Source organism: Phaenicophaeus curvirostris, chromosome 6 (genome assembly GCF_032191515.1).
Source record: "Phaenicophaeus curvirostris isolate KB17595 chromosome 6, BPBGC_Pcur_1.0, whole genome shotgun sequence".
NCBI classification, from domain to species: domain Eukaryota; kingdom Metazoa; phylum Chordata; class Aves; order Cuculiformes; family Cuculidae; genus Phaenicophaeus; species Phaenicophaeus curvirostris.
In genome coordinates this window covers 16931085-17003173 of record NC_091397.1, presented here as the reverse complement: position 1 = coordinate 17003173, position 72089 = coordinate 16931085, and positions in this window count along the sequence as shown.

Below are 72089 nucleotides of genomic sequence, written 5' to 3'. Positions count from 1 at the left end.
TTTTTTTTTTTGTTGAATCCTTTTTGCTGTTGTTGTTAGAACCATTTAGTTATAATGGGAGTATACTGTGTTCAGTGAAGCTTCTGAAAAAGCAGGAAGTGTTGCAGTTCCGGGCTGGATTCATGTACCTACTATCTCACTGCAGAAGAAGTCTGAAGAAAGAGGACACATACAGAATATGGTGGAAGAAGGGTAAGGAAATGCACCCGGGTTTTCCTCAGTCTCTGTGACTGCTCTGAGGTGTAGGTGTTCCTCTATGCGTGTGTGCCTAGCTGAGCAGAGACAGTACACTCTAGTCTCCTCCTCTGCCCCTGTCTGAAACGACAAAAGTTTTGTTTTTCTGAGGAACCACAACGCTGCTGAGACTTAAAACATGCCGCCGGACAAAAGAAGAGCTCCTTGCCCAGTCAAGATGATGATGTAGTCCTTACATTTTTCCATGTATTTTCATACATGGCATAGTTGAGCATCACTTGAAAGCCTACAGTCAGTCTGCTAGCTTAGCAGGGGATGATCTACAAATTTCAGCCTAGAAGAGGCTTACAGCTGCTTTAAATTATTATATAGGAATAACTAATGGTTATGACCTCTAGAAATGTAAGGAGAGGCTCAGTTTAGCTGATGAGTAGATTATGCAGCTGTATCTACATACTAGTGAAACAAGACAAAGCTGGAATTAATGTGTGAGCCATTAGGTACAGCTTCCCCCACTCCTGTTTATCTTTGTCTGGTTTTAGACTTACCATTGAGAGATTCGTAAAAAATGTATGCTATGCTTCCTGAAGAAGATAAGCTTCCTTAGGCCTCCTTTCTATTTAATTGCTCTTTAGTGAAGTTGTACTAGCAGAACAAAGCCTACAAGACATGACTAAAGCTTTGCGGATCTCCTTGTTGAGACCCATTTCAGTATCTCTGCTTGCAATGATCTGTGTGCTTGGATAAAGAAGAGGCACTTCTAAAGAAGTGTCCCCCAAGGCTGGGGCAAGGGTGTGAACTCAGAAGTGGGCAGAATGAATTTGGCTTTGTTCACCTTCCCTCATCTCAGCGATCTCTGAGGGGCCTACCAAGGTTTCTAAATGCTGACTTGTTTTGTGCACGTATCAAAATTAGAGGGCAGCAATGAGAGTTCAAACCATGGAAAGGGCAAGACTCTAATATAATATGACAAGCATGTATCTTCTTTTTATAGGCCTTTGGATTGCTGTGAACATCTGCCACAGAAAACTTTAAGTTTTGTCTTTAAATTAAAATCTTTCTTCTCCCTGTCTCCTCTGGAAGGCTGCTCCAGTCCTCTGCTCTGTTGGATTAATGGATAAGCTTATTATGCCTCTCTTAATTTACTTATGGTAATGATGTCCTTTGGTTTCAGTATTTCTCCCCTAGTTCTTGTTTATACCAGCCATCTACTTTTTCAGCCTGTGTTGCTGGATGACACAAGCCTTTCTCATCTCCTCTTGTAAGATGCTCTCCAGTTTTTGTCTCGTCCTGAAAACCTTCCTTTTCAGCACGTATTAATCCAGCACAAAACCTTGGCACACTCGGGCAGATTCACCCCAGAAGAATAGCAGAACAAGGGATTAGGCCAAAGTTGCCTGTACACGATTTACTCTCAGCATGGTTCTTGTCCGTACACACTAGCACCCTCCCAGGCAATACTTGGTCTTGGCTTTGAAGGTAGCAAACGCCAGGGACCATTGCTAAAAGGCATTTTGGGCTTGCTTCTTTCAAAAAGGTAGGAGGATTTAGAGGTTACGCATGCTCTGTGCCATACTACTTGGCCTTCAATATATAAAGTAGTCTCTGGCATGTTTTCTTTAAGTAGCCTTGGTGACCAAAACTGGGCATAGTCTTATTGATGAGTTCCTGCCAGTGCTTGGCATTCTTTGATTTCAGTAATACTTTCCTTCCTGTAGGAAAAATACTTCATTCTAGGTGACATTTACCTTTTCCAATGTCAGGCCGCATTGCTGGCTTGCTGTCATCTACAGGGTTGACCTAATCCCCTATTCATGATTTCTGAAGTGCATACCTTTTTATCCTTATATAGTACATTTTCCCTCTATGACCATTGTTTCTGAAGACTATTTGGCTTTTCTTAGGTAAAAATCTGCTGCTTCTCAGTATGGACAAAAGTCCCCAGCCTCAGTCATCAGAAAGTTTCATTAGACACTCTTTTGTGCCGAAACTGTTAAAGAAAGAAATAGGATTGATTCTGACTCTTGCAGAAGTCTGCTAGTGATTTTCTTCGTTTCAGCTCAACCCATTGTCACCTCCCCTTTAGCCAATTCCTTAACTCCTTTGCAATTCTTATCTTAATCCCCACTTTCTCTACTTGAACTAATAGTTTCCATCTGGCAGGGTATCAAATGCTTTATTCTAGTCTAGATAAATGACATCTTCCCATACTTCCTTTGTCTGTAAAATCAGATAAGTGTATTCTGGTAGACAGGCAGAAGCTGCCTTTGTTAGGGTTATGTTGCATTTCCCTCCAGGTTTAGTCTTTTTTCTATATTTTCAGTTGTTCCTTCCCTCAAAATGCTTCTCAACCAGGGATTTACTCCATAGAACCTGGAAGTTATTTGCAGCACGCATAACTTTTTTTTTTTTTTTTTTTTGTAGCCTGCAAGAATCAGCTTTTCAACTCAGGTTGTCTCAAATTAGAGGCAGTGAAAATCTGCTGCCCAAGTCCCACCACAGCACATTAGTAGTAGGCCGTTATGCCGATTACGTTATACCTGAAATACAATGCGTTGCTTCTATTGAGCCTGTGAGCTCATAGCGGGATGAATTTTGTTAGGTGTTTCCAGCTTGACAATTCTTCCCAGGGGGACATGAAGAGCCTGTTGTCCTGTGAATGAACATCAAGAACTGTTGATTCAGTTTATTAGCCACTAATCACTTCTGCACCTCATTATACTTTCTAATGAAGGTAGTGCAAATTAGACTGTTGTGCTTGTGTTTTCACTTGCACTGTCCATGGAGCAGACTTTATCTAATGCTGGAAGCAGGAGATGCAGAGGCACACATGAGCCAGCAAACCACCAGCACAACCTGACAGTGGTGAGTTTGTAAAGCCTATGCTGACTTTGCTGCTCCTACATCTTTCAGGTGATCGGTGTAAATAAACATGAATTGGCTTCTAAATTACTTCCTGATCCTTGGATCAAGTTCAATGTAATGTTAAAGCACAGTGAGTATGTGGGTTTGGTGCTAGGTAGGATATGTCTGCCTGTACTACCATCCTAGCTTCAGGTACAATGTATGTATCTGCTTTTGGCACACGGGAGGTAAAAATTATTGTGGTTCTAAATACATGATCTAACAAATATCACTGCAAATTAAAGCAACCACAGTGGAAAAGATACAAACCTGTTCCATAATTATTATAGGCCTCTAACAGCTATCTCCAGCAGTGAAGAGAAGATACCCTGTGGGCAAAAGAAGTTTACATTTGGGAGTCAAGAACATTAATTAAAACCATGTAAGTACATTCATTAATTTTCAACTTCTAAGCTGAGGTGACATGTGCTGCCAGTGACAACTGAACTAATACCACTCCAATTACCTCCCTGTTTTCTCTCCTCTGAACAGATGGAGTGCTAAGCCAGGCTGGCTTGTACTATTTATTTTTCTTTTTGCTGTTTCGCTTCTCTTAATATTTAATTATGAAAGCAGGACTCCTTCCAGCTGAGGGTCTACACACATGAGGAAAGAGTGAGGATGCCTGCAGGCCCCTTCCGCTCAGTCCATAACAGGCAACAAAGGGAAACAAGTTTGCTGGTATTACACAGCCATATCCCTATGTGAAATTCTGAGAAGGGTCCATCCTGCCTTTTTAAACTCCTAGGGGCTCTCAGACTGAGAAGGGTCTGAAAACCAGAGCTCAAGAGTAAGGCTTTGTTCATAGAGCTCTCAGCTCCTTTTCTGTGTGCTTATTTATTTATACAATCTCTCTTATCTTTTCTTGTGTGCCTGGCCATTTCCTTAAGCTTACATCTCTGCTTCTTGACCTATTCAACTTCTTTCATTCATGACGTCAGTGTGTTTCCACATTCTCCTTCATTCTGTCCTAGAATAAAGGCCATGTTTTCTCCTGCACGCTTTCTGTGATGCACTGGGTGACTTCTGTGTGTGTGTTGTGTTTTCATTTCAAGAAGAAAAGAAGATCCATGATATGGAGGATTTTGATAGTTCATTCTGCTGCACTGGAGAGCAGGGCTGGGAACCTCTGATGGAGGGCCTGTCCCCAAAATATCCATATGCTCTTGCTAGCCTTGGGCCACCCCTCTCCTACCTCTATGAATGTTGGTGCACTATGCACTATGTGGTTATGTGTTGTGGTGTATGCATGTAAGCGTATTTGTCACACCTGTCTCACATGAGGAAGAGATGCTCTGAGCCAGCCTCTTACTTTGCAGCACCTGCATCTAGTGTCTGTGGAGGACCAGCATCCTGCCCCAGGCTGGGACAGCAGAGCAGGAGGGGTGCTGTGGCCCCATGCTGCATTTGGAGTGTCTGAAAGAGCTGCAGCCCATGTCTATTGAGCAGCCAAAGGTGTATGCATACCTCTTACATGACCCTGACACACTCCCAGGCACTCAGGCTGATGTATGGAGTCTGATGCTCTCGATCGAGGCTTTGTTCATAGTTTATATGGCATTAAGGGGAGCCAGGACAACTGCTAGGCATTTTATATACATGCTTTCTTGTTATTGAAATCTGAAAGACATACACACATCTTGACTTTCATAATTTAAATCATACTTAACAGATGGCAGGATTTTGATTTCTCACCTCATACCATGTGCTTCATAGTGCATGGCAAATTCTTGACTGTCCTTCCAGATAGCATGCAACTCCCATCACCCAAGTAAAGTACAGCAGAATTAATATTTTAGTACTTAATTTGTCTTTTAGGACTTTAGGTCCACCATACAAAGTGCTTGCTTTGATCACTTGGAAAAAAATAGTGATAAAATAAATTAAAAGAAAAGTCTTGACTTAAGTTTAAAAGCAACTTCCTTCTCATTAGGTTTTCCACAGGAACCATGTATCATATTTATTTAAGTGTCGAAGAAAATATTTAGCCTATCCACGAAGGTTAAGTAATCAGCTGATAAGATTTGTAGCTGCAGTATGTTTAAATGTACTCATTAAACATAGTATGCGTTAGGTAATTTTTCAAAAGCCCTGCTTCTACATGTAAACCATTAGGAAGTGGAAAGGAAAAAGTCAAAAGGAACCAAAGCATTCCTTGTGAACAAATACAGTTGTGCATTGTATAGACTGCAGCTAGTGAGAGTCAAAAAGTCAGAATAACAAGACCCAGAAGAAGGCTATAATGATTCAATTTATTCTTCAGTGGCAACCAAGAGAACTAAACCCAGCATTTTGCTCTTAAAAAAAGACTACATATTTTTGCTCACCTTGTAATTTATGTTTATAATAATTGGAGAAGGAGAGTTGAATGTAACTTATAAAAAACTCAAAGCCTGTGGAAACAAACTTTTCTTGGTGAAGTGAATTTACTTTCCAGCTCTGGCAGAAAGTATTTTTTCATCTGATTGGTTTTACTGGTACAAACAACGACTCCCTGCTAGGTCTGGGTAAAAGTAAAAAGTTACTTCTGTTTAATAAATAAAAAATGAACCTTTTAAAAACAGAGTGTTTGGAGCTTGTTTTCTATATTCTTTTTTCCCTGATCTGAAGTTCCACTTTAAGTAGAAACCAAAAATGTCAATCCCTTTATCTGAAAACATCAGACAAAAAAAAGGATATCTTTTCGCTTAAACAAACATTTTTCTTTGAAGACTCCCAGCCTAGTCTTTGCCATGATGTGAATGACATCTCTGGGCAAACAAAAGCGAGACTGAAGAGGCGCCTTTTTTATAAACACTGCAAACTTGAGAATGGGGCAATGACCATCTGGGGGATCGCTATTGAAGATTAAATTCTGCTACTTCTATTCACAAATGTTCTTATTCTTTGGGTAATCCCACTCACTCTTCTGGTGCTATGCTGATGGTGGACAGTAACTTGCACTAGAACCAGTCAAGGGTAGGGCTGGTGCTCCATAGGTGTGTGGCAGGATTCGGTGACAGAGCATTGTAGCAAGAATTAAGGGATCAATGCTCTATAGAGAAAACAAGGCCTTGGCCTTTTGTTTGTGCTCCAGTTCAGGAGTTACTGTGTCATTGCCTATTTCTCTGCTTTGGGGTAGATATGAGAGAGGAACAGCTTTCTCCCTCGAAAGTACTTGAGAATTATGTCAGAGTCTTTTTTACCTTCTTCATCCTCTTCATGATCATGCAAACAGCGGTATTTATTGTGTCACCCAAATCCAGATGTCCTTGATCACATTACACACAGAATCACACAGAATCACACAGAATAACCAGGTTGGAAGAGACCCACCGGATCACCGAGTCCAACCGTTCCTACCAAACACTAAACCATATCCCTCAGCACCTCGTCCACCCGTGCCTTAAACACCTCCAGGGAAGGCGACTCAACCACCTCCCTGGGCAGCCTGTTCCAGCGCCCAATGACCCTTTCTGTAAAGAATTTTTTCCTAACGTCTAGCCTAAACCTCCCCTGTCGGAGCTTGAGGCCATTCCCTCTTGTCCTGTCCCCTGTCACTTGGGAGAAGAGGCCAGCACCCTCCTCTCTACAACGTCCTTTCAGGTAGTTGTAGAGAGCAATGAGGTCACCCCTCAGCCTCCTCTTCTCCAGGCTAAACAACCCCAGCTCTCTCAGCCGCTCCTCATAAGGCCTGTTCTCCAGCCCTTTCACCAGCTTTGTTGCTCTTCTCTGTACTCTCTCCAGAGCCTCAACATCCTTCTTGTGGTGAGGGGCCCAGAACTGAACACAGTATTCGAGGAGCGGTCTCACCAGTGCCGAGTACAGAGGGAGGATAACCTCCCTGGACCTGCTGGTCACGCCGTTTCTGATACAAGCCAAGATGCCATTGGCCTTCTTGGCCACCTGGGCACACTGCTGGCTCATATTCAGTCGGCTGTCAACCAACACCCCCAGGTCCCTCTCCTCCAGGCAGCTTTCTAGACAGACTTCTCCCAGTCTGTAGCACTGCATAGGGTTGTTGTGCCCCAAGTGCAGGACCCGGCATTTGGCCTTGTTAAACCTCATGCCATTGGACTCTGCCCAGCGGTCCAGCCTGTTCAGATCCCTTTGCAGAGCCTCCCGACCCTCCAGCAGATCGACACTTCCACCCAGCTTAGTGTCATCCGCAAACTTGCTAAGGGTGCATTCGATGCCTTCATCCAGGTCATTGATGAAGACATTGAACAGGGCTGGACCCAGCACTGAGCCCTGGGGAACCCCACTTGTCACTGGCCTCCAGCTGGATTTCACACCATTTACCACCACTCTCTGGGCCCGGCCATCCAACCAGTTTTCCACCCAGGAGAGTGTGCGCCTGTCCAGCCCAGAGGCTGACAGTTTCTGAAGCAGAATGCTGTGAGAAACTGTGTCAAAGGCTTTGCTGAAGTCCAGGAAGACCACATCCACAGCCTTTCCCTCATCCAGTAGCCGGGTCACTTTGTCATAGAAGGCGATCAGGTTAGTCTGGCAAGACCTGCCTTTTGTGAACCCATGTTGACTGGGCCTGATTACAGTGTACTTCTAGTCTTATGATGAGAATATGCGTATGGTAGCAGCTCATGTGCATGAATTCTCATTGCTGGCCACATGATAAAGGCATAGAAGAAAATTCCTTTTTCTCATCTGTGTTGAGTGCTGGGAGATACCTGCTTTTTTGTTTGTTGTCTGTTACAGGCTCAGCTGGTTTTGGAAGAAAGGTTGATGTGGAGTGGGCTGTGGGCTTGGTGCAGCATAAATGGACGGTCCCAGGCTGCAGGCATGTGGACACCACTGGGACAAGACCCTGCCAATAATATCTGAAAGGAATTAATTTATCTTACTAATAAAATTATAGACCAATCCAGAGTGGTATGGGATATGCAGGCAGCATAGAGTGATCATTGCTGGACCTCTGCAATGCCGTCTGCCTGTTTTCTTCACTGCCAGAGGGAGGAGGTAGTCATGGATTACCTTTGTACATGAGCCTGGCAAGATACCATCATCTAGCAAAGCGCAGTTCAATGACCTCTTTTATTGCATGGCTGTGGAGGTGCATCTGGACTTTTGAAGAGCAAAAGCACTTCTTCCACTCCTGGGTTCTGTTTGCTTTTGAAAATCATTATCTGTCAGCCTTGGTGACCCTTTTTCAACATTGCAGCAATGTTGTGACGTTACTTGGAAAACCATTTGGAAAAGCTGGAGGGACACGTGCTGCCTGTGCCTGTGCTTTGACACAGCTGCTCCTCACAGCTTTCACCACTGCTTGCAGGCCCTGTGTGGAGAAAAAGAGTTAATAGGGAGGTTTCATAATATTTTACAGCACAACAATCAATCACGGTAAACTGCCTGTCATGTGAACCGCTTCTTCACCCAGCCTTTAATGACCTTCAGACCCAATCCGAAACACAGGTCATAAATGCTTAAGTACTCCGGCAGCTCTTGGGCATGTGGAGGGCCCTTATAATCAAGGCACAATAATGGGGAGATACATATACGCAATATGCATACATACACAGAAAACCCCCAACATTTTAAATACCAAGCACAGATTACAGGTTTGCAAAGCTGGTTACAACTGGGTCGTTTGATGTGAAAGAGGCAATGCCTTTTTGATACTAATCTGATTGCTGTGTGTTGTCCAAGGAAACGTGTTCTTCTTAATAGTTGAATGAATGTGATTTGCCTTTGCACAAAATTTTGTCTTTTCTTCAGAAGATTAGAAGTTTTTTAACTTTTCAGTGCAGCCAAGTTATTGCATGTTCAGGGGTTTGGATTTTTGTCAAAAGCTCAAACATTTCAATAGAACACAAAAACAGCACAAAAAAAGTCCAGTTTGGTTGAAGATTTTTTTTTCACTGGTAAAAAGTCCAGACAAAAATCTCTGGAAAAAGATCTCCACACAACCTTAAGCTGTTTACAGGCTATGATATGGCTAAAAAGACATTTTGATGTTAATTCACCATTCCACTGATTTCAGTATCATGGACACCAACCACAGAGAATGAAAACCCAAGGGGACACTTTAACACTTGGTTAGAGTGACTAAGTTAAGAACTGCAGCCATAAAAAGACTCCTATATTTGTAGTCAAAATTTAAGTGGAGTACAGGGGCTAAAACAATACCACTAGTAAGAGATTTTATTTTATATTATTTTATTTTACTTTATATATTCACAAGGTTTATGAGGTGACAGTGCTGCTATCACTGCCCTGCATGACAAAGGGAATCTCCTAAATCTACAAATTCCACTGTGCATTTCAGAGAAAGTGAAGTGTTAAACTAGAAATTACAGTGAAGATCCTCCCTCTCTTTCCCCCATTTTCTCCTCTCTTCCTTTTGACATCTGAGAGGATAGACCACAACTGCATACCATTTATAGATTTGCCTGATTAAAAACAGTTTTCCCTATAGGTCGCATTCTGTAGAAGAAACAAGGTTTTTGTCAAGAGGCCGGCTACTGGCAGAAAGAGTTTTGCTGCTATTGCTGGTAAGAAATTAGTAACTAGATCCATGTCCTGTTTTATGCCAGCTTTATAATTATGCTATTTCAGTGGTAAGCCAGACATTTGGGCCAAGGGTAATTTAGAAATTCTAGATCTCTATTCAGTTTTGCTTTTTATGTTCAATTTTACTGCAGCTATGTCTTCTTGCAACATATACTCTTCCTGCATTTTCCTCCCTTACTATGGTTTCTGTGACCCACTGCCATAACATAACAAATGCATTTTATTCAGCACAGCTCTGTGAAACCATAGGAAACAATTACTGACTTTAAACAGTGTTATTTTCTTGGTTTTTATGTTTCTGTCCTCGGATAAGTCTGCATAGTTCACACTGTGTTGTGCGACTGGTGGGGCAGGATTTGGCCCTTCAATTCAGAAATACTTTTGCTTTCCTGTCATTTCTGTCGTTTTGAGAACTCTGTGGAGCCTAACTGACCTTCTTGAATGCAGTTTTTTATAACCTATGAGACTGCGGTTGGCTGGGTTATCCTTTTGGTGTGGTAATGATCTCTGCAGTCTTTACTCGGACTGTGATTACACAAAGTATATGTTTGTCTTTTTGAGCATATATATGCTGTGAACGTCCTGAGCTAACAGTATCTCTGAGATGTGGTTTTTGGAGCGCTGCTGTGTCCATTATATGGTGTTTGCTTTCTACAATGAAACATACAGCCAAAAATAAAACGTACCCATTTCCTTCTGAGCAAGCTTTCCCTCTCTGCTTTTTTATCTTCTTCTTCTTGTTCCTTTGCCTATTTTGTGTGATATTTTTGTTTGGTTTTATGTTCTTCAGATCTCTAGAAATATAGTTTGAGAAGCCCCGGTTTCTACTGCGGCTCTTCCAGACCTTATGGATTTCAGCTGAACCCTTTCTCCTCTTGCCTGTAATAAACTGAAGATCCATTCACTGCTGATCAGATTCCTTTGTAGCCTACATGGAAGCCCCAGCTACCTCCAGGTCTGATGTGTGACCACCAAAACCATTTTGCCATAGCGAATAATGATTTTTTTCAAAGGGACTCTCAAATAATTACTTTGTTCCTTCTTGTTTTCAGCTGTCTTTCTGTTTCTGTTGGGCATGTATAGTCCTGGTGGAGTATATACAGCACAAAGTATTCCGGGGCAATGAGGAAGAGAAAACACAAAGCCGAATGAGGTGACACGTGCCCCCAGCCCTCTGCAGAGAGCCAGGGCTTAGGCATGTGTCTCCGCACACCACCGCTCACTGATGGTGCAGGCAGTGCCTCCTCCGCAGGCAGATGTTTCCTATTTCAGGATTCTCATCATTGTGGCTTTATTGATTGTATTTTCACCTCCAAATTTAGTTTCAGTTCCAGATAAAACATAATTAACCATTTTCGTAAGTTATTTAGTGCCATTGAATGGGATGTCTCTGTGTGTGACCACATGTGTGTAGCGGTGTGTTAAGTATGGGGTTTGTATCAGGAGTGTGCTTGGCACACAGGCATGGAATAAATATTAAAGTAATTTTATCCACAGAGGCTGGTGAATGAATTACTTCCTTTTGACTGTGGCTAAATGTATATGCAAAGGATTTTTGACAAACCAGTCTTGAAAGACACCTCCTAGTAAACATAGCAGCTTTTCGGTCTCCCTCTTGCCCCTCCTGCCACTGCAAAATGTCCTAGGATTTCCATGACTAACAAAATGGAAACACATAAAGCAGAGATGCCTCGAGTAAAATCTTTAGCATTTTTCTCTTTCATCCTTTCCAGCACAGCATCAGCCACTCCAGTTTACTGCTTCTTTTCTTCTTTCAAGCAAAGTTGTTACCAGCTACTTGTCCTTTCCACATTTTAATGTTTTCTGAGACTCAGTAGCTTTTCCCTGTCTTCCACATTCATCTGAGGTACTAGATAATCACATGGTGAACCATCTTCCTATGAGCTGGGTTTTATGGACGGCTGAGCATCAGCCCTTAGCCTTCAGTCACCGTGGACAAACATGCACTGAGACAGCCAGGAGAGTTCTTCTTGGTACGGCTCCTGCAGAGCCTGACCCAGGAAGGCCCATGTTTACTAGAAATGTTTGCTTGGTAGAGATTACCACTCCAGCTCCAGAGAAACTTCTTCAAATAACCAGGGATGTTGTCTCCACACTGAACTTGCGGGGATAGTTGGACTTGATGATCCGATGGGTCTTTCCAACCTGGTGATTCTATGATTCTATGATTTGACCATCACGAGGTTATTGCTCCTATTTATACATTTAACTCATCTGGCTCCTAAATAAAGACTCCTATGCACTCTCTGCTGCCTACAGATTGCCATTTGCAGCATTCTCCTTTATTTTCTAAGTATCCAGTGTCAGCATTTTGGCATATATCCCTTCCTGAGAGGTGGGCTGATGGAGGGAGACCAAACCGCTGCTTTATTCAGCTATATGTTTATCAATTTATATGCTTTGCCTTCATATCAGCCTCAAATTATTTATTCAGGCTTCAGCTTAGCTTTTCAACAGCTGATTTCTTTTTTCAGAATAACTCCAGCATTTTAGATGGTAGCAAGATACAGTGCACAGTGCTCCTTCTGTTTTATACAGTCAGGATGGTTAGACAGTGGACGGTTTATTTTGCTTTTAGTTATATATGTCTACAGAGAATTGTTAACACGAGGAGGGTTCTGGCAGAGGGAAAGGGTGCAAGTGGGAGAGGAATCCATCCTTTTTATTCCATAGTATTTTAGGAAATATTGGGGTAAAACCTTTATATGGGTGCTCAATAAGTATTGAGTCAATGGGAAGGCAGGAATGAGTAAAGATCTGACTCCTCTGTTACAGCCCGAAATTCTTCTCTCGCTGAGGAGTTTCTGTCAGAGGCATAAGTGAAGAATATCTATCTGAACATTTGTTTATTTTTAGTGCTATTTAAGCTGTTATCATTTGGACTAGTTTTATCCCCTCTGGAGCTGGAGCTCTGCTCTAGCATCAGCAAAAATAATAGATTGTAAAATGCAAAAACTGTTATATTATGTGTGTTGGCTGGAAAGCCGGGGACATAGTGTGTTCCAGAGAAACGTTTAACTTTCAATTTTTTTTTTGCAACTCATAGGGAATTTGATGAGGCTGTGTTGGGAAACTGGCTGAGCTATTAACTGATATCCAAACTCAGATGATGTGTAGCACAGAGGTTGATGCTTTCAAGATGTAATTTCTTGTTAGTCTATATTTTTTGGTGTGTTCATTCTTATCACCCTAATTTTTATGGAACTTCCCCACCCATCACAAAAGGCAAGGAGAGTTAAGAATCTGATTTGACTCGAGCCGCTCTGCTCTGCCTTTTCAGTTCATGACTGATCAAACCAAATCTGTGATCTCTGGCACAGGACCTCAAAGACTGGCCGGCGTCTGAGGAGCTACAGGAACTACAATCAAGTGTTCACCCAACTTCTGCAATTTACTCCTCCTCTTCTCATAAGGATGTGTACCCTGAGATCAAAGAACTTTCAGCATTTTTATGGGAAGTCATCTGGAGGCATGGGGCCTGATTTGGAATACCAAGAAAGCTCTGGATGCTTTGTGGAGAACCGGTCAGCTGCCTCCACAAGAATGTGTCTGTCTGGGCTGATGAATCTTTCTTCCCCTCTTTAACGTTTTCCCAGGATCTCTTCTTAATACAGGGCTGTGTTTCAACAAAACAATGACAAAGTTTCTCTCATAGTATCATAAAGCTGCGGTATGGAATGAGACAAATTAGGAGAAGGGATAAGAAAGCACCTTGCTGCTATAAGGCACTGCAGTATCTCTGTGTCCTCCTTGCTCACCCTTTCTGTGACACTTTGCAGAAGAGACTGGTGGTGCTTCTTGCCTTGGAAAGTACAGTCCATTGCCCTGGTAGCACCTTGCTGCCACCAGCTTTGATGCTGAGTGTGACCAAGCCACCAGCAGCATCTCACAGAGGTGACAGTGGGGCTTGGAGGCTGGCACCCTGGTGGGGCTACAGTCAGCCCCACTTCTACCTTAACTGCTTCAGTCTCAGGGCCAATGTGAAAACAGCTGTCCCCGTCTGATGCAGACTTTAACTGGGACAATGAGAAAAAGAAAAAGGTTTGGGAAATGCTAAGATGGGCTTCACCAAGGAGGTGGAAATGTAAAGCAGACCACAGCCTGTCCTGGAATGGAATTTGGGTGCTGAACCATGATATGGCATCACTCAACTTTGGGGGCTCTTTCACTGTTTGCTTCAGGCAAAGTGCAGCAGTTACAGATAGCACCATCAATTGGGACTGCTCCCAGCACAGCTACTGCACATGGTATTCCTCCTGTAATTCTCCCAGATATCTTTTAGACCCTAGGAAACTCATTGAAAGATTTTATGGCTGTTACTCCCAGTTATTTCACTATATAGAGAAAATGTTCCCAACTCCAAATCAAACTTACATCTAAGATGGTTGGTTTTATAGGTTCCACTATACAGCTGAACTGGATTTTGCCTCACTGTTTTTGCAGTTGGAAGTAAGCAAGTTGGTCTCTTTTTTTTTTTGTTTTGTTTCATGAAGGTAGTAGGAATGAACTGCAGAGTAAATTGCCTTATTGACCACTCACAGGATCAGCAAAATTTGATTGCTTCACACAGGTGCTTTTTTTTTGCAGAGGCAGAGTAGAGCTGCAGCTAGTAAGTTTGAGGATACCCTAGGGATGGTCCTTTAACATATGTAGGGATATAATGTTGTGGACTATGACAAGTTTCACTGTATACTTACAGATGGATAAAATTTGTAATGAAAATGCAGACCCAACCCAAATTGTGAGAAATCTTCTGTGGGAACTGAGTGGCTCTGCTGACCTGTTCGTGCAAACACAGCCTCTAAAGGTGCTGCCCCAGCTGTCAGACGCAGAGCAGTGAGTGATGATTTTCTGGTTAAATGTGCCATTTAGGCCCTGTAGTTTGACGTGTGATAAGTAGAGGTACCGCTGTCCAACAGGTGAGAGAAAACATCTGAGCTAGGACACATCTTCTGCTTAAATGGACTGTAGGGGCTTGTGGCAGACTGTCTTGAAGGGGACTGACTGTCCTTGTGGTCAGTGCTGCTGATCATTGTGTGCAAACATAGGGTTGCTTGTGGCCTTAAGCCCTTGCTGCTGTGGTGCATCTTCTGTTTGCCCCCTCCCTGAGTCTCCCTCCTGTCCCCTTGCTGCTTTGATGACCTTTAATATAAGCTGTCAGCTGCCATTTTGGAAAGAAATTTTGGAAAAGCAGCTTCCAGAGCTTTTGTACCAATAATGCAATGTGAGCTGCAATGAAGTAAACTCCTCCTGTATTTATTTTTATTTTTTGGCTGAATTATATTTAATGTTTGCTGCTTTGTCCATTCAATAACATTTAAGTGGCTTTTTGAGTCCAGTGTTTTAATCCTTCCTTCCCATCCTAGCTCTTCATCTTCATTTATGTGCCTAAATAGCACTGACTTAACCCACGCACTCCTGGCAAGAGGATTCTGCAGAGACTTTCCTCCACATTCCAAAGCACAGCTAGAAATACAATTGGCCCTGCTCTGCATTGGAAGAATGTCCTGCTACCCAGCACTCAGCAGCAGAAATTAAACCAAGTATTTCACCCCAGTCATAGTGAGTTATTAATTGACTATAGAGAAAGGGTTATTTTCTGGGACTCCAGATAAGGCTGGGGCCAGGAAACAGCTTGCAATTGTCTCTTCAAATTCATCTAGTCTTTTCTTTAGCGTTTTGTTATTTCCTCCCTCGTTATCTTCAGAGTAGAGGCGGTCAGGAAGGGGCAGCCTGGCGAGGGCAGCTCAGCCTCCCCGAAACGGTCTTTTCTCACACCCTCATGATCTCGCCAAGGACAGCAAGCCAAGCTCTGGGTGCCTCCGTGTCCCCTCTCTGGTAGCACACAACAAAAGTTGTCCTTTTCTCCCTACTCAGCCAAGAGGGCTCTAGGAGCTTTCTAATCAGCTCACTGTCAGCTCGTTTCCTCTCAGCATTTAAAATGAGCACATGCTAGGTTTACAGCAGCCAAAGCTTATGCTTGAAATCAAAACATGGGAGTGTTTGAGAGGCAGGTTGTAACTGCCAGGCAGTCTGGGGAAGATGGGCCTTTTCCTCTTGTTAAAAAGTGCTCTGAGTGGATGAGACATCATCACCCTAGTTAAAATGTTCTAATTGCAATTGTTCTCTTTGAAAACTGAATGCTTGTTTTGCTGAACATTGTCAGATGTATATCTTTGCAAGTGAGATGTCCCAAATGTCTGTGTAAAGAGGTGAAATTCCTGCGGGAGGTGAGCGGTTTTGGGCTTTCAATTTCTTTATATATTTGTAGGAGACTGCAGGTTTCTCCTTCTGATGCTTTTAGAAACCCCACTGGCATGTCAGTGCTCAATGCACACACTTAACTGACCTGTTTCTGCTGCTCCAAATGTGTACTGGAAGGGCTGAATGATGGTAAGATACATCCTGGTTGTGAAGAGAAAATTCAAGTTTTTTTAATATAGGTGTCCAGGATGTCTGTAAGGATTATGAAATTGAGGAAAAAGTTTTTTTAAAAAGGATATCGGGAGCCACTCCTTTTGGTGTCAGCCTGATTTTTCTGAGATGCTGTGCCTTTCCAAAGCAGCAGTGTTTTGTGTACATTGAATAAGAACAGCAACATGCAAAATCTCAGCATAAGTTATTAACCATTGATGCAAGCGTATAGTTATTACCTTCACCAAATCTATAATCTGTGACAGACTTCTTTCTGTGTTAGACATATTACTGAATAGCTACTAAATCATGGTGTTCAACAGGGAGCTTTCTTCTACCTCCTCTCAATTTTTTTCTTCATCTTACACATGCACTGAATGGGACAGAGAAAGGGTGGGCAGCATCTAGGTGCAGCCCTTTGGAAAACCTATATAGTCAATAGTCAGTGCAAAGAATGGATAAAAAGGGGATGGCAGGCAATGACCTTTCTCATACATTTGAGATGTTGCAGATAGGTGTGCCTGGAGATAACGACAAGTCTGAAGGACAAGCTGGAATCAAATGTGGTCTAAAAAACAAGTCTGAAGGACAAGCTGGAATCAAATGTGGTCTAAAAAGTCAAAAAAGATGAATCCATCCAATGGTGGATGTACAAGACATGGTGTCTGACTTCCCCTGTGGTTCCTTTGGCATCCCTTGTGTGGAAAGGAGACAATATGCAGGAGAGGGATGAAGTGCACGAGAAAGGCCCTGTGGGCTAGTGGAGCTCATATAGGCAAGGAGTTGTGATTTTGAGTGGGAAGATGTGAGGTAAGGTCTCTTGGATGTAGAAACTGGAGGAGGAAGGAGGGAAAGACCTAGGTTCACTGGTAGATTGGAATGACTCATTTACATGTGTTGGAGCCACACAGAATCTCCCTCCAAGTCTTGCTGGGAGCTGTGTACCCTCTAAACCCAAACCTACAACTTAGTACATACTTTTAGGGAAGTGTTGTGGTATTAGAGCCCTAAAAGGAAACCCATGTTCCCCAAAGATTGTACCTGTACAGAGTACACAGCAAAGAGTGGAAATGGGCTCTTTGTATTGCCCACTTTCAGCATTTGTTAGGGGAGATGTGCTCTTGAGAAAAGGGATTGTTATTGTGGGCAATGACATTATTCCCAACACATTCCATTCATGCCATATAAACGTGGAAAAAAATTCCTTTCTGCTGGTATGCCATTGACATTTAGCATCAATTATTGAGTGTATTTGATCTTTTATATTCTGAATTTCATGGAAATGGAAATGGATATATTAGTACTCTTGAAAGTGCTGGACAGCTTCAAACACAGAAGTTGCTCTATATGCTGCAACCCAGGGTTTACACGAGGAAATGCTGCAACTGAAAATACACCCTGACATAAACCTATCTGGTTTTTCTGGTGTTCTCCTTTTGCCCTACTTCGGTTGTCTGAAACATATAATATCTATAGTAACCTGAAATTTAAAATGATGATACCAACATTAATAGGATAAATTATGATGCAATATTTAGGTTGCATTAGTTTCTTTAAAGTACTTCTTTCACATTACAAAATTTCACTTAGGAAAACTGGTTCATTTTTTTGATGTGGGTTAATTCCCCTCCACCTACGATTACTGAGTTTACCATGTAAAAAGAAACAACTGTTCTTTCTAACACCAGACTACCTACAGGATCAGCAAATTGGTTTAATTTCTTCTGGTGCTAGAAATATATAAGCTTTAATCATGAATCAGATACACACCCTCTGAAATATGTTAACTCATCAAAGCAAAGGACCCACTATCCTTTAAAGAGAAGCCTTTATTATACATGCTATATAATACCTGATATTTATATTATATAGTTTGGTTTTAGTCATATAGTTTGATGTGTATATAAATGTGTTTGATGTGTGTATATGTATATACATTGGTTTCAATCCAGGTGTAATGCTGACCTACAGGAGGTGGGGCTGGGCCATCTGATGTTCCCTTTTAGCCTTCTTCAGAAGCACGCAGAAGTAATGTGGATGCTCTGCTTGTAACCGTTATTCATGGATTTTCTGTATTTTCTCAATCTCAGTAATGTCTTGAGTTTATTCAGGTTCATTTTTGACAGTGACTATTCCACAGAGTGAGGCAAATATACTTTACTGTACCTTCCTTTTGTAGGTTACAAAGGAAGCACACAGAGGGTGCCTAGGGAAAATGTGAGTCTTTTGCTGAATGAGATGCAGGACCTGGTTACATGGAAAAGGACATGGAAAAGGCTGAAGTACTGTCCTTCTGTCCTTACTGTCCTTTGCATCTGTCCTAACTAGCAAAACTGGTCTTCAACAATCCCAGGCCACAGAGACCACGTGGAAAGCCTGGAGCAAGGAAGAGGTACCCTTATAGGAAGGAAATCAGATCAGAGAGTACTTAAGCAAACTGGACATATATAAATCCATGTGCCCTGACGAGATGCACCACAAGTGCTGAGAGAGCAGGCAGATGTCATTGCAATGCCACTCTTGATGATCTTTGATCACGGCAGCTGGCAGAAATGCCTGAAGGTTGGAGGAAAGTAGATATCACCCTTATCTTCAAGAATGGAAAGAAGGAGTATGGAAGAAACTACAGGCCTGTCAGCCTCATCTTGTTCCCTGGGAAGACGATAAAGCAACTAATCCTAGAAACCATTTCCAGGTACATTATGGAGAAGAAAATCATCAGGAGTAGTCAGCATGGCTTTACCAAGGAGGGCTGCTTTATGGTCTTCCTGGAGCCTTCACTTCTCCAGGTTGAACAACCCCAACTCTCTTAGCCTGTCTCATTCTGTGATTCCGTGATTCTGTGGTTATGGTACTTTTTAAGTCCTTGTTCATGTCTGATTTTTCCATGATTATTATGCCAGGAAAACACTTTACTCAGCTGCATCTACAAAAAGTGCTGCAAAACATTGTCCATCTTGTCACACTTTGAGCATGGAGGAGAGTGGGATTTACTTGTGCAATGGATATATTTTCTATTTTTAAAAGATCTAGCCTGTTGTTTTGCTTCTACTGTAAATCATCAGAGCTTCTGAGTCCATCTGCTTTTAAGAAACCTTATTGTTCCTCTGGGAACAATAAACAACATGCTACCAAGAGCCCATGAAACTGGATTGTAGTTTTCATATATTTCTATTCCCAAACAGACAAGTGACTAAAATATTTGTGTGCAATTGAAGTGCCTCTTGGTGGTTTGCCTGAATGTATTTGGTATCTCTGGGCTTCCTGTTACTGGCAGGGAATGAGGGTCCTAATGCAGCATTGTACCTACCAGAGTGAGCTCCTCCCCACATCCCAGGGTTTGGCATTAGTAACTCCCCTGCTGACCCTGTTAGGATGGCAAGAAACTCTCTCTGACCTCTGGGGGTTCAAAACACTACTCCTGAGGCAGGTCCTCGCTGCTTCATTTAGCTTTGCCATCTCCAGACAACTCCCCCACCTTTGGCAACCTCACTCAGGTGACATCCAGCACAAGACAAAGCTAACAGAATCATAGAATAACTTTGTTTGGAAAGGACATTTAAAGGTCCAACCCCTCTGCAGTGAGCAAGGACATCTTCAACTTGATCAGGTTGCTCCCAACCCCATCCATCCTCATCTTACATGTTTCCAGAGATAAGGCCTCTCTGGGCAACCTGTTCCAGTGTTTCACTACCCTTGTAAAAAAATTTCTTCCTTATATCTAGTATAAATCTTCTCTTTTTAAGTTCAAAACCGCTACTGCTTGTCCTGTTGTAATAGGACCTCTTAGAAAAATTGTCCTCATCATTCTTTTAGGCCACCTTTATGTACTGAAAGGCCACCATAAGGTTTCCCCAGAGCCTTCTCTTCTCCAGCCTGTACAGCTCTTTCTTCATAGGAGAATTATTTCTTCCATCTGATAATTTTTGTGGCAATCATCTAGAACCACTCCAAGAGGCCCATGTCTTTCCTGTGCTGAGGGCTTTGGATGCTGGACTTCAGATGGGAGCTCAGTAGAGTGGAGTAGAAGTATAGAATTACCTTCCTTGACTTGCTGGCCACATTTATTTTGATGCAGCTAAGGATACGGTTGGCCTTTTGGGCTGCAAGCACACATCATCAGCTCATGTCCAATTTTTCATCCACTAGTACCTCAAAGTCCTTCTCAGCAGGGTTGCTCTCAATCCCTTCACCCCACAGCCTATGTTGGTGCCTGGGGTTGCCTAGATCCACATGCATGACATAGGGTGATGGTTTGTTTCAGTGAGGAGTGTTTCTCATCACAAACTCAGAAGCAAAGGGTCAGAACCCCAAAAATATGAATACAGTCTGAGTCTGTCAAGGTTTAATTCAAAGGCTGCCCAATGGTGATCACCTGTGGTTTCTGAGACTCATCTCACCTCCTCAGATCAATGGCAGGTGGGTTCAGGGGGCTCCTTTCTCCCTACTCCCTGCTAGCTACTAAACGAATGAAATGAGCTACGTGATCCAGGGGATGTATTTGTTTTTTTAATAGCAGCATGCTATTTAACCTCAATGACTGGTGGATATGTGGAACAGATAGGACTACTGCTGAAGGTCAATACCCTCAAGCCCTCAGTTAAAGCATCTGAAGTCACAATAAATGTTTTCAGGCAAGTGAAACAAAAGACAAGTTGTTCCCAGGTGAGCATCCAAACAAATAAAATGCACCTTATAGGCCACATTATATCACTTCTTTATGCTGGACAAGGAAGTAGAAGCAGCTTAAACCCATAAAATAATTTCCAGCCGTCTGTAACTACCTGGTGGTCTTTGACGTGGTTCAGTCATGAGTGTAAAGAAATTGTGCTTGTAACGTTGCCAGCCACTAACATAGGAGCAACTTTGCAGGCACAAATTGAAATGTGACCTAATCACAGAGCTGTGGGAGAAGCAAGCTGATTAAAAAGAGGGCACATTGGGTCTGATGGAGATCAATGCTGACAGGAAAGGAAAAGGAGATTGGGAGTCTCTTAAAGCCTTCTTAAAATCAGACTTGTCCAGTCTGGATGGCTGGCATGAATGCAATAATTATATCTCAAAATAATGCAACAAAAGTAATAATGCAAGTAAATGTATGAACCCAAATTCTGTGCTGTGCCTGAGGCCCTGATCCTGTGGATGATTACATGCATGAAAAAGCCCAGTGAATGCAGCTCTATTCATGCATGCATAAACACTCACAGGACTGGGATTTTATTGTGCATCCGCTGCAATCTGCTGGGTGACATAGACACCAGACTGAACTGTGGCCCATGTTTTCTCAGGGAGAGTTAGAAATCCAAACAAAACACGTAACAAACCTGAGGCACATTTCACATCTGAGTCACTGAAAGTTTGTACAGTAAACACATGTATACAAAACTGGACAAGTTTATTTTCCACAAGGCAAGCTGGTTTTGTAATTTTTTTTTAACTTACAAGGAAAGGAAGGAAATTCCTCCTACTCCCTCCCCTGCCTATACATTTCCCTTGTTTGTGAATCTTTAGAAAGCTATGAAACCGCACCAGAAGCAAACAAGGACTTACTTTAATGAATAAATATTTAGAACAGCTAACTTGGATACCTAAGGCTGAGGCTGATTTCTCTGAAACATGCACCAGAAACTCATGGGGCTTAATCCTGCCTGGACTGAAATATGCTTCTTGCTGCAGCAACAGCTGCTCCTTACAAAACAAGTGTGAAATCCTGAGCAGGACTACAGAGCACTTTGATGGAACTGCATTGGACAATTTGTGCTGGAGAATTCAAAGCTTTCTAATTGTGACATCAAAATGAATCTCTTTCTATTCTGTGTCCGTGATGTAATTCTGTATGTAAAGCCACTAGTTTGTTGTCCAGTGCTTTTCTGGGGCTCAAGAGTTGACCTCTGAAGAATGAGCTTGGCATTGATCAGTGTCAATGAAAGTGAATCATTTCCCATGGGGCTGATCTTGATGCTACAGTAATAGTGGCAACTCAGCTGGGTACCTGGTGGAAAATGCCAGTCTTATGTCAAGGCTTTTCCTGATGTCCTTGGTCAGTTCTGATTCCTGAGTGGCATTAGGATCAAGGGGAAAAAGAAAATCTTTTGTTTAAGGTAGAACAAAAGTTGCGTGAATAAAGAAGTTAAAATATGAGTCTGATATAAAGCTGCTGGTAATAAATAGTACAGAAGATCTTTCGGCAAGTCGAAAACTGTAATGTCATATGTTCCCAAATGAGGCATATTTGTAAGCCTACCAGAATGCCATTATCTGAGGAGCCCTCACTTTTATTTATGATCTTGACTCTCCATAGCATGTAATTTAAGGTCTCATTGAGTTGTGTAAAGGCCACAGGATCAGCATTCACAAGACATGAGATAACTTCTCAGCTCCTTCACTGAATGGCCTTGTCAGCCAACCTCTGTCACTTTGCTCTACCCACTCTCCACTCCTTGAGGAGGGTAAGCTCTGTGTCTGTGCTGGTGGGTTTCCCTGTTTGCATGGAGCTTCATTTCATCTCCCAGTGCCAGATATGATGGCAAACCACTCAAAAACTTACAGCATGTTACCTGTAGGTGAGTTTCTACTGTCCACAGATTCTCTAGATCTCAAGTCTGGGACTTGACCTGGGAAGCTAATGCATTAACACTGCCTGTGTATGAGGACCAGAGAGAAAAAGGTGAGAGGTCTACCTGTCTGCGCTGGAGGTAGCCCTCTGTCCTCTCCAGAAGGGCTAACTGCACTAGTCTGAAATTTCTCTTTTAATTGGGTTTTCTTTTCCTATTTTTGTTTTTCTGCTCAGAATAAGTTAAGTTCCTTGATAACTGAAGCAACAAAGATTTATGGAGAAAATAGATTGTCCCAGTTACTTATGAGGGGAAATATAACTCCAAATTTCTTTCCCCCTTTGCTTTCCAGCTGCCTCTTCTTTTCTGTTCACTCAGATGTTTTGGTGGTGTTTCGGAAGCCCAGCCCTGCTGCCACATGAAAGCTCAGGTTGCCAGGAAGGATCGCATCACAGTGAGAAACTGAAATCATAGCAGAGCTGGAAGAGCCTCTTGGTTCTGACTCAAAACCTTCTAGAATGAAGTCTCAGGGCTCACATGGGAAGTGATTTGCTGCAGCCAAGCTGTGCAAGATGCTGCCAACCACCTCCTTGTCCATCTCCTCAGCGCTAGCTCATGGGTGCCGGGGTCATGATCACAAGAATCTCCATTTCACTGCTGCTTTTTCTCTCCTCTGCTTGTACTGAGCATGTAGTTCACATAAGGGAAGGTGCCACATCTGTCTCCTATCACTGTCCTTACATGTGTTGTGTCCTGTCTCACACCCCCCACCTCACTCTGGCATCCAGTGCCTTCCTGATCACACCAATTGCACATGATGAAAATAATATTAAAAAGACCACTCCCAAGTTATCATTGCAAATATGCCTGGCTCCCTTCCCTGGCAGCTAGCTTAGGTCTCCTCAGTGCCATCCACTTCCACATTTCACTCCTGCCTCCTCTTGTTTCCCTACTGGTGTGCAATCCCCGTTAGCAATGGCCAGTGAAGACCCTCCACGGCTGGGGCATATCTGTGCTGCAGAACAAGTCCCATGTTGGAGCCATGCTTGGCTGTGCCTTCCCAGTGCACTCGTGAGTTACACTTTTTTGACTGGGCTGTGGATTTACACATGCATCTACTGGAAAAGTGGCTTGAATATTGAACCTGCCTAACTCCCATTGTAGGGAGAGCTGTAGTGACAGTATGCGGTTGTGTACACAGGGATAATATCTTCTGTGGAAGTTTGCATGTTTATTTTTTATGGGTAACAATTTTGAACATTACTTTCTCCCCACTTTGATTTCAGAGGTGCATACACCAGCTTACAGTTACAGTCTCTGCCTCCTCTCTGCTCTGCTGCTGAGCTTTGCACTAAGGCTGATGTTCAGTTTAAACTGACAGAAACGCTGACAGATAACTTATTTCTCCAATAGTTAAATGAACATGGTAAAAGAGTTTGTTAACTGACACATCAGTCTAAACTTTAGAGCATGATAATTTAGTGCAGATGTACCTCCTGGATACCAAACATTGCTTCCCTCCCTCAATGCAACATACTTTTTTGCCACATTTGTCACTGAAAAGCTTTCTTTAAAAAAGAGAGAAAACAGCTAGGTCAGTATAAAATGTGTGTGACAGAAATGCTTTAAGAACTAGAGAAAAGCACTGTAAACCCCCTTCTCACTCAGCAGGTTATTACGATGGAGTGAAACAATTGTAGGATACAACACCAAAATAAGAAAACAGAAAAAGCCAGGAGATAGTAATGCATACCAGTTTGTTCAGTGTATTAGTCTGTGTCCTGCTGTAACATCCTTTTCCTGACATTTTCAAGCTGAGAAAAAGCTATATAGTACCATTAGTTTATTCAAAGTTTCTCATTATTCCAAGTGCAGTCATTGGCTTCCAGAATGAGTTTCACGAAGGAAATTCTCCTTGCCTCTAACTCTACTCATCCTGGGGATCTTTACTTGAGCTGGATGCACAGAGAGTACTTTGTTCTGCAGTTTTAAAAGTGTATTTTTGTTATGCATGTGCTGCATGCTGGGAGAGAGGTTGAGTTGGGAGAAAGGGGCGTTTTGTTTGGGCAAAGCACCCCAACCCTGTGCAAGTGGAAGTGATACATGGGCAAGAGTTGCACAGCTTTGGTGCATCTCCTGGGGCCCTCTGAACATTGGAGAAAAGCTCACATTAACTCAATACTGTTGGCTTGCTTGTTTTCTTACTCACCTATGCAACTCGGACAACTGCTAAGAGGAAATGGGGGTAGTAGCATTTGTTTAAAACACAAAAGAAAACCCAAAAAGTTCCCTTACCAAACTGCCCTTCCTTTTTTATTGGAGTGAAATGTATGGTTAGCCTTGCCTTTTCTCAGCTTAAGTGCATATTTGCCTGTTGACTGCCTATTGATCATGGCCAGTGTAAAAATAAACCAGCTGTGCTGCTGCTCTGATAGGTAGCAGTCCAGGTTTGCCTCTGGGCAGAAATTTACTGCTACATCTGGCTTTGCTTTGCCATATTGTTAACCTTCCTTTTCCTTTCTGCATTTGTTTTGTTTTTATTAAATTTCCCGTCTGAATCCTCTAGCCTGTATTTCTAATGTCAACAATTGCTTTTATCACAGATAATAACTTCCTTTTACAAAAGCTGTACCATCCTACATGCATTCCAAATTACATTTTATGGACAAACACTGAAGTACAGTATTTGGCAGTGCATGCAATTGTATGTATTTATAGTAATCTAATTCTAAGGTATGAGAGCCAAGAAGTAAGTTGGTTGCCATTTTCTTAATCTTGTATTATATCTAGTTGACAATATAGTTACTTCTATTAAAGCTTAATGAAATTTACATTGTGATATTGTGATGTTTTTGAAGCAAACTACATGGTATGCTTAAGCACGCTATAAAAACTGCTATAAAAATACAATCTGTCCCTTTTACTCACCACAATAAGCAAAATCTGAAATGACTAGGGAGGATAAACATCTATTGATACATGGATTGAAGAAAGAATCTGGCTATCTCCAAGTAAAGAAGACAGATGACTTTATTTTTAGAAAGTAGGACCTAGAAATCATATCCCACCTGTTTAACCAACACTGCCATAGGATTTATGCAATTAATTGACCTGTTTGGGGTTTTGTCTCTGCCACACAATGTATCAGAGGGGGACTGTGAGATGGAGTGGTGCAATGTGGGAAATGTTGAAGTCTTCTTTTGGAAGGTGCCAGAAAAGACCTTATTTAGGTGTTGGTTCATTTTGGTTGGGAATTGAAGGTGACATAGTAATTTCTAACAGTTCTCCTGTGGGTACACTTTCTCTGGAATAAATCTGCCTTACTGGATCCATTCCATGAACTTGCGTTTGCTTCTCTAGCATATGCTATAGTGAAGAAAGATAGGATATCCATAGTCTTCTGTTCAGATGTGGCATCCATTAGCATGGGCAGGTCAGGAGCATTGCCTGAGGTGAGCATTTAATTTTCTTTTCAGTTATACATATCAGTGCCTACTTTGCTGCAGAGGAACAATTTCCTTGTGTCAGTCACACAGCCCTGACTTGGCCCATACTTCTTCAGCACCTGCAGTTAAGGTTTATTGTCTTAGTCCTAAGTCCACTGCTCAGTATAAAAGCTTCTCCGTGACAGCTATTTTCTGAGATATTTTAATCACCAACTGGCTTACTTGCACTCTTTGCAAAGTATTGTTCTCTGTTGCTAATGTATTCATCGTGCTTTTAAACAAAATCCCACCTAGCACTAAGGCTCTGCCTGAGGTTCCCAGCAGAGTTTGGGATTATGCTGCCTTGGCCTCCCTTGGCTCACAGGCACTTTCCACAGCATCTTGCCCTCAGCAGTCACACAAGAAGTCCCACTCTATTTTGTCTGTGAGCTGACAGGACTTCATCTGTCAGATCATCACGTTTAGGAGGTGCTTTGGCAGGCAGTTGTCGGATGCTCGAGGGAACATGACTGAAGCCAGTGCATCTTGTCTTAGCTTTCATGTAGCTTACAAAGTTGAAGCTTGCAGCTCAAAGCATCACCTTGCTCTTGCATTTTCTCCCCCCCGATATGGCTACAAACTGTGCCCTTTCCCATGTACTTTTTTTTCATGCAGACATTTTTCACATGCTTTCTCAGATCACCTCTGGAAACCTTCTTCACCTTCTTATCTGCTTTGCTCTGTATCAGGTTTTCTGGGAACATGGTGCCGTGTGAAATAACTTAATATGAATAATGGTCCCACTGGCTTTCAGGCTGAATCCTTTTGTTGACAGTATGCAGTATCCATTGCTCTGACAGCTAATTCCTTGTTCTTCTAACACTATTCTGAAATCACTGCCCAAACATTAGACCCATTTGCTGCTGTATGCCATTCTTTGTGTACCCTGATCCTGAGCTTGGCACAGTTTTATGCTCTGAGTTCATTTTCTGGTTATTGTCTGGTAAGTTTGAATTGCAGGAAAGAAAAGTGACAGGCAGTCCCAAGTTTCTGGGCAGTCTCCTGTTTTGAACATATTGTCCTGGAATTGATCCTATCCCGTTCTCCAAGATTGTAAATGGCTCCACTCTACCAGAGTGCATCTAAAGGGCCCAGTGGGAGCACGGGAGCTGGGTGCAGTTTTTTGAAAGTCTGGTTAAGGAATGGGTGCTGGAGGTACTACACAGCTTGTGACCTTCTTTTCCGTTTTCACTCATGCTAGATTTGTCACCCTACCTTACAGCTGATTGCACATCAACCCAAGCTGCACAGTAGGGAGCTCCCGGGTAATGCTAACATCCTTGTACTTAGTGTACACAAGACATGTTGTAGAGATGGCTTGGTTTCACTGTAAATGATGTTGAATGGAAACACTCTCCACAGTATTTTTGTCCTTGATCCTTTGTGCCTGCTTCTGCCCCATGCACTGCCCTGTCTTTGCTGGCTCGCCACTTTGGAGGCTGTGCTGTGAAACTGTTTGAGAGCAAATCCAGCTTTAATTAAAAAAAAAAACGTATTTTTTTTTTCTGAAGTTTTCTTAGAACTGGATCAGCTCTTTAGTCTGTTTGAGCTTGCCTCATGGAGAGTGATGCTGGCACAAAGTTAGGGGCAGTGCAAAACAGCACCAGTGCTCCATCCTCTCCATCCTCTTAGGAGCTTCCAGCATTTCTGACCACATCATGCACTAGGATCCAAGAGTTTTTTGACATCATTGGGAAAAAATTAATGCTCCCTTCAGTGCTTTCTACATTTCTGTTTCTGTGCACTCTGAGGTCATTGGTCCAGACACTGAGGTGTATATTCTGCCTTGGCAACACGTGAGGCATTTACAAGAGTAGAAAACTCCATTTTGCTGGTGACCTTGGGGAAATGGGAGTGGACAATAGGTTCCTGCTCATCGTCAGAGACCTCATGTGTTCCTCCCTGCAGTGGCATCTGGCTTGGAACAGCCTCTGTGTGTTTAGTTTCTGCTTAGAATAGTCATGTAATAGATGTTTCAGGAGAAAACACTTGTTAATTAAAGGTGAAGCCAGATATGGGCAGACTGGTAAAGGTCAGAGCTCTGCAAAATGTTTGTCAATTTGAACCTGCCTGAAAATGGACAAAATAAGTGGGCATGTGGGTTTAGCTGGATGGTTTGTTTAGAGAAGTTAGGCTTCCAAAGCTTTAACCAGGAAGTGTTATTTTCAGGACACCATTAGTTCTTTCCTGACCTTTGGATGGTGCTATGCAGTTCCAGGACACTGACCACACCACTGGCTGGGCTTTCCACCCCCTTAGTCTCCAAAACTCAGGTTAGAGCCTCTGCATTATAGACCAAGCAGTGCCAAGGCCCTTTCAGTTATACAAGTTTGAGTAACAGTACGTTGATTTGACTTGGCTTACATGCTATCCTGTCTCTCAGTTTGTGTTTTGTTTGCAGATACAGTTGATACCCTTGATCAGTTCCCAGACCACCTGAGATATGGTCCAGAGGCTTGCAAGCATCCAGGGAAAAATAACAGGCTAAAGTAGAACTTTAAATTCTTCAGTAGAACTTCAGTAGAACTGAAGAATTTTAGCATATGTTTAAAATTTTCTTTTGTCAACCATGTGCATCTAGTTTTTTTATCCTCAGAAACTGTTATGTATTTATGAGATATATAGGCTGGGTATAAAGTTTAAATTGTGTTTCCCTGTTTCAGAGGCACACTAGAAAACCTTGTGTCTTCCTGGCTGAAGAGCCTAGAAACACTGTCTCTTGACACCTCTAGAAGTCTCTCATTTCATACAAAATCTGTCATGCTTGGGAAGAGTCAAGTGCGTGAACTTCCATAGGTTTCTACAATTGCGTGGAGGAGGGAACTCGAAGAAGGACACCAACAGCCAAGAACAAGACTGAAGCAGTTATCATTTTGAATCCAGAGGCAGTAACTGTGACATTTGCTCTGTTTTAGGTTGGAGCCAATCTGACACAGCTTGTCTGTCAGTTGTGACATGTTTAGATTTTGTTCTAAAACAAATGCATTTATTCTACAGGTTGAAAATGCTTCGACCAAATTGTCTTCATTATGGAAGTGAATTCTTAACACAATCTAGCTGATGATGGCAAAGTGACAAACCCTTTGCTTTTTTGTTTGGTTTTGCCTTATCACAAGAATGTTTGAGAAATTTGATTCCCACCCCTAAAAAGGAGTCTTTTCCGAACATGTCTCTGCCTATATCAGATCATTGTCAGTAACTGGGAAGAAAAAAATCGTCCACACATTGGAAGAACAGAAATGATGCTCTTTTTGCTACTTTTCTATGACATTTTTACTGTGGAAATTGAGTTAATATTTTCCTGCCAGAGTGCCCTGCTGAGCCTGGAGAAGCAAAGGCAAAGGCAGGCAGCAGAGCTCCTAGGGGCAGCAAGGGATTTTGTTCACTGGGCATTTGGAGATATTTGGAATGTAGTTATGGGTGTACAGGATCCATTGGTATTGACCAGATTGGTGTCTCATGCTGTAGCTCTGCTGAGGCTGGTGACAGCCACCATCCCTCAAACAGCTGCAGGGACGCTGGTAGGAGCACACTGCCTGCACTGTGCTGATGGCTGGGGTGGGCAGGGGCAGAAGGGAGAGAGGTGCAGCATGTCTTTAAATTTCCAATGGAAACTCAAACCTTCTGCTCTCATGCTTGCCCCCTCACCACAGGAGTCACCACAAGCTGGGAGCTCTTAAGATCATTGATTCTCTGAAACCTGCAGCTTTCAGTGTACAGTTTGGTTGTGTTTCAGTGAATCTTGGGTCAGGTAAGTGTGCTTTATTTCCCATTGTTGCAGTTGCTATTGCGTTTTTGCAGGTAACATATTTCCTACCACTGCATTCAAGAAGTGATATTTCATATCTTTCTGCAACTTAGGTTGATGTTTTCTGTTTTGAAGGTTGCATTTCATGTTGAGGCATTTCCAGCTGGCTGGCCAGAAAATACGGATGTTTCTAAATCCCCTTGTCAGAATAATGGCAATGGGATGCATACAGTCTTGTGGTGATTCAGGTGGATAAGAAGTCAAAGCATGTCTCTCTTCATAGCTTAAATCTTTACATCACACATTGATACCATTGAATAGAGTGGCTTGGGTGGGCCTGAGGAACTTATTTAGAAATAGCTGTGCTTTGAGAGCCATCATGGTCTCTTGTCTTCTCACAGTCACCTGCTCACCAGCGTTCAGTCAAGACAGTTGCAGAGTCATCTCCCTCCGGTGCAGGACCATGATCCCACCTCATGGTACTTGAACCTAGGCACTGCATGGTGGTTTCTCTAGGACATCCAAGTAGTAAATGAATAACAGTGGAAACCACTTTATTTAGTTTTAGTAAGCAAACTGTAGATGTTTACAGCTGAGTTAGATTCCCCAGACTGTCTTTATTCTCCCTCAGAGAAACTGATGCTTCTAGGGAGGTATTTGGGGTAGAAGGAAGCATGTGGAAGGAGCTCAGTGCTGCTTGCCCCCACACAGCCATCTACATTGTGACTAAATCCCAACTAATTTGGAGCTAGTTATCTGTGCATTCCAGAGAGGGAGACTGGTGGCTCCAGTGGATGGTCACTCCACTGTCTTAGGGGCCTCCTTTGCACTGCCCATTAGTGTAGTCAAGATGGCCTCAGCCGACTGAATGCTCAGTTTCCAGATGTTGGGTGAGTTCAAATCCATTCCATCTGCTGGTGCAACTGGGGGATGTTGCCAGTGCCTCGCTGTAGCATGATCCATGCCAGCAGGGCATGTGGCTTCTGGGAAGCGTCACTGCGTGAACTCCCCTTCTCTCCTTCGGGCCTGAGAGTCTTTAGGAGAAGGCACTGCAATCCTCAACATGGGGTTCATGGTCACTCTTCTGATCAGGATTCAAGAAAGATGAGCCACATCTCCAGATCTTCAGGGGAATTCTTAAATTGCTCTGGGCAAATCCTTCAGCTGGGGATTAGCAGAGACATCGCTCGTAGGCTGGCAGTAAAATACTGTGTCAAGGGTCTACAGAGTTCTCCACAGGGTCCTCCCACATTGGAAATAATATATGTTCATATTAATTAGATGTGAACTTAAGTTCAATTAAGAGACTCACTCAGTTCTTACTTCTGCAGAGCCAGAAGTGTGCTTGAATGTTTTTCCCATCATGAAGCAAGACAGCACTGGGAGACATGGTTAATCTCTAAAGTGAAGTGAATTACTTAAAAACTGCTGATGGATGTAGAAGGAGAGGTGGTAGAAAATGCTGGACTTTGCCTTTGGATAACAGTTCCTGCATGCACTGAGGGAGAAGGTTGTGTGTCCAGCTTGCTCTGCTGCTTTAATGAAAAATGCATTATGGAAGCCAAAACATGAAGAGCTCTGTAAATAAAAGGCAAATAGATAAGATGGAGTTTCCTATGATCTCTCCAGAGCCATGTTGTCTCATCTTCATCATTTAATTACAGATACAAAGTTGAGTAAGTTGCCAAACTGTCCTGAAACAGAACAAATATTCTGGGCACAGAAGCAGTCTTTTGATAAGTTTTTACATTTATCTGTGAAAGAAATGTGAAGACATTTGCTGGCAACATTTGTGGCTTTTTGTAAAGGCTATGAACTTCTTCTGGGGTTTGTTTACTGGCCTGGGTCTGCTATCTGTGTGTCAAGACCCCTTAGCAAAATTGTTATATTTTGACAAAGCCTTTACAACAGCCATAATGTAGTTGCTGTATTTCAAATCACCTTACACGTTAACTAAACAATCCAGATTGTATTTGTCACAGCTTGCAAACATTTCTGTAAACAGTTGACTTAATTTCTTTTCATTCACAACCATACTCAACAGCTTTCCTCATTATTTTTGTCTGAAACTCAGCTTGAAAGAATTGCTCTGAATTAGATGTTGGGGGAATAGGTTTGAAACTTTTTCCTGCTAGTTCATTAACTCAGTTTAATAGATTCCGTGGGAGATTATTTTCTCTATAGAGTGGTTATTTGAGCAATAGTTTCTATTTTTTCAAAATATTTATAAACCAGTAAGTTCCTCTGATATCTTTATTGGTGCCTTGGAGCAACTTATTGCACATATAATAGAGAGGAATGGATAAAGTTACGTCTGCTATAAAACTAGGGTATTTTTATTTGCACTTTAAATACTTTTGTGCAACTTCTGAGGCTGGTGTACAAAGAAGAGGGTTGTGCTTTTGTACTTGTTTATCTTTACTTTGTTGTTAGTGAATTCTTTCTGGTGTCATGCTTTGTGGGTTGCTGGAAAAAAGTCATTAGGATTAGAGTCAAACATTAACCTTGTGACCTTCTTGTTTATATACCTACTGTAAGTCTGTTCTGCTTGTATTTCTGCAGTTAGTAAAAGCAAACTTGTGTGCATGGTCCCTCGATCGCAGTGGGCAAACTGAAATGTTTGTCAAGATCACTGATACCACACCCCTTCAAAACCAAAGCTTCAAAGGCATGTCAGTGGCTGAGATTAACTGAAAAGGCGGCTTTTAAAATCCTTTCAAAAATAGTGTGTTGACAAAAATAGCATTTTAGCCCAAGATGGTGATGCCCAGTGCAATGAAAGGCAGATGAATACACATTCTAAGGTTGGCCATGCTTAATAAATGAATATAGGCTATAAAATTCAAAGAAAAAAGACATATTATTTGTCTCTGTCACAAGCCCCAAGACAATGTACCTGGGAAAAAATGAAAAGGGCTGGAAACTTCAGATGTTTTTGTTGTTTTTACAATGCTTTTTTTCTCACCATTCCTCAGGCTTCTTGCATGTGTCCTGTCTATGTGCAGGGAAAGAGAAATCACTAATGTGTTTTAGTACCGAAGGGTAGTACCTTAGCTTCTTCATGCCATGTGTAGGTGTCAGGGTTTCCTGAAAAACAGTAAATTCAGAATGTTGTGAAAAGCTTTTAGACTTGTCCATTTTTTCTAAGACAACTCAATAGGAAAAAATCAATATGCCACAGTCCCTCACAAAGCAGCACTGCTGAGGGATGCTGCTGTGGCAGGAGTTGGGCACAGAGGTTGCTATGGGGCAGAGGACTGCAGAATACTGTAGGGCTCCAGTTCCACTGCCAGAGGCTGGGTTCTTGTCACACTGCTGGCCCAAATGGTTTTGCTGATTCCTTGGCTCTGCAGCTGCAATGACCAAACAGCATGGTCAGGTCTGTCTCTTCTGAGACTCACTCTGGGGTCACTAATCCCTGTAAGTCCAGCTGGCACAGCAGCCAAATTAACCCCCATGTCCGTTGCACTTGTGGGTCAGTTTGCATCTGCGAAAATGGAAGGAGAAAGACAAAATTCAGACTTCAGCTGATCTAATGTATTTCTTTTTAAGCTGTGACAGGTAACACTGGATCATGCCGTAGCTTGCCAGAATGGGCTTGCTCGCTGGCTTGAATGAGGTCAGAGAAACCAGGGGTGTGGATGTGTATTCATCAGCCAGCAGCTCCTCACTTGGAGATGTCCCATCTGGACCTGCTGGGAGCCTGGCTCCTGCCTGGCTGCTGCAGCTCAGTGTCACTGCACACACCTTGACTAGGTTTATACAGACACAGGCTACTATTGCTGCATTTAATTTTATTGCTTACTCAAAACGCTGCATTGCATCTTGGTGAGAATGAAAGCTGAACTCTGTATGCCTGTTATGTGCTCAGAATAAAGTTTACTGCTGGTGAGAAGGCCAGCCAAATCCCACCAAAACTTCCTTCTCTCTTCCCTCAATTTGCCCATCTGACTGGGTCACCCCTTCATTACAAGCTCCTGCTGCTGCAGCTGCAGCTGCCTTCATCACTGGGTTCCCCTCCTGTCCCGTCCTGCAAATAAATGCATCTCGCTCTCCCTCTTTCCTCTCCTTATGTGCATGCTCACAAGTCAGCTGTGCCAGATTCAGAACAGAATATTCGATTGCAGCAATGTCTTTATGAAAGCAGCGTTCCGTAATTCCATTACCAAGCACATCATGTGTTTTGATCACATAGGAAATTAATTCAGTCCATCAGTGCATGTTTATTTTCAGTACAATTCTCAGCCAGAATTCTTCAGAAAAATCCCTAACAAAGCACAATTTCCTTTGTAAATTGGTACTTTTCAGAATTAATAGACTTTTTTTCAATCGGTGAAAGTCTCAGTACCGTAAACTCCCTGAACACTTAACAATACTCACAGATATCATTGATGGCATGGCAAATTTTGAACATATGGATATGAAATACAGTTATCAATGCAGAAAGTGTTTAAGTAGAACTCCTCCATGGAAAAGTAGAGTCAAGAAGAGATAACTTGCTGGTTAGAAATTAATCTTTGTAAATAATTATTTGTGCTTTTCAGTGGATGAGGGATACTCTCTTCAATGTACAGCCTCCTTTCAAAGCGCAGAGAGGCACAAGCCCAGCCTATTCTAACCTGCAAAGAGACCTCTGAAAGCCAGAGGGATGTAAACTCAAACTGATTTTATGCTCCAGTGGGAACCAAACAACGATTTTGTATTGTTTTCTTGTCTTATGTGGCCAGCTTCTGAGACATTCAGAACTTTTTTAATTTCTGCTCAGCAGATGTGAGAGTGACAGAAGAATTACAGAAGGGAGAAGTCTTAAAGAGATGGCAGATGGTCCTTAACTGTGGACAAATGTCTCAGGGATGTAAAACAAAAGGACAAAAGAGAACAAGGAGTCAGCCCTGAGTTAACAAGGTATTGATGTAAGATGCAGCTATGATGGCAGAGCAGGCTGTGCTTGGGGAGCCTACTGATGTGCAGGGACATGCAGAGATGGAAGGGACTAAGAAGGAAAATTGCTGGAAACAATTAACCTTGGAAACCATTGCTTGCTGTCTATTCTTGTCCTGTCCATGTCCTGTCCTGTCCATGTCCTGTCCTGTCCTACCAGAGTCCTCCTCCTATTCTCGGGTGCTCATTCAGCTCATGCAACTTCTACCTTTTCTGCTTGCTGCTATCTAAGACTTGAATGGTTAGGTACAGTCTGGGTCAGAGGTTGGCCATCCCAGTCAGAAAATGTGAATACTTGCTGAATAGAGAAAATATTTACATTATACAGGCAGACCTGTTTGTATAAAAGCGAGAAGAAAGTTGGTTAAAGAAGGACGGTTAATCATGTGGATGAGATAATGTAGAGAGATAGTCTAGGGGTGTGTGTATACACAGATAGTCTAGGTGTATGTGTAACCCCAGTGTAGCCCTCCATCGGGATCAGGCTCCTTTGTAATCTTACTGTAACTTTATTGGAATGAGAAAACAAAGAAGAGCAGTGTTTCCAAGCAATATTTTTCTTTTTCCAAGCAATACTTCAGCAAGTATTTACTAGCAGGAATACTATTACCATGGTTAATGAAACTGTAATCAGTGAATGGAACCAGCTGAAAACATTAGTTTACTTTTGTCCTTAAAATGCCTAAATGCTCTAATACACATTTTCACCCCTCAGCAAAAAACTATCTGTTTTTAAGGCTACAAAGTGCAAGAGGACTATGAGACCCGGAGCGCTGTGCTGCAATCAACAAAAATGCAACATAAAATAATAGTGGAAAGTATAAAACTTCACTTCCGATACGGAAGCCTAGCCATTTCTAAGTGTTTTGGGGTGTTAAAAAGGAGACTGAGTCTCAGAAATGTGAACTACCAAGAATATTTAGGATACGTGGTAAGTCACAAGTTCCTAATAAGAAGGCTATCAAATAATTGACCTGAAGACTAAAATGACACCGCGTGTTGGGCAGAAAGGCTGAGGGATGCTCATTAAAACCAAGCAGATGGGAACATCTCCACAGGACTGCCCATGCATGGGTCCCAGCCCCATCTCTGCTGACACCAAGAGCAGCCCCTGACTTCTGGTATCTTTCTGTCTGCTCAGGGTAAACAGCGTGAAGGCGATTTTCTCCAGCTTTCTCACGTGATATTTCACAGTAGCCATATGTGGAGGTGGCCTTGGAGAGCACAGATTCAGGCTTTGCGGCTCTGCAGGAGCCACCTCCTGGAACTGTCCATTTTGTAAAAGTTTTTTTCTCTCTCTCTCCAGCCTTCAGAGTCCCCCATCCTATTGCTGGGATGTTTACAACCTGCATTTACTTGCAGAGGTAATAGCTGGCTGTAGTTTTAAGTACAACTATTTTCTGGTAATGTCCTAAATGAATTTGGGGATGGGTGAGGGACTGCTCGCATGACCTAACTTCAGGCATGTAACACAAATGCTCTCTGGAGGAGCAAGCCTCTCTCTGTTGACTCCAAAAGGAAATCAGGATCTTAAATACAGGCGTACTTTAAAGAGATGTCAACAGCCAGTGGCTGAAAGAGCTTCCTCTGTGAGAAGCTTCACAGACATCTCTAATCACGTCCCCCTCTAGTGCAGCTTTAATTGCACGCAGAGAATTCAGTGTTTCATATCAACTCACTAATGTTTTTGGGGAAGGAGAATAAACTTTGCAGCCAAGGGTAGTTTTCCTAAGTTTGTTTTCCCAGTGCAGCTCCCTGAATCCTTGGTTGTGTTTATGAAAAAGCATTTTTGTTTACATGGAAAAACAAACCACAAGAGTTTTCTCATCTGTCATCCTTCTCTTTCTGCAAGTACACACATGTCCTTGGTAAGGGTCCTGCTTGGGCACTGGCTGGGGTTCAATGACTAGACAGAAGGAAGAATTTCTTCACCATGAGAGTGGTGAGACACTGGAACAGGTTGCCAAGGGAAGTTGTGGATGCCCCATCCCTGGAGGTGTTTAAGGCCAGGTTGGATGGGGCCCTGGGTAACCTATCTAGTGGGAAGTGTCCCTGCCCATGGCAGGGGGGTTGGAACTAGATGATCTTTAAGGTCCCTTTCAACCCAAACTATTCTATGATTGAGATTCTACAATTCTATGACAGCATCATGTGTCTGTGATGAGCAATTGCATACTACCAGGAGTAAACAGTCAATGCAAACTGTAAACAAATAACCTGTAGGATTGCTATGGCTCATTCATGGCACCCAGATAAGTCTTTCTACTGACTTGGGAGGGTTGAGTCAAGATTTTAAATTGTTAGCAGTTAGTTCATTAAAAATCAAACATGGTTCCAAAAATGGCAATAACTGGGCCAAACTTACCCCTGCTGTACATAAGACTTCCAAGTGGGATAGCTGAGCCAGCACCATATTTTCCATTTTGATTTCCATGATGAAGTTTATATCTCAGACCTTTAAATATATATCAGTGAGACATCAAATCATCATCACAAACAAAGATGCTTGTTTCTCTGAATTACGAGGGAAGGCTTGCGGGAGAGGTCTCCCTGGTGAAAGACACAACCCTCTCAGGGTACACGTGCTTCCCGCTCTCAGGCAATGGCTTGCGAAGAAGTGACCATCCACTTGTGGGGCACAGCTGGAGGGAGCAGCAGGACACATCCAAGTAGGACTCACATGTTAGACTCTGCCAGTACTCCCAGTGACACCAATGCCCTGTGGATGTCTATTGCACCTCACAGTCAGAAGTACATGCAGGCATGTGGGGCTGATAGCTATGCCGGGAGCTAACTGATGCTGTGTACGAGTGCAGAAGGCGGGACAGCGAAGCATGACTGGTGCTCAGGGCAGAATCAGATGCCTTGTCCCTGAGGGATGTCTCACTGGGGCAGCCCTGAAGATGGAACGCTGGTTTTACACTACACTGGCATGTGAAACTCTTGGTCCACACAATTGATTTGATAGGCCTCAGCAGCAAGACCTTGAAGAGAGGGACAGAAACTCTCCAGAAGGTCTCTTTTTATTTCCTGATCTTAACTAGCCTTTCGGAAGCTGTTCATTATAACTAGTATGGAGCTGATGTGCAGCAGTGCCCGTTCTTTTGGTTACAGTGAACAACTAAATATGCTGAGACCTCAGAAAGAACATGTGCCTTGTTTTTTGTACTCCTCATGCTTTAGAAGGAAGCAAGTTTCAAGACTGAGTATGCCCAATTGAATTCTAGAAGAATAATTTATATTGAAACAGAAGATGTGGGTAGAAAGAGACTTACAAAATACATTCATTTTGGCTAAAAATTGTATTGTAAGTTGTTTCAAATCACAGGTTATTTTTTGGTCCAGTTTCAAGTTACGGAATATGATTTAAGGTGTCTTATTCTTGCAAAAATATTTAAAAGGCATTATTCAAATATGTCATGTAGTTCTTTCAAGTGAATAACATGCATCTGTGTGATCACCAGAGGATGTTGCAAGAGCACATTTCTGAGTGCCAGACAGCCATGTTACTTAATGAAATAATTCTTTTCATGCTCTTGGCTCCTCAAGTACATACTGGAGGCAGAACTGGCTGTGTGCCTTTAGCTTTCCCACACTGTGGAGAAATTAAGAAACAAGTGAACAAAATGAAAAGAACAGAAGAAGGAAATACTGATAACCAAAAAAAAAAAAAAGAAATGAAAAAAGAACCCACAAAAACACCTGAACAGGAGATAGCATGTGCTGGGGAAAGAAAGGAGGGGGAAGAAACAAAGGGATGGAGAAGAAAAGGGGGGTGGTGCTGTCCTCAGCATGGGCAAGGGAAGTCTGATGGTCACACAGCCCTGCCTGTGGGAGAGGAAAGGCCACTTATGTTGGTGAGGAAGCAATTAGTGTGCCCCCTTGGGTATAAATATCTTGTTGTAGGTGTTTGATTCTTTTTCCTCCTTCCATCACTAGAACTTCTGACAATCTGGAACGTTATCAGGGTCAATTCTGAACTTTCTGAACTTTCTAAAACTTCTCTGTCCAGCTGCTGCTGAATTTTGTTTTTCCCCACCCATACTGTTTCTGTGCTTGAAGCTGGTGGGTCCTTTTCTGTGTTACTGAGGCAGCATTTCTGCTCTGCAGTGGCCAGACTCTGAGTTCATGGCACAGAGAGCACCTGGCCTCGACGCCTCTTCTACCCACTGCCTCAGGTCACCTCCTTGCTGGGCTGGCTTCCTTCCCACATCATGCACCAGACCTACGCACAAGTTTTGCAGCAGACAGGGAATGAGCTAGAAAAATGGTGAGAAAGATCTGTGTGAATAGATGTGGGCTTTTGCTGTGTAAAAAATCCCTGCAATGCTGGTCCGTGGCTGACACTGCTGGAGGAAGGCACTGGCAGCAGTACTGTACCCCTTTGGACACACCGGCATTAGCAGAGTTGGCTCCCAGCACTGTGAAACTCCACAGCTCCGAAACAATAAGCCTTGTCCTCATGGAGGAACATTACCAACTTTCTCTGTTTTAATTACCCAGACTTCTTTGTGCCTCCAGCCCTGTAAGGCATGTGATGGAGCTGGAGGACCAGTCTGCTGTTTGGAGAAAGAAGAAAAAGCTGTAACCCACATGCTGTGGGGAATAGCTGGGAATCAGGAACTGTACCAGGCAGCGTTGAAAAGTGAAGACCCTATTTGTTTTGAAAAATGGTGAGAGCTTCAGAACACCCAGGAAATTGGAGTGTCTTGGTGTTAACAGGATTATAATTCAGTATGGACACAGAAGGCACAATAATCATTAAGGCCTGGGTCTCCTCTGGGATGCAGCAGTTCAGGCATAGAGCTTTGAAACTACAGATAATTTGAGACTCGAAGGGAAAGCTGTAGGCAAAAGCTCAGAACAGCCTTTTAGTTGTTGTCATCACGCTTCCTGCATCCTTTGTTCTGAATCTGAAGCTTTAGTGGTACTTGAAAGAGCCACGTCCTGGCGTAGTGCTGGGAGCTCTTGTTTCAGTCCATGGAACTGATTTTCTGGGTGCAGAATTTATCATGACAGGAATGCTGGCTGGGAGGGCTCGCCACATACCCCCTAAGAGAGTCAGCTGTAACCTGTGGATGCTTATCCACCAATGCTCTGGCCAAGTACTTCGGAGAGTCTCTGAGGAGAGGTCACTGCTGCCTCTTTCACTAGGCATGCTGGCCAATGGGCTCAGTTCCATGGCCCGCAACAGTGCAGGAGCATTGCATCGTATCCCCTGTTTTCTGTCCAGCCTCTCTCTTTCCTCACTTCTTTCTCTCTTTCTTTCCCCTGCTGTTCCCTAGTTTCATCAAATCTCAGAGGGACATCCCGCAAACAGGGCTACATGGGCGCCAGTGCTTTGTGGTCTGAACTTTTAGAGCTCGCTGGAAGGATGATGGCTTGGGTTTGGCACAGGCACTCCCACATTCCATAGCCATAAACATGTGGAATGATCTAAGGAACATCTGCCGAGAGAAGGTGAGCAGCGCAAGCAGGTGGTCTTGCTGGGCTGCCCACCTGGGTGCTGGCAGAGCTCCTGGGCCGGCTGCTGGCACTCTTAGCAGCCACAGGAGTGAAGCAGTAGGATACAGTTAACTGCTAGCAGGGACATGTCAACACATGGAAGCATTTATGCCCATTCTTAAAAAAAACCAAACCCCCAAAACTCAACTCTCAGTTCACAAAGTAATACCAGATTTTTCCGATGACAGTGTTTTCATTCGGGACATTTACAGTTAAAATGCTGCTGGAAGTCAGACAGGAAAATCAAATTGAAGATAACTCTAATGTAATTATGAAAGCAAAAATGCTTCTTTTGAAAACATAAACATGTTATTCTATTTCCTTTTTACTGAGTTAAATGAATGTTCAATTATTCATATATGTTTTTCCTTCTTGCTGTGTTGTCATCATTGGTTATTCTCCTAAGGTTCACTGTCACTGAAAAGTTATTTTCCTCGTATTTCACTAAGCTAGTACACAAGTCAATAGAGAAGCATTCAGTTGTCAGCTCCTCTCCTTACTTCTGCCCTTTGAAATGGTTATTGAACATACTCACTTTAAATGATGAAAACCAAATAAAAAGAATCTAAACCCCACGTATTATTCCTTATTTTACATAAGCTACAAAATACTACTTCTACCATGAATTTAACTACCCTCATATTATGCCAGAAATTGTTATTAATTCAGTTGAAAGAGCTTATTTCATGAGCTGTTTTACAGATCTGGTGTCTGCATTTCACATATAACTATGTAACAAAACTGCCTATGTTATCACATTATACAATCTTAAACATGCATTAGACAGGACTGACTCATAGTAAACACATCTTCCTTATAAAAGAGCATATAGGAAACTAACAGGTGACCAGCTGGCTGTTTATATGTGGGGTTAGATAAATGTTGCCAAACAGATTTATTTTGCTTCCTACCATTCCTTATGAATGTTCGTGTAAACATGAATGCTTTGGAGATTACCTGATCTGAAAACTCTACCCATGTTTCAGTTCATAAATTGCCTAGACTTTATTTTGTGCATTAGTTTTTCCATCACTAAGATTTACCCAGACCAGTCATTATTAACAAATTTCTTGCTTCTTTCATTAAAGCAATTTCATACTAACTGGTCAGCATCACTGGTCAACTCCAAGCCCTAAACTTTAGGGTTTCTGCTTTCCATGTAGAGGGATGAGGACCCTCAGCAGGTATCAACATGATTTGAGTTGTGCCACCACTGCAGACTCTCCTTTACACTGTAAGAAAGATATTCACTGCCATTTTGCAGCAGAGGAGAGCTGCAGAAATATAAATGTCACCAGGAAATAGAATTTTGGGCTCAGGACTGCCTGAGATGATGTCTCACAGCTCAGGCAGTTATGTCTCACAGCTCTCTGTTCTGTTGTAGAGACAACACATTATCTTTGGTTTATTGCAGTATGCATATTGTTCACAAGGTTGTGATGAAACCATACCATAAGCACCTAAGAAATTGCTGCAATGATAAAGTGACCCCTGGTTTGAATAAGCGCACATTTGAAAACATTTGTAGGATTTTTCACTGTAAAGCTTTCAAAGAGACAGTTTGCTTCTTCTTGCTTTTGTGTCAGTCATGAGTTAAATCTGTGAGGAAGGGAGGGAGAAGAAGCAAGATAGTTGTACTGCCTGACAAAACCTGACCACAGCAGCTCTGAAGACTGAGCTATTGACTGAGCTCTCGTCTGAGGTCTTCTCCAAACTGGAGTTAAGCTCAATGACCAAACCCATAATACCAAATGGACTCAGGTACCTGAACTACTTGCAGCTACAGTATTCTCTATTGATTAGACCCAAGTGTTTCCCTGTTCTCCTAACGAGGCTCAGCACTAGGACACATGCTCATACAAGAGACTTTAGTCCACTTCAGCAAAGGGATTAGCAAGACTGCAAGATTGTATGCACTTGTTCAGAGGTGCTTATTGTTTCATCAAGGGAGATGATAAGCAGACTTGCTGTAGCACATTTACTCTTCTGGTAAATTTGTGAAGGAAACAAGCTTGGTAACTCAAGAAGTAGCAGTAAATTTACAAGTGAAATAGGGGGGTTGAATGCAGAAAGCTTAGTAAATCAGATGCAATATCTCCTAATACTGGGGCAAAATCCAGGTCTCTGTTGAGGAAAGAGGTGATTGAGTTAAGTTCATACCTCCTCCAGACAGCATTTAAGAATGTGCCTTCAGTTCAGAGCCTCTATGAGTGCTGCCTGGAAAAAGACCCCTGTGGGACCTGGACCAACAATGCTGTCACTGTGGCTGCTAGTCCTCCCTCAGGATCTGCCACTGGTGTAGGTGTTGGCAAACCTTAAAAAGGCAAGGTCTGTCTGGTAATGTTGACAAGATGACCCTTGAGTCAATGACAGCTGGATTAACTGGTGATGGGATGCTGTAGTTGCTTTTTGACAACTCCACTAGCACACTGGCCTCAGGAACATTAAGATTTAAAGACATGGGTTGTGTCACAGTCTGTGGTTACTCTGTAAAACTCTGGATCCAAAGGTTGAAATAAATCTAAAATTCCTTTTCATCCTGAAAACCGTGTGCATGTAGTTGAGTATTCTGGAAACTGTCCATGCTGTACTCATCAATACTTTTATCAAGATGATGTCCCACACTGAGAGGTGAAAGAAGGGAATTAGGAAGCCATATTAATGCACTAAATTACTGTAAAATATGAAAAGGGGGGAATAACTGAATTGAAAAACCTTTGGTGGGATTCAACATAACCACATTGATATTTAATTGTTTACATGGATCGTGTACTGCCTGTAATTGCCAGCTGGTGTCTTCAGACACGTCTAGGTCTTCATGTGCCTGGTGTCTACACCAGGATTCTTGTTGGCATGCGGAGGTGGGGAAGAGATAGGATTTGGGTGTGGGTGTGAGAGGGAAGGGAAAGAAAAGCAGAAATTGATGTGTTTCTTGATAGAAGCCTGCTGCTAATTGGGCTTTTTAAAATAAACTTTTAAAAGGGATAATGAAAACACTCTAAGATGGATCAATAGTAGTTTAATTAGCATCATCTGTGAACTCCGGTGTTTCTTGCAACCTAAGGACTCCAGAACAGCAAATTGTTTCAGACTAGGAATTGCTTCAGATTCACTGTTTCCAGGAAGAACTGGATGCCCATAGCCTCTATTAGGATCCAGGCATAAAATGCAGGTATTGTCCCCATGTATGAACTTTCCTATTAGAACTGTTCATTTCAGTGACCCAGGAATATTCATTGAAAAAAAATCTTTCAAGCTATCTTTTCTGTATCTTTGGGTTTTGACAACACAAAGCTAAAAGGGAACAAGATGGAAAGTCATCGAATCATCTAGTCCAACTTTGTCAAAAGTACGATCTAGACAAGATGGCCCAGCACCCCATCCAGCTGAATCTTAAAAGTGTCCAGTGTTGGGGAATCCACTGCTTCCCTGGTGAGATTATCCCAAAGGCTGATGTTTCTCATTGTGAAAAAATTTCCTTATGTCCAGTCAGATTGTCCCTAGCAGTGACTTGTACCCATCACCTCTCATCTTTTAAGTAAAATAAATGTAGAATTGTTTTCAATTAAACAAAAAGGAGAGAATTCCCCACTTTAAAGTATTTAAAATCCTAGCTGGGGAGAAAGTTGAGGAAAAATAACTGAGTGTCATATTCCTTTTTAACCCTATTACTTTCACTTTTTCTCATAAGTCTTTCCCTTCCATGCCAGCCTCTTAACAGACCTTCTTAATGACAGACCAATGTGAAAAGGTTCAGATGCGCTCCAGATCCATTTCACAAGTGCAGGACCTCTTAGAAAACTTAATCATTTATAGTCTGGGGAATACAGCAGGATATCTTGTGAAGGCATAGAATTCTTGTGGGATTTTTTTTTTTTTGTGTTTTCCTTAGGCAAGTGACAGAAATAAACATTTCTCAGTACAAGCTGTAGGGAAGCTGTTCCCAGTCCTTGCAGAACCAAAACAGGCAGGAATGAATAAAAATGAGAAAAGCAAGGAAAATAAATCTTAGCTGGATTTCCATTGCTGTGGTACTTCTGCTTGAATCCCTTTAATATGCCCTAGTTCTAAGTTAGTGATTTCTAAAATTGGATTTTTTTTTTTTCAGTTTTTATATGACTGTTTTCCTGATAATCTTTGAAAGAATAAATCAAGCTATCTTTATTAGTAAAATCACCCAGTCTCCTCACTGCTGAAACAAATAACATAATTCTCAGCCTTTGACTTGGGAAGTATTTGTGGAGCCAGTTCCCAAGACTTCAAAAAAGAAGTCTAAAGATAATAAAAACATATGTCAACATCTTAGGCTTTCCTTCTACTGCTTCATTGCTACTTCAGTGATCAAAAGGAGAAAGTCATTATTAATGTTTAATCTAGCTAATACTCTTGTGGTATTCTAGTGTGACTTCACTTCGTCTACTCCATTTGGTTTGCCTGGGGTAGGCTCCTATTTGCCATGAATCCTCAGTCACAGAAAGAATAATTATTTATTGAATGTGTTGGATGATAATAAAGAGACACCAAACCAGGATGAAGTAAAGAATTTCATTAAGCTGAACATGTTGGAAACAGAATGATGAATTGAAGAAAGAGACTAAGCAAGAGCAAGCCAGATCCTGGATATAGAGCTTTGATTTTTCTATTATTTCAAAAGCAGCTCTGCTTTCAAAAATCACAGGCAGGGCTCAGCACAACCATTGTTCTGGGAGGTATCTTCTAGTCTGGATTTGAATGCTTGTAGCTTATTTTGAAACACTGCTGTATTGTTTCTAATGGTGAGGTTAAGATTGTTTTGGGCTTGGAAAACCTCTTGTGGTTATGAACTTTTGAACTGAAGAAATGGAAAGCTTTCCTAATTGAATGCTACAAGCGACGGTCCATGATGCCACAGCTACCTCTGACCCCTGTGAAATCCAGGAAAGAATGGTTCAGGATGCAATGCTGATTGTCACTTGTACATGGTATAAATTTGAGCGAGATGGCTTGTGCCTTGCCTCAGCAGGATTTTCAGGAGATGTTAGATGAGATTCATTGGACCTTAATTTAACCTCCAAAAAGCATAGTCCAAATACCCTTCTGGACTAATTCTGTGTTCGGGTTAGTGAGACTGGTGCCTCTGAAAGGCAATCCCACACATACGGGATAGGCACTTGGGCAGAGCAAGGATGAACTTCTTTCCAGAGGCTTTCTGTTTTTCTGGATGGAGATGAAGCCTGGATAACTGGGTTACTTAAGTAGGGACCAAAATGTGTTTACTTAAAATATGAGTGTCTTTCATACGTGCACCTGAACAAACTGGGTTTTTTGAAGAAGGGCATGTACATGTCAGTTTCTGAGATTCTTGAAAATCAAGACATGAGATAAGATTTGTGTTGCCTGTGATAGCTCACAGCTGATGGCTCCATTGATGCCACGTGGGCACAGTGTAACAGCCAGTCCAGTGACAACTTGTGCTCTTACAGATGCCAGAGCCAGCTCAGTCTTTCTCAGAAATGACATTGTCTTAGCACCATGGAAGGCTTTCTTTGCTTTGTGGAAATGGAGGTTGGCAGAAATGTACGGATTTCTTTAGGTCTTCAATATTGCAATTGTCTAGAAATTGTGCCAGCTATGTTCCTGCTCTCTGATCTGCTTTTTTCCCTTGGTATTCATCTGTTACCACTTCTTCTTACCTCCTTTCCCACCGATCTTCTCTGGAAGCATAGCCAAGGCCACCAGTTCTGATCTGCAGTGGAGGTGAGTGCACAGCAGAGGGATGGATAAAAAGCACTGCTCAGGATTAGGCCCCTACCATGAAACAGTCTAACAGCTTTGGCATTTATTCTGCCACATGAGATGACATATCTGTCCTTAGCTTCTAGGCTGCAAAATACTCACCTTTTTTTGCATCAATATGAAATGTATAAGGAGAACAGGGAGGGAGTGCCTGTACACTCACACTGGATTAGGCTAATAGCGCTGTACACTGCTTAGGTATTTAGTGTGCTTGTGATGCTTGTGATATTAACTAGAAGTCCAGACAGCAAAGCCTCAAGATTATACTTTGCACTTTAGCGAAGTATTTCATCAGAGATGTTAATAATCTCCTGATTAAGCACTTTAACAGTAGATTAGGTTTAATAATGGGGCTTTTGCAACCACAATCCTAACTACAGCTGCAAGACTTGTGGTTGAGGGAAAACATTTCTTATTAACCCTTGCAGCAAACCTATTTAGGAGTTCACCTATACCATTAATACATTACTCCAAAGTATTTTATTTTGAAAATATCTGGAATGACCATGGTATTTTAAACACACAGTGCCAGAAGGCTCAGGAACCTGTCTGCAACTGGGGTCCTATGTCTATTAATTAAGAACAATAACTTTTATATATTGACAGATTTTTGTTTGAAAGAGTAGAAAGTGATGAGTACAGATGCCGTTATCATGAGTTTATGTAGTATCTTGTAGTTCTGTAGGTTCTATAAGTGGTGTTAAATTCTGCTTCTCATTTGCCAGGCAGGAATTAGGCCTGCTTTCCTACTGGGAGATGGAAGTAATTCAGGAAAGGCTCAATTGACATATAGAGTCCTCAGCTCAGAGATTTTCTGCTGTGGAGAGGGGAGAAAACACTGCTATAGAATGTTCATTGATGTGCATATTCTGAAGCAAAGTTCCACTCAGCACCAGTTAAGCTTCAGTCTCAGCAATGTCTACCAATATGGGACATCTGGAAAACAGCAGGGAGAATGATCTGAAGTCTACAAAATGAACTATACAAAGTATTAAATAAACTAGCATTGTCCAGTCTCAGGAAGAGAAGATCTGGGGAATGGGAAGAAGAAACAATCTGCTCTCTGTGCCTGTGCTAGATAAGATATACAGTAGACCTGACTTACAGCAAGAAAGAAATAACTTAGATGTTGCAGAATCACTTCAAAGTTGTGGTAGCCATCTCTATGATGAAGTTAGGTCGCTGTCAGGTGTGAGTTGTTCCTGCCTGGAAGCAGAGGGTGGACTCATAAGCAAGTCCAGTAGCACTAAGCATGCACTCTTCTAGGCCGTTTCCTTTTGTCCCCATGCTGCTCTCACCCTGGAGCCTTAAAAACCCACACAGGCTCCAAGTTTGCTCTGATGAGATCGAGCACAGAAAGAGGCAGAAAGAAAAATGGATGCCTGAGAAAATTCCAGAAGTCACTGACAGTTCTTACAGTATTTACCAGGCGATAGATCTAGATGCCAGAGAAATTAGACATACCATGTTTGTATGATCCTTTTCCCAGAAAATGTCAATATCTCATTAAGAACCACTTCAGAATGAGGAAAGAAAAAAAGAGGTATTTTTTAAAAGGAAACAACCTTAAAGCTATTTGTTTTAGAGAACAGAGGTTGCACATATGCCTCAGAATTTTTCCTGGATCTATGCTGGGCTGAAAGGAATGACCTACATTTTAGGAGGGGACAAGATTTTCTCCATGCTACCTGACCTCAATCCTCAATGACCTCTTGAATCTGTAGTTATGTGTCGCATTTGGTGTACTCCTTGGCATTCTTTTTTTTCCTGTATTTAAAAAAGTGTGTGTGGGAAGTAATGTTAGCTAATGCCCTCGTTATGATGATCAAGAGACAGACAAACTTCATTAATGGATGGACATCAGATTCATTGGCTGTCAGCAGGCATGAGAGAGAAGATTTAATATTTCAAACCTTTAAGCTCTACAAGAGAATGCGTTATTAAAACATGGTTCACTGATCATGGAGTGCTTGGAGCTCTGTAGGAGGACTGGGTGTTTTAGACTATAGGGAATTGTCTGATATTATTAGTTTAAGCAGGCCAACACTTACTGTGACTTGAACTAACGCTTCCTTTTCCCTTTGTTTCACTGTTCTGTTCTCCCTCCAGCATTGTTAGTGACAAAACAGGAGACCAGAAGCTGTAACCTGTTCCTTGTCTCTGGGTATTAATCAGTTTAGGGTAACAAATTTAGAAATTTATCTGAAAATAAAGGAAGCAACAAGAGCTGTTGACATTAATTCCTTACCTTGATGCTGGTTTTGAGCTAACATTCAGCTTGGTTGCTGTTTGCAAAACAGCAGTGCAAAACCCCCATGAGATGATAAAAAAGAAATCTTATTACATGGACAGGTCTTCAGCAAGTGGTTGAGTGATTTAGTTGGAGTGTTGTGCCTTGATGTGGCTAAAAGGAAAATAATGAAGCCAAGTAGGGGGTCAAGAGCAATGCGAAACAGTGATTAAAGCTGTTTATATCTCTTTGTTGGCATGGATACAATCAAATAAGCTCATTAGACATTTTGAACTGCACAAACATAGCTCAGAAAGCAGCCTGAAATAATATCTGCTATTGGACTTGTGCAGAGCTCCCCTCTGCGTTGTGCCAGCCAGCGTTAGCCTTCTGATATGTGATATGTTCTTTTTAAAGGAACAAATGAAGTGAATGCAGATATGTTCAAAGATTTTTAAGGAATTCAGAGTGGACGTGAATCTGATGTTAAACAAAATGCGTGTCAGATGTTAAGATGTTAAGGGAAAAATACTGAAGGTTACCTTTAGGAAAAGTTACTTTTAAATGAGGCTTTTTCAAGGTAATCTGATGAAATGAGATCTTCCCCAAGCATGCTCGTGTGTGCTGAACTATAATACTTACACCCCATTGGCAACAAACCCTCTAAGGGTTGCTAAATTAAACAAAACTCAGCCCTAAAGTAGTCAGTGCCCAAATGTTTGCAAAGTCTACCCCAGGACCACTGAAATACAGAGGGAGAAGTGAGTGGTGTCCCTGCTCTGCTTAGCTGAATTTTGAAAGCAGAGGGCTTTTGTACTGTACCCTATCATTACACTGTAAATTTTGTTCTCTTCTTAATTGTGCTTCCTCCTCTGTCCTTTGTGCTCTGTGTGTAGGATTGGATCTAATTTGTGACTGATTTTGGGAAGGTGGTGAGACTTTTGCCAGCAGTCATGTAAATGAATAACTCTAAGTTTAAGCTATTGATTGTAAGGACCATAAAGCTGGAACAGTGTGTTCTCTTCATTCATACTAAACCTCTCATGTATCCGAGCTCACTAAGAACTAGATTGGGGTCTTGCTGCTTGTTTTCTTTCTCAGTAGGTGCAGGCCAACACAAATGCCAAAGATGGCTTTAAACTGTGCAGTCATGCATCATGGTAAAAGATGCTCTGTGTTTGAAGAATGGCAAAGAGATGCAAGAACAAAATTCAGGAATGCTGGATTCTGGGGTTATATCTAAACCTGAGGAGAAGCCAAGAGACTTGCTGTGTTTTCCACAGTGAAGTCTGAGACTGTCTGCAAGTTGTGCAGACTTTCAGAAGTGCCCACAGTGCTTTGGGAAGGGGCACCTGTGTTCACTGCCTTTTGGCAGATTTACCTGCTTGATATTCATTTTGCAGAGCTGATCTGAAATACAAGTTTGAAATGGTTGTGAAAAGTGATGCTTAGAAGGAATGCTGCATAGGCTTCATTTGACCACACCTGAGCTCCTACCCACCAAAGGAGATCCACAATTTCAGGCTCTGCAGGAGTATATAAATACTAATTCTTAATAACAGCTGTGAAGTGGTAGAAATAAGGGACTTTTTATTCATAAACCTAAGCATAGCATCTGTATGTTGGACATGACTTAAAACAGTTCCTTACAGCAGCAAGGCCTATAAGCTGCGGCTCCTAGCAGAGGCTGTAGGGTTGAGCTCCTGGGTCAGCTTTACTCCTTTCATGACCAACAACAGTACAAAGCTAGCTTGAGGCAGAAATCAGTATGGTCTTCTGCTTAACCAGTTTCCAGATTTTTGTAAACACTCTTTTATTAAATATCTGTGTGATCATTAGGCCTTGAAAGCAAATGTGAAGATGATCGCAGCAACTCTGAGACCACTTTCTCTTGTACAGTTTACAGAGACAAAAAACTTCTGCAGCTGTGGGTGCTCAAACCCTGGCTGCCTTTCTGTAAGACTTACAAAAGACTGATTTAAAGATGTTGAATCTAATCAAAACTCAAAATCTCACTATGCCTGCAGGCAACCCTGCACATCTGATTTCCTTCATCACCTTCTTGAAGGTGGCCCATAGCTGTTCTTTCAGATGGGACATGGGCTCACAAGGGGTCAATCTCCACCTCTTCACCTCTGGCAAAATGGGAGATGCATGTTTTCCAGGCTTTGAGAAACTTTCCAAAGTTAATGCGAACAGTTCCAAGGGAAGTTTGGGACAGCTTGACTCAGTAGTAGAATTTCTGCTGTGCAGAGCAGCCAAATTCTGTGAACGGTGCACTAAGCTGCAGCTGGCTCCTGGCTCATTTTCCTACACATGCGCTCCATACTTCACTTGTGCAAGGCTGATCCACTCTCCCTTCGCCTCCCTGCATTTTCTGCTAATCAGCACCCTGTGCCTGAAGTGGGCTGCAAGCTAGTTCCTGTCTGGTGACTGGAACTGCAACACGTCCAGGAGAACTGAATGCTGAGAGGTCTGGAGAGCTGGAATGTCCTTTCCCAGGTTTGCGGGAAGGAGCTATGGAGAACTCTGGAGAGCCCAGAGCAGCTCTCTCTTTTCCCCCCTTCTGTGGGATATGAAACCTTTTGGCAGCAGCAGTGTGGTGTAAGTTTATCTCTGTCTGAGAAGATAGATACAGAAAAATAGCAGCGTGGTGTCTCACCCTCTTGTAACACATGCATAAGCTGGAGTTGTAAAGGTGGGTCTTCGGTAGGCACAAAATACACCCAGCTGAACAAGGAATGAAAAACCCAGTCTTGATACAAGGAATATGGGAGAACAGTGAAATGATTTGGTTTTGCTGCCTCTGTAGATGGGTCTGCTGGTAACAACTGAGTGATTACTTGATCCCAACAAAGTCAAAGAAGTGCCACTCTGGTTGGGCTGACATTTGCACTCCAGATGTGGCTCAGGAAAGGCAGAATGATGGTCAACCTCCTGAAATATGCTGGTGACCCACTCTTGTGTCTTGCAGAGGCAGCACACAGGCAGGAGTAGGGACAGAAAACCTGAATGAAAAAATGTGTAATACTGACAGAGATGTGGGCTAGGAAGGTCCTAGAAGCCAAATCTAAGCCTGTGAGTTTTCCATTTAAATCAGACTTTCTTCAACTGATGTGGTAACTTGTTTCTCCACCATAACTCAGTTTGGATTTTCTTAAACTTGACAGTGTGGCTAATGTGGTCACAAATTTTGTACATTACCAAAAGTGTACATATTTAATGCCTCAGCAATCAAATAGGAATCTGCCGATCGTGAGTGTGGCAACAAGCTTCTTTGCCGATGGCATTTGCTAGCGTACTGAGCACAAACAAAGTGGCTGTGTCAGACGCTGCAGAAATAAAAAAGGACTGGGGGAAAAAAATCAGAGGATTGTGGGACACGCAGGCTAAGCAGCAAATGGAAACTGCTGTACCAAGACAGATTTGCTTTGATGTGTGCTTCTTATATAATTACCATGTTAACTAGCTGACAGGAGAACGTTGCAGTGGGGAAATGGAATGACTCAGAACATGTCATTGGTATCACTGGGAGAGCAACTGAACAATGGACAGGGTGGCCAGGGAGGCTGGTGCCGCTGAATGTGGTGCTGGCAGTTGCTCAGCAGAGAGCCTGGAAAAGATTATCCCCAGGAGGGGATAATCCCCAGAACACAGGGCTGTCTCTGAGCAGAGGTGTTGGCTATGGGTTTACAGCCTCTTCTCTGCTTGCTGATGGTCAGGTTAGGAAACAAGTGTTTGCCACAATCCATAGCCTATCCAGGTCTTTTTCCATGAGTGTAGTTAGAAAATCCTCCATCCAGGATTCAGGGCTGCGTGAAGAGTGAGGTAGGAGAAGCCACTGCCCACATCAGGGCTCCATGGGAAATCTCCCACCAGGACATAGGAACTGTCACCCACTCTGTGGGAACACCAGCCACAAAGTCAGGCAGCACTGTAGGAGCTGCAGACTGTCCCCATGAGCCCTCAGGAAGAGCATCTTTTGCCTTCAATGTTAGAAACTTTGCAGACTTAGGCCAGGGGGAAGAAGATGGTCAATGTGCTCATGGGGAGTTTTCAGCCAGCCCTGCTGCTCCGAGGAGAAAAGAGGTGCCCTGGAGCTTCCCCTGCCCCAGAGTTGCTGGCAGGGCTCCCTCAGGAGCGCCAAAGCATTTCACGAGTCTCATCCCTGCAGTAGCCACCCTCCACCTTGGTGCACCCGCATCAGGACATTTCCTGCCTACTTTGGTCTCTCCTGCAGCTGGGAATAAATATCTTCTGCCTTTCTAACTAATACTTTGTGCCCATAGTTATTATTAGAAGTATATCTTTCCTTGCCAGAAATAAAAGTAATTACAAGATTCAAGCTGGCACCTTTCTGTCTACCTCCTGCAAATATTTAAATTGGGCTTTTGTTACCCAATGCTTTTGGTAATTAGTTATTCAGTAGTATTTTTCCACTGCCCACAAGTAGCTGCAGATTGTAAAGACCGCTTCTCCAAACCCAGCACCCAGAGGGGCAGATCTGAGTAATGCTCTTAATTCTGGTCTCAGTGCTGGGATTATTGTTTTGCTCCCTGTGCCACAATGTGCTGGAAGGAGATGTGTTGTATGTGGGACTGTTCTATTTTTTTTTCCTCTTGCACTGCAACATTGGCATAGAGAACTTTTTCTTTCCATTTTTTTTTGTTTGTTTTTCTGTACACACACACACACATACACACACACTCGCTCTTCTTTTCGAACTTGCTGTGCGAACAAGTTTCATATGACAGCCTCTAGCTGAAAATTGTTTTGGCCAGGAATTAATTTATAAAAAATCAGTGGCAGAGATTTTTATATTCACACGTTTAACACAGCTTTCCAACTGTTCTACAGCAGGGAAGAGTCTGCTTTGTTTTCTGATCTGTAGCAGCCCATCTCTCTGTGTCTTCCCAGGCCAGCAGTGACCCAATGAAAAGATCATCGACAGACTGATTCCTGCCTAAGAGGGGTGGTAACTCCCCACAGAGACAAGCATTTTTGGAGGCTTTTCTCTGGTTTTGCTCTAGCACTTTCTGATCTTGAGGGAAAATATCCCTTCATATTTTTAAAAACTCAGTTTTGGCCACATAATCGTGAATTGACTTCTGGTCTTACCTTTGGATGAAGTAGACCTTCTCTTGCACTGATTCTTCTCTATGAATGTTTCATAGAGGTCAATTAAGCTGTGTTTTGTCTTGCTGTGCAAGGCCCAAGGCGGATGTTATTTCTCCCTACCACCAACGATGGTCTTTCATAATCCTGTACTGAAGAATTTACTTTCTAGGACATTTACATGGAAAGCAAAGGGGATGTGAGTGCTGTACAACTTCCCTGGCCAGTGTGGATGCCAGATTGGAGACCTGGCCATTTGCCTTCTGTCTACCTACAGAAAAGCTGTACCTTGTGTGAAAAACATGCAAAGTGCTACTTCGGTCTTATCTTGCGATCTGAAGTGCCAGAGGCAACAGCCATGGAGGAGCAGGCCACTGAACATGTGCCAGAAGCATCAGGCATGAAGCATCAAGCTCATCCCAGATACATGAACATGATATGGTGAACAACAGCCCCGCTTCCTAATCACTACACTCCTTAGCTTGCTGACTGACACGTTGAAGTACAGAGATTTTACCAATGTCAGACTTCATATCATTCACCTCTCTCTCAGAGGGAAATGCATTAAAAAAATCATCCTACAGATCGCCAAGAATCATAGAATCATAGAATAACCAGGTTGGAAGAGACCCACCGGATCATCGAGTCCAACCATTCCTATCAAACACTAAACCATGCCCCGCAGCACCTCATCCACCCGTGCCTTAAACACCTCCAGGGAAGGTGACTCAACCACCTCCCTGGGCAGCCTGTTCCAGTGCCCAAAGAAGATGTGAATAACATGGTTGGCAGCAAAGTATCTCAAGAAATGAAAGGTCTGAGAAATCTTGCCAAACTCTGAGTTATTTCTAACTTGGTTTCCATCATAGCGTGGAAAAAGTTTTGACAAGGCAGCTTTCAACAGAAGCTGAATTTAACAGGCAGAAGGTGCCAGGCAAAGAGACTGGGTCGTTCGGCACCTTCAGAGCAGACAGCAAGTGTGGTAGGTGGAACCCTACATCGACTACAGAGAGAGGAGTGGGCTATAGATCCAGTCCAAGAAAAGGCAGGTGGGACAGAATAACAAGACAAAGTTAACTAGATTTCCAGTCTTCCCAGGTGCCTCCTAGTTTCTATCATGTTTTTATGTAACTGATCTTTGTCTCTCTTTCCAGAAAGCCACCAACAGTCAGCATAATATTGTATATATAGTTTTGAAGGATGCGTGGGAAGGCAGGGGAAGAGAAGGCTTTGGAAGCCCTTAGAGGACTCATGGAGCTGTGATGGATAGTATATTTATTCAAACAGTTTTATATTTGCTTAAGAAAACCTGTTTTTCCTCAGAATGACCACAAAAGGAACTATTAATGATTAAAGTCCAAGGAGGCTGTGCAACTTCCAGATGCTCTCCTAATGATCCCTAATGGGTAATGTGTACTTTTCAGGCTCTAGTTTACCCCATCAGGATAAGAAATGCAATGAAGTTATAATTTTAAGCCTTGTAGTTCATTAAAATGGAAGAGCTTTTGGGTTCATTTCAGAATTTCAGAGTGCAATTGAGACTCCCAAATCAAATGCTTCAGAATACAGCAGCTGGAAAAGCTGCTGAGGAAACAAACACAATTTATATAATGTAACAGTGCTACTTTACCACACTGAGTCAATTTATTCCTCCTCACAATGTCTTTTCTCCTAAACTCACTGGTCTTACATTTGCCTCCTCATACAATATACAGGCTGTAATTAACAACTTAGATGTGTTTGAAACATTGTTTTAAACAGAACAGCTTTTTGTGAAAGGAGCCTGAAAGTAACGTCTGATGGCTGGATATAATGATCTTATTTACTCTGTCTTATATCAAGGCTCTGTTATCTTTGTTTAATGCTGCCTCTAACGCACATGGGCCTGTTCACTCTGTCATGAGCTTCACTTGAACAATGTGGTTACCTTTTCACTTCAATTTAGGTCCTGCCCAGTGCTGCCCCAGCTTACTCAGGGACACTGGGCTGTGCCATGACTTGGGGTCCTGCAGGCATCCTGTGCCTACAGCCCTCCTACTGAGAGGCTTCTCTGGCACTCATCTTTCTCCTTACCATCCAAAGAACAATGGCTGCAGGAAAGCTCATTCAAAGAGTGAGCTTGGATCAGCTACTGAAAATGCCCAAGAAATCCCCATCTCACATTTGCAAATGCTGAACTGCCACTTGTGCAGCTGGAAAATAGCAACAGGCTTACCCCACTGTTCTAACTTGCCAGTTCAGGTCCCTGGAGAACACGGCTGCTGGCAGATCTGGCACATGACCCACCATGAAGCACTTTCTTCTCCATAGCAAAACAAGTGGCCTATATGAACAGGCAAAAGGGACTGACCGGTCTTGAATTTCAGCTATCAGCTGACTGCAATGAACTGCTTGCAAAGAATAGAGTGGCCAAGTATTACTCATGGAAATAATTCCACAATCAGCTTTGAATAAGCAATAACTATAGGAAAACTGTAATCTGTTCAAACAACTCAGAAAAAGGGCCTTATGACATGCTATCAACTCAGTTTCTGCCCAGGGCTTTATGTTATGCCTTAATTACTGTAATCTCCAGCTCAGTGGCCTCGATAGCTCTAAATGTACACAAAGAGAGGGATGGCCTCATGCTGCTGTTTTCCAAAGGGCTCTTTTGCTTTCATCTAATGGCCACTGTCCTCTAAAGCTTTGTTCACATAGCAAACTGTATGTGTGTGTGTGTATGAACCTGGGTTCAAACTCACCAGCATGCACAATGGTGCCAAAATTTCTCTGGGACGGGAGTTGAGTTCAGCATTTCATGTTGTGCTTTCGGTTGCTGCAGTTTATTGCACAAGCAGTATGTTACCTTGCTAATATAAAGGCAGCTTAGCTGTCTTCAGAAACAGTAACTGCCACCGGGGATAGTAGTGCAGATGTCAACTGCGGATGGAGCAAAGCAAACTTCATGTCTGCACTCATAGGGCTATGTACTGTTTTGCTCTATGCTGTCTTTCAGCCCCTATCTCCTGTCCCAAAATCCATGTCCACTCTTGCACCACTGTTACCTTGATTTCTCCTTTCACCCTTTTTGTGTATGGTCCTCTATGCCTCTGCCCACCCTGGTGATTTCTCAGACATCCCCTGGCAAAACCACAGAGTACGTCCTCCTCACCTGCTTCAAATCCTCCCTCCACACCGACGCTTCAGGGAAAAGTCCCATATTGGTAGATTGGTGAGGATGACTTCGTGGTAGAGCTAAGCAAGGCTACAGGAGCCAGCTGTCATATGTCACCGCATTCCCTTTAATATCCTAATACAGAGCTGCTCCTCTTCATGGGGAGAGGGCAGTGTTACCCCAATAGCTCTGCTGTCCTGTGGGGATATTCCTCAGTGGTCTCCTGGGCTGAAGTGTCTCTTTTATAGTACTGTTTATCCTGATCTGCACCTCAGGGTATGTTTAGAGAAGGCTAAAAACTGTTTAAATTGTATGGGGAAACCCCTTATCTGGGCCAGCTTTTGGGGAAAGCCAATCCTGATGCTACCTCCTACCAGCAGTAAAACAGAGGCTGACTGAAAACTGAAATATTCTTGTTACGAGTGTCTGAATTCATTTATCAGACCTGTACACCATCAGATGTTGGAGTATCCTAAGATTTAGCTTCGAGTACCCCCTTTCCCCTCTTAAATGTCACATAATCTATACAAGACAAGAGGTACTATTATGAGGGTGGTTTGAACTGCTGCATAAAAACACAGATTGTAGCTGAGGAATTTCTGTGTGAAGCTTATAACCCCTGGCTGAACTGGAGTGTGCCTTTCAGAAAGGAATCCAGGCTTCTTCTGAAAGACCCCCCCAGCCCACACAGTCCACATCCGCTGTAGGTATGCTATTGAAGTACTCAGCTGTACTTTCTCTCTGTTTTCATGTTTAAAAACAAACCCCACCAAAGATACTTTTGACCAGATTCCTGTGGGGCACTTCACTATACAAAGTACCAGTTACATGTTTAAGACCTGCACGTGCTGATGCTTCAAGAGCTGCAATCCGTTGCTCCTAAACTTGCCAATGTTTACAATTTTACTGGTAAAGAGGGTACACAGAGATGAGCCCTCATATCACAGTCAACAGGCTGGTCCAGCTCATGTCTAAGGCCTGGTAAATCTGTGCATCATGTATTTCCTTGCCCATCCTGTCTCTGGAGTTTCTTGAAACAGACCTTACAATACAAAAACATGGAGACCCTACTTCCTTCCTGCTGTCCAGTAGCATAGTCGTGTCCCCACAGGGAGTGTCAGAGTCCAGGGTGGAGCTCCTGTTCTATCCGACCTGGAGTAGAGGTTTGTGTTATGACGCCTTGGAGATGTCCAAATCATAGGATTTTCAGAGGTAGCTCCCATAACTTTTCATGGTTAAGCACTGATGGGCCAGAAAGTATTAGGAATTCCCCTGATATTCAACTACTTCATAAAAAAATAGAGCTGGCTGCCTGGGAGACAATGAGTTGCATGTTGCAGAACACTATATCACCGCAGTGAACTAAACCCTACTCTCAACATGAATTTGAACCGAATTCCAGCTACTGCCTTTCATCACGTTTGTGATGTTCAGATTCAAGAGCAATTAACCACTTACTTTTAACCTGACGCAAGTGTCTGGCCTGCAGTTCTTTGGTTGCTTTAATCTAGCCAGCACAAGCCAGAGCTCACTGTCCTCCATACCCGAATGCTGGCCTATGATGCCTGAGCACTGGGTTAGCTCTTGAAGTAAGCTGATCAGAATATAGCAAAAGGAATTTTTCTCAGTCATAGTGGCTCTCCATTCATTCATAATGCAGCTGTACAAAGAGCAGAGGTGAAGCTAATTCACAGAGGAGTGTGGAGGAGAGGGGAGTGAAGGTCTGATCTGACCCTTCCAGTGGCAGTGAAGACTCCTCTTGGGTGATGGCAGTCTTGCATTCCTTACTAGACCGATCTGAGAGATCCCACTGATTTCTGAGACCTGTCCAGTGGCTGAAATCCAGGTCAAGCTCATATCAACTGCAATGGAAAAAACTCTGCAATTCCTAGACAGAGCCGGGCAAGTTCAGCAGGGCTGGATCCAAATTTCTTTGGTACATGACGGTGCTGAAGGACATGCTCACAGCACAGCTAAGGAGAAATATTAGCCTGCACTTTAATGGGATTAACATGCATACCGCATATCAAAATGGGAGCTGGGCTGCCCATGCATTGCATTACCTCTGGCTTCTTAAATTCTTCTGTGGAAAAAGGAGGAACAGTGCTTCATTCTTCTTTTGAGAATAGCTAGAAATTATCTGAAGTGCCGAAAGAAAATAACGAAGTCATAAGATACTTCTGTTTACTCCTGAGCTATTATAAGGAGCAGAACTACTGCAAAGACATATAGTGAAGGATTTTCATGGGTCTTTTCTGCTGCTTTTCAGTGCTGTATCAACTCAGACTTGCCCTGCAGAGTACCGAGTTGGCCTGGTACACCTGGTGAAGCTGGTCACCTTCTGCTTTATTTCTTTCTTCTCTGCTCTGCTCTTCCATCTGTCTTCTGTCAATATCACAGACCCCTCGAAGGTGTCTCTGAGAAGTTTGTATTTGTGAGTTTAGGGTGGGTAGAAGGAGACTTCCTGCAATGAAATTCAGATTTGGTGAAACCTAGGGTTTTCTAGGATTGTTTCCACCTTTCTAAAACCTTTCCAGTGGGAACAGCAATAATCTCCGTGGAACAGGGAAGGATATCCTGCCTCTAGTTAAGATGTACCATGTGACATGATTCATGCCAATGAAACAGAGGAATAGCTTCTTCAGGTGTCTTGAAGGGCTATGGCCAAAAGGAGTGCTGGTTGCTATTCTAGAGTTACACTGCTCTTGTGCTCTGAAGGGCCAGAAGTCCTTCTTCGTTAGAGTCCAAATCCATGCTGTAAATGTGTAGAGATGAAAGAATGTGGTTAAAAGCTTCAGGGGATTGATCTAATGTCTTGCTTCAAACAAAAGGCATGCTCACATTGTTTTGAGAGCCCTCTGACTCTAGCTTATCTGACAATCTGATGAATTGATGCAACGTGCCATCTGCTACAAAACTAACTCAGGCGAAGGAATTGATTAGTTTTCTGCTGGACTAGCAAGCTGAACGGGTCCTGTTGTGGCCTGGTGAGTGTTGCAGAGGGTGCAAGGAAAACAGGAGGATTAGGTGTGGGAGGAAGAGTAGTGGTGGCAGAGGGCTTGTCCATGTTATCTCTGGGGGAAGCCAGAGACAGGAGTTGTGCAGCTGTCAAAGTCCATGGAGGGACCTTAATTCTGGGTTACCTCAAAAGGGATGGCACATTCTGGAATAACTTACTTGCTGCAAGAAATGAACAGCCTCTTCTCCCAGTTTTATACTTCCAGATCATCACTGAGGCTCTGTTGGAGATGACAGCCACAGAAGTGTACCCAGGTCACAAAGAGGAAATTCTTTAGCAACATGACCAGCCAGGACTCATGAAGGTGCTTTGCAAACCCAGATCATGTAAGATGCTGAGAATGTGTGGCCCAGTAACTTCAGTAGAAATTAATTTTCTTTTGGAATATACTGGGAAAGGATAATTTTGATTTATGACCAGCTGATTACATTTCTTCTTCGAGGATCATCTTTTTAGGTGTCTGCACATCATTCAGGTTCCTACCTTGAGCAATTAATTCCTTGGTATTTTTTTAACTACTACTCCAGTGAGGCAAACTTTTGTATTAGTCACCCCTTGCCCCCAAATTAATTAATCTTCTTGACAAAATCAACAAACCAACTACATCCAATGCCAGCAATATCTGAACTCTATTAGGTCACCCAAAGTAGTGGATAATAAAGTTAGAGAGCTGGGTTTAGCTGAGACCACATGCTGAGTTTCACTCCAGAGTAAGTCTCTGCCATGGACGTAACATAGAAGTGCTAATGGACCCTTAGTTCCAGTGCCACTACCAGGCAATAATATCTGTAATAGCAGCTAACAAAGATACAACCAACCAAGCTCTTCAGGGTTCAGCAGCTGCTCCCAGGGTTGGAGCAGAGCTCATTTATTTTCCTCTCTTCATTCCACTAGAGCAGCTCCAAGCCATGACAGCACATGGGGATAATTGAAGCAAAAGTGCTCAAACCTGACTGCTCAATCTTCTCATAAAACAATCCTGGGATTGTTCTGGGGACCGTTGGCACAACAAACCTTGCACTGCAAATTTTGCTCCATAATTAGCAAGCAGTTGCTGTCATGCCTGTCAGATGGGTTTATGTGACGAAGTGAATAGAACAACAAATGACTGTCTTCCCCTGCAACCAAGGAGAAGAAACCACTTTGAGTGAAGCTGACAATTATGTAAAAGGAACTAAATGAATTTGGCTTACGGTTCACACTTACCCCTCACAGATGGAAGACAGGACCTCTGGGGCCGGTTTGTGAGTCCTTGCTCCTTTGTACCTGACTAGTTGCTGGCTGAGTGCCTAATGAGGCTTAGAGGAAACAAAAGTAGGGAGAAACAGTGTGGAGGGCTTTTTTTTTTTTCTTTCTTGTCTTTACAGAACAGGGAATTACCATGTAGTTTGCATTCAAGTTCAAAACCTGATCTTATCACCCAAAGCTGTTGACAGACACAACTGTATTTTCACAAAAGCAGAAAGAATAGTGATACCATGAGTAAGACAACAAAGATAGGGAGAAAACTGAAGAAGTATTGGAAATTTGAAGTAATCAATTCATATATATATTTCTTCCCAACCTGTCTATATGCACAGCAGTCACGTTAGGCATTTCCCTCCCGCTCACTGACAGCAGAGCTGGAAGCAGCAATGCTGAGGGGAGCCCAGTATCAACTAACATTTTACCATTAGTCATTTCTTATCTTGTATAGCACAAGCCGCAGGAGGAATGTAGGAACTCTGACTCAGAGTGGGCAGTAACGGCTGAAGCTGCTGCTTAAATTGATAGAAAGACAGGCTTAGAGAATAGGAAGGCTTAGCAATTAATACATGCTGATCCTGATCTCATTGCAGTAGGAAAGCACTTAAGACCATGGATGAACAAACTGGACTACTTATTGCATTCAGGGTGGGAATTCTTTTTTATGCTTTGAAACACATGGGATGTTGCTTTGGAAAAATGTGTCCTGGTACAATATGACATGTGGAAGCACAGCCTGGGTTGAATTGTAAGTGGAAAGTTGTTTTATGAGGCTCATGGCCCACAGAATTACCTGAGGACCAAAGAGCTCCTGTCACCGATACCCAGGGACCTGCTCTGAGCATCTCAGACTCACTAGGGATAGAGTGCTTCTCCGAGGTTCCTCAGTGAATACTGACATGCTGGAAAATGCCTGAGTGAAGCAATTAAACTGGTAAAGACAGAGTTCTGGAGCTGATGATGTGGGGTGAAGAACAGAGGTGTGAGAGCAGCCTTTTCTTTGCTGCTGCCTGAGTCTGCCCTTTTGAATAGCCTTGGCTGGGGAAGACGCTTAAATGAGGCATCAAAATGCTTCACTGCTTTTTCTCTCTAGTGCAGGAGGCGTACAGAAAGCCTAGTCCCCTGCGTATAGTATCCTAGCACTCACTGCATGTTGGCTCTCCTTCTGCAGCACTCCTTGTGGTAAACAGTTCCCTTTCTCAGGTTCTTCCTGACTTTTGAGTTGCTTGCTGCTCTATCTGGTTACAGCTGTATTCTTCTCCTTCAGGAAGCCTTGTCTAGTTTGTCGTTAAAAAGTCACTTCAATTCATTACCAGACAGCGAATACCTGGGTGAGAGTAGTACTGAACCCTACCAGTGCTAACTTCATATTTTCCTCATTTTGCATTCATTAGGGAGCTGGTGTGAAGACCCTACCTGTGTCCCTAATGACAAGGTTATAAGCATATTCAACAAAATTAAGACCTCACATATCTGTGGACATTTAATATTGCCCTCTTTTACACATCCTCCTTCCTGTGTTTCTCTATGGACTTACTCTCTAAAACTAACCAAAATATCTCCATCCTCTGTACACACCAAACCTGTAAGACAAGTCTTTGAATTTCTGGTTATCAAAACCTGGTGAAATTCAGCCTCAAATATGTGGGCAAAATCTCAGTGCTTTCAGTGCACAATTCAGTTGTCTCTATTCCAGCCTTTTGGTAACTGTGAAATTAGCTCATCATAAGTTGCAGTTTTCAAAACTGTCTCAAACACTGAAGGGCTTGGCTTTTCCGAATTGTAAGTGTTCAAAAAGGAGAAAGCAAAGAGGATTGAACTATTTTCATGTAGTACAAAAAACCCACCTGGCAGACATGGGTGACTGTTCCATGACTTTATAGATGCTTTTACTAGAAGCTTTGATAAGAGGAGAACCCGAGAGGACCTGTGGAAGGGGGCTATAAATAGTGTCTGTCTTTTCTGCTAGTGATAGGTAACACACACCAGCTCCCCTGAGGAAGCAGCACAGCGAAGACAAGACACATTAGTTTGGTCATGGAGTAAATTCATCGAGAGGTTCAGGGCTGAACCATCAAATTTACCTCGTGATAAAATGAAAGTGCTTTTATTTTCCCTGTTTACTTTGACTTCTTAACTGTTGTTAACTACCCTGAGGCAAAAAAGCAGCTTTAGCACTGAAGTCAAGCCAGAGGATCCACCTAATTTGCTGGAGAATAGAATGTGACACACCATTTACTTTTTCTTCCAAATGCATTATTTATATGAATGTTGTAGCAATTACGTGATTATACAGAAGTTAATGCACAACAATAAACCAAAGGATCATCAAAGAAATGCTAATGGCAGGGAATGTTTTTTGTTTAAATTGTGGATTCATATTTCTTTTTCCCTTTTCCTTGAGGGCTACAAGAGGAGAAGATTTGCAAACTTAATATAAGATTCTGCAAATGTCAAATATTTGGGTACAGGAAAGGAAATGAATTCCATGTTCCCATCTGTCTCTCTCTCTCCCACCTCCCTTGAAATATGAACAGCTTCAGAAAATTGATTCATTTGTTTCACTGTTTTGTTTCGATCTAACTGGTTATATGAAGGGTAACAAAAGTGACTACATGGCTTTGGGGTGAGGGCCATGGACCCAGGGACATGGTGATTTCTTCTTAGTCCTGCCAGGGAGTGTGAAGATACTGTGGAGGAATGGACAGACTCTTCAGGTCAACACCTGGTTGCACAGATGGTGTCAACAACAGAGTTTTAGCTTTTGTAGCCATGAGAGCCTGAGAACTGAGGACCACTAGGAAGAGATGAGATTGACCTGACTGAACAAGGGAAAACATCTTGGCCATTAGGATGGCCAAGCTGGAGAGGAGAGGTTCAAACCAGAAATGACAGAAAAGGGAGATATCAACTCACAAAGAAGTGGTGAAGTGGCAGACCAGGATGGTAAGCAAAGGCTACAGGGTGGACAGGAGAGATCTCAAATCCAACAAACAAGATAGAAATGGGCACCTATCATATGCACACAGATAAGGAAGAGAGTTCTAGAGGAGATGGTGGATTTGCAAGGGACATCTCCTCCAGACTCAAGAACGGTCAATTCTGGTGTGCAGAAAATCAAACAAAGGCAGGAGGAGGCCTGTATGCACGACTAAGGCACTTCCGACAAAACTCTAGCAGAAAAAGGAAACACACAGGAAATGGAAATAGAATCAGGTGGCTTGGAAGGGATGGGGAGACGTAGTTTAACTGTGCAGGGATGGTGTTAGGAAAGGCCATTCAGGGGAGCTTGACAGGCTGGAGAAATGGGCTGATTGTGACAAGAGTCAGAGCAATCCCAGACGTGGATACAGGCTAGATGATGAGTTGACTGAGAACAGCTCTGTGGAGAAGATCCTGGAGGTGTTGGTAGAAAAACCGAATATGAGCCAGTAACGTGTGCTTGCATCCCAGATAATCAATCTCATACTGGGCTACATCAAAAGAAATGTGGCCAGGAGGTCAAGGGAGGTGATTCTTCCCCTCTACTCCACTCTTATGAAACCCCACCTGGAGTCCTGCATCCAGCTCTGGAGTCCCTAGTAGACATGGATCTGCTTGAGCAGGTCAAGAGGAGGACCTTTTCTATGAAGACAGGCCAAGAGAGTTGGGTTGTTCAGTCTGGAGAAGAGAAGGGTCTTCTGGGGAACACTTAGAGCTGCCTTCCACTACATAAATGGGTCTATAGGATGAGGAGGGATTCTTTATCAGCAACAGTAGTGATGGGATGAGGGGTAATGGCTTTAAGCTGAAAAAGGGTAGATTTAGATCAGATATTAGGAAGAAATTTTTTACCATGAAGGTGGTAAGACAATGGAAGAGGATGCCCAGAGAAGTTGTGAATGCCTCTTCTCTGGAAGTATTCAAGACCGCATCAGATGGTACTTTGAGCAACCTGATCTAGTGAAAGGTGTCCTTGCCCGTGGCAGGGGGGGTTGGAACTAGGTGATCTTTAAGGTCACTTCCAACCCATACCACTCTGTGATTTTATGAACCTCGTGAAGTTTAACACAGGGAACTGTCAAGTCCTTTATCTGTGCAGGAATAACCCTATGTACCAGGGTACGATCATGGTCAACCAGCTTGAAAACAACTCTGTAGAAGAGGCCCTGTGAGTTCTGCTGGAGACCAAGCTGAACATGAATCACCAAACTGCACTTGTGGCAAAATCAGCTAATGGTTTTCTGGACTGCATTAAGTTGCATACCAATAGCAGGTCAGAGGATGTTATCCTTCCCCTCTCCCTGGCCCTGGTGAGAAACATCTGGAGTATTGTGTCTAGTTGTGGATTCCCCAGTACGAGACAGATAAGGACATACTGGAGAGAGTTCAATGGAGGGCCATGAGGATGATGAAGGGACTTGGACATCTGACATGAGGAGAGGCTGAGGGAGTTGGGACTGTTCAGCCTGTAGAAGAGAAGACTCAGGGTGATTTTACTCATACATATAACTACCTGATGGGAGGAAATGAAGAAGTCAGAGCCAGGCTATTTCCAGTGGTGCCCAGTGCCAATACAAGAGGCCACTTCCATAAGAAAACTTCTTTTACTGTAGAGCTGGTTAAAGGAAGAATAGAATTTGATGTAGCACAAATTTACTAGATGCTTTTAGCTATGCACCACAGTGTGGCACATAAGTTCATAAGTTTAATTTAGTTTCAGCTAGAACTTGAGACAGTGCAAGCTGGCATTGTCAGAGTTGCATTCTTGATTCATGAAGGTTTATTTGACCTGCTGAAAATTATTAAACTTATGCAATGTTCTCACAACAAAAGATCTTTTTTAATTTCAGTATTCAGATATGCATTTTATTAAGGGAAAGTATGAATTATTCATTGAGAAGCTTCAAAAATTTAAAACTTATTTCAAACGCCTTGCCAGTCTGGAAAACACCCCCTGAAGAATTAAATGATTGCTGTGCAAAAAAATCTTCTGAACAAGAATCAGTATTTGTGAAGTGCTAAAGGAATGAATGGCACAATCATAACTCACTGCTCAAATGAAGTCCAATCATATATCTGTAGCTCTTAGAAGCTGGTATAAATACCCTACTTTTACTTACTGAAGTTGGCCAATAACCCTATGGCCTACTTAGTAGTCAAATGAGATTCGTACATACCTCTGGAATTTTAGACAATATTTATTTAAAATAAAAATTTCAGGTTGGACAGACATGACTTGATACTTCTCCTTTAATCATTCTATTGACATATTATTTATAGTTATGCTATGCAAACTTCTGAGTTCAGAAATCTGTCAGTGAATTGGTACAAATTAGTTTTGATGTCTTTTTTTTCTTCCCTTGTAGCCACCCCTCAAATATTGTATTTGTTGCTCTTTTCTCATTGAAGAGTAATACATTAAGGATTTGCAGTTCTCAATCTGACCAGTAGTTCCACATTCAGACCACTAGGAAGAAGTTCTTTGCTTTAGGAGAGTTAAAATAAGATAATGGACGGCAGAAATGTCTGTGTCAGGAAGGCTTCTTGTACTCCCAGGGCTTTGCAGGAGCTTTCATGGAGCATGTTTTTCAAAGAACCCTTGCCTGGTCTCAGTTATACCTTAGCAAGCGCAAACTCAACCTGCTCAGATTCCTCAAGGCTCACAGGAGGTAGCACTAGTACAAAGCTTTGCCTGCAATGTTTTCCAGTCCATCAGCCTGCAAAGGTAGTGAGTGGAACAGGACTGGGGCCCTCAGGAGTTGCACTGTCTGCTTCAGCGTGAAGGTTCAAGGAGAAGAAACAGACCCCAGCTGTCCTCTGGCTGTGCCAACTCAAATGCAAATTGAATTACTACCTTCCTTCTGAGCCTTGATAATGCATACAAAGGTGTGAAATCTGAAGGCACAGATTTTCAGATGGGCACAGAAGTTATGATGTGAACAAGCTGATGGAGAAAATTCTTGCATGGGTGGAAATAGTCACCATTAAAGGAACATAAATCGGGCAGTTTGTGGACAAGCCTTTGCTTCATGAGAGTGAGAAACACAGTAAAGAAAGTTGTGCTGACCTTCACTAGTGTAAGTCCCGTGTGTTGGTCCTTTAACTGGAGAACTAGGCTATGCAGCATTCAGGTAACCCAGCTTTGCATCCCAAACCTTTCCTCTCCTTGTCAGTGCCTGCTTGATAACATGTTGCATTGTGGTGCTGAGCACAGACATGGTGGGAGGTAAAGTGAGATCTTTTTGAAAGTCAGTGGGAGTCCGACTGCCTTGAAATCAGTTTCTGTCTGGAAATGTACTGTTGCTTAGTGGGAGGTGGGAATGATAGCGGTGGTTTTGAGAGCATGGTTCTGTTCCAGTCTCTTTGTCCCGTGCAGTGCAATTGCCTCTGCCAGACCAGCAGTCGTTGGAGTACCCCTGTCCTTGTGTTACCCTGATCTGCTCTTTGCTCCCATGCCATGTGAGGTAGCCGTGGGACAGTAGACACAAACTATGGGCTGTTAAAGCAGGTTATGTGGTTTCTTTGGACTTTTCAAATTAAGTAAGTGAGACAGTCTAGGTTTGTGAGGGATATCCAGTTGAGAACAGGGTGACTCAAAGGTGAGTGGTTTCTACACGGTGAAAACCATTATGCCCTGTAACTCATAGAAGACAGGTAACTATAAAGTTATGCAGACTGGAATGTGTTGTCTCTGGCACTGAAATGATCACAAATTTTGCATCTGAAATGGTATCAATGAATATTAGAGACTGAAATTCCGTTCCTATTTTGAACTGTACAACCCCAGAGAGGTTGCTTTTAGCTCTAGGCCATAATTTTTTTATTAAGAGTTTGCTTTGTTTCTGTTTTATATCCTACTACTGTTAATTCTTTGGGACTTATTCTGCCCTCTGTTGAAGTTAATTAAGATTTTCACATTGTGTTCAGGGGAAGCAGGACTTGACCTTTATTGAATGTCAGTTGGAAATGGAAACCAAGCATGTGCTCTGGACACTATTCTATTTGCTGTTGGAGGCTATGCCTCAGTTGTATGAATACTAAAAACTTGGCAGGAAAATATCCTAATATATTACTTTCTGACTCTAAGAGGAGTTCAGTGAATATTATTACAGTTCTAGCACTAGCCTTTTTACCTCTGGCTTCAAATTGGTGTCTTATTTTCTGTGGATGTCAGTATGAGACCTGGAGACCTTAAGCAGCTGGGTAAAATAGTCTCATTTCTGTAAAATAGCACTAGCTTCTTGCAACTTGAAAATATGCCAGAGAGGAGGCAATACTGCTACCCAGTGAGCAGGGGAAGAATGGTAGCCTGTACATCTAGGAAATGCTCAGTCTGGTAGAAAGAACTCTTCTAAAGCTATGTATCCACATTTGGACTTTACTCCCCTCTTCATTGGTAAAGACAGTAGCTTAAACACCCCCTTTGCTGGAGCATCCATCTTATGGATGATCCGAATTCAGAAACTACTGCTGTGTTGAACTAATACAAGTAAGGAGGGTTAAAGAGATCCAAGGAAACTCTAAAAACTATGAAATTAAACTAATTTTGCTGTTTGGGTGACACAGGAAATACGCAAATGTTGGCAAAATAACGAACAAGTCTACATGAATTTCTTTTTCTTGGATTCACTGAGCTTGAACTCTTTCTTTTTACTGGAGTATGAAGGAATGTCTGTTTTCACTTACTCTCCTCCAGATCAAAAATCCTTCTTCAGGTGAATCCAGGTTATTTTTTCCTGCTAAATTACAATGTCTATAATGTAAGCGGTCTCTGAATGTGGCACAGCAAGGCAGAAAGGCCAGTGGGAACAATCAGAAATTTTATAACAAGCACAGGGAATTTTGCTTTATCTTCTTCTTCTCCCTCATTACCTCCCAGCCTCCTCAGTGCCAGTTGTCCAGTTATGTCAGCACTCGTCAACTGCACCAGACACCTTGTCTTAAACCCCAAACCAATCTGAAAGGACTTGAACCCATTTCAGACACTTACTGGGAAAACACTCAGAAACTTCCTCCTGGGTAGATCTCTGTGAGGGATAACTAATTTAGTCTAAACAGACAAGATAGTATTTGACTCTAGAGAATGGCAGTTAAGATACTTGGACAACAGCAGAAGGAAACATGGCATTAAAAGCCTCCTTCAGGGCAAGATAATATCCTTTGCTGTATATGAAGGGCACAATTTGAGAAGCAGCAACTGGGATGCTCAGAAATGCATGCCCAGAAAACTTATGTGTGCAGAGCACTTAACTCCTGGATACTTCAGTGGTGCTGAGAGAGGGGTTTGAGAATCTAAATTTTGGACTACGCCATCTAAGGTAGCACTTAGGCAGACGCTAGGTATTTAGCTCACTATGTGGATAGAATCCATAAGGAAGTAAACTTGGAGTTGTGGAGTTTGTGGCTGAGGTTATGGGGAGTGCTGTATTCTAAATTTGAACTGAAATACTTTCTAACTTTGCCACCAAATATAAAATTCCAAATATATGTTAGACTTGAAACACTTCATGTGTAATGTGAAGCCACAGGAGATTTATATTTTCTTTTGGAATGTTTGAGGCAAATCATCTGAGTCTTTTGGATTTAAAATGCAGAGAAACACAGGTATGTTTCTGACTTCTAAAAACACACTCTAAAGAGTGGAAAGTCAGTGGGCTCAGGACAAACTCAGTGACCTTGTACAAAGGACAAGGAGATCCCAACAGTCAGTCTAGCCAGACGCAGTACACTGGATAATCTGAAGACACTTTGAACAAGGTGCCTTAAAATAAAACCTCTTCTTCTGGGGTCTGCTTTGCAGTAAATTAACCTTTCTGACCAGACCTATCTCCACTTTGCAGAGAATATGTTTCTTTCCAGTTCATAAGCACATTGCTATTTTTATTTTTTGGCAGGCCTTCCACTCTTGTCTCACCACATTGCTTCATACCTGTCAGCTTCTCTTTGTACCTGTGTGCCCTGCACTGCTCCTTGGTCATACTGACTAGATGTCATCTCTGTTTAAATGGTGGCAAGCAGCCAGGGAATGCTTCTTTGCAAAACCAGAAGAAAACAGTGAATTCACAGCCAACACAATAACCCTACATGGACATCTTAAAAGTGTCTGGACTTGGTTGCCCTTTTCCAAAACTGGCATGTTCAGAACTGTCCGCAGGAGAGTCATCAAAACACTAGTGCACACCTCAGGGCAGTGGAAAGGGTGCTGCTGACTGTGAGTCAAGGAAGAAGAACGTGGTGGGGAAGTACCTGAGATCCAGCGACCAGCATGCAAACCCCAGGCAGCCTACAAAAATGAGCAGGAAAAAATGTGCTCTGCACTACCATCCAGCTGCAGAGGGAGATGTACATTCAAACTCTTGCTTATTCTGGAAAGAGCTGAGAGCTTTTATTTTTATGCTTGGCCAGTCTTTAAAATGTTAATTTCCATGTGATATCAAACCCCGTGATCATTGGTTAGCTGGATAATCTTGATAATTTTCTTTCCGGAGTTATTTCCCCTTCTTTCTCTCTTTTACTCTGTTATGATCCCTCAAGAAACAAGCACTAGAGAAGCCAAATAATTCAGTGTGTTTCATGTCAGGCATGTTTATTGTAGCAGAAGAGTTACCACAGAATCCTATTAATTTTATAGTGTATTTTTATTCTGATTTGAAGGTACCAGATGGAAGTGAAACATAATAATAGCACTCCAGTTTGACATGGGTCATGAACAGCAAAATTATTTACTAGGGACTCTCTTCTGAGACTTAGCTGATACCACCTAGCTCAGTAGCAACATTGCTCTTCCTCTCACCTTTTTCTTGCCTTTCGGAGCCCATACTATCTTCTTGTGCCAAAGATCTGCACTGGGGCACTGTGGGACCAAGAGGATAGCTGGGAATTGTGGTGAAGGCAATTGCTTGCTGGATGAACGCTGTCACCCAATAACAAAGTGCTCTGCTCCTGCGTCAAAGAATTATACAAAGTGGGAAGAGTTTTCAAAGCCTCCTCCTGTCCCAAAGCAAACCTCAGAAGAAAAGGAAACTATCACCTCAAAAGTAAGGAATAAAATTGGCTTTTTATATGTGGCTGAGTTAATTTTCTCTGACTCCATCTATTTTCAAAGTAGTTGATCTAACCTATCCCTATACAGCCACTGGAGAAAGACTGTCATATCCAGAGAGCTCAGGATCTTGTCCCTGTGAGAGATTTCTCTTAGGATGGAAAGTCAGCTAAACAAAACCACTCCAAATCAAGGTGTGCTCACTTCCCTCCTCTGGCTCCTCAGTTTGCCATGTAATCAAAATCTCCAGGAAGCTGCTGGCAAAGTCTACCTGCCTGCATGGCCACAGACATACAGGCACCACTTTGCTCATATTAATCATTACCCTTACCACTGTTATGGCATTTGTACTGAGCAGATCAGAGCATGGCATGAAGGCTGAGTCCTACACACACTTTCCTTGGTGACAAAGCCCATTTTAGAATAGTTCTGTCTGTTCTATGCTATTTACTGCCACTGAAACTGATCCAATGTGTATTGTAATAACATAATTTTGGCTATTAAAATACACAGTTTTAATTTTCTGTTTCATTTTACAATGTTAGAGCTCACTTTCTATCTCATACCTAGACAGGTTGAAAGAGCAGGCTTTGGATTCACATGATCCTTGAGTAAAAGACACAACAAGCTTTAGCAATGAAGCGTTGAACATGAGACCCTCTCTCCTGTAATCTAGGTGGCAAAACACTGAGAAAATCCCAGTGCTGGGCAGTTGTATAAAGAAATTTGATCCATGTCAGCCATGGAAGCTCTGTTTTTACTTGATGTGGGCGTTGCACAAGAGATCAGATTACACAGCCTCTTGCAATCCCTCCCAGTTCTCATTCTTAGATGTATATCTTGTGTATAGATGAAGTCATGTGCCAGCTGAGAAGATGCATAACAGAGGACAATAATAAAACACAAATGCCTGTGCCTGCAAAAGGAACTGACTGCATATGCGCATGGAGAACAGGGAGGTAAATCAAGACAGCCAGCATGGCTTTGCCAAGGCCAATTCCTGCCAGACCAACCTAGTGGCTTTCTATGGTGGGGTAACCACATCAGTGGACATGGGAAAAGAAATGGATATTATCTACCTAGATTTCTGTAAAGCCTTTGATATTGCCCCCTGCATTGCTCTCTCTAAATTGGAGAGATATGGATTTGATGGATGGAGTGTTTGGTTAATAAGGAGTAGTGGTCAATGGCTCCATGTCCAGAGGGAGATCTGTGACTACTGATGTCCTTCAGTGGTCCGTACTGGGACTACT